Source organism: Condylura cristata, unplaced genomic scaffold (genome assembly GCF_000260355.1).
Source record: "Condylura cristata isolate star-nosed mole 26May11 unplaced genomic scaffold, ConCri1.0 scaffold00002, whole genome shotgun sequence".
Classification (NCBI taxonomy): Eukaryota; Metazoa; Chordata; class Mammalia; order Eulipotyphla; family Talpidae; genus Condylura; species Condylura cristata.
This window is the reverse complement of record NW_004567103.1, coordinates 39303430-39367706: the sequence shown is the minus strand read 5'-3', so window position 1 is coordinate 39367706 and position 64277 is coordinate 39303430. Positions and strand designations below refer to the sequence as shown.

Genomic DNA, 64277 nt, shown 5'->3' with positions numbered 1-64277 from the left:
TCTGCCTGTTCTGCTCCCCGCTGTCTCTGGTGAATCCTCTCACCCTCCACATCTCTAGCCTGTACCCCAGTTCCATATGAATAAATAAATAAATCTTTAAAAAAAAAGTTAACAAAAATATAATTCCAACTGTATTTGATTTAGGAAGAAGTCAAAGGCACAGTTTACTGGAAGAGCTTTATAAATCTATATATTTAAACATGCTTTTGAAAGTATTCATATCCTAAGTCTGCAAAGAAAGCATTACCAACCCTCCAGTAGTATCACTTATTTCTTCGACCAATATCATTCCACTTGGTTCTCCAAAAGTAAACATTAGATTAATTTTGCTTGGCTTCCTAATTCAGAGTTGCTTCATATAATGGGTGTGAGTCAGACTTCTTTTATTAAACATTTATGCAAATTTTTGAACAGAGTTGTTGGGTTTATTTTCATTTCTGTATAGTATTCCATTGCCTGAATATAATAGATTTTTCTTTTTATACATTCTACTGTAGAAGGAAATTTGGGTTGTTTCCCATTTGTGTCTATCATGAATAAAGCTACCCTGAGCATTCTTGTACAGGCTTCTGGGGACACATACACATTTATGTTGGGAAGAAAGAATACTAAAAATGTTCACAATGTTCTTACTATCCAGCATGAAGCTTTACTGAGATATAACTGAAAAATAAAATTTTAAGATATTTAAAGTATATAAAATGATGAATTGATTTGTATACACATATGAAAGGATTCCCCTCATCAAGTTAATTAATAAACCCATCACCTCGCATACTTACTCTTTGTGGGTGTGTGAGAACATTTAATTTGTATTCTTTTAGAAAATCTCAATTATATAAAACAGTGTTATCAACTCTACTCATTAGTTTGAACATAAAATCCTAAGATGTTATTCATCTTATAGCTGAAATTTTGTATCCTTTCCCCGAGCTCTGCTTATTCAACATGCATTACTAGTAACACTGTTCTTTGGCATCAAAGATTGGAATTGCTGTCTCATAGGGAACATGTAAATTTAACATTTGCTGATACTGTCAATTTTTAAGCTGATTTTACTCATTATTCTCCCACACTTCTATATGTTATTTTCCTTTAACATATTTTTATGCATACATTTTATCTTCATTTTGCTGTTCTAGGTTTAAGCAATTGCATTTTTTTACTCCTACTACCCTTACTCTACCATAATATAACATTTGGGTTTCAACTGGGTTAATAATAGCTTACTCTGGGTCCTCCCTGGTGGCGCAAGGGGTTAAAGTGCAGCACTAAGAAGCTATCTGCATCACTGCAGCACTAGTTCAAACCACCTCCCAGCCTGGAAGGTGACCACATGGAGTGGCAGAGCTCTCTTGTCCTGCGCTCTGCCCCTCTGAGCAGTGTATGTCAGTCAATCTACCTGTTCTGTTTCCTGTTCTATCTCTGGGGAGTCCTCTCACCTGCTGCACCTCTGGCCTGCACACCATTTCTTGTATGCAGAAATAAATCAATCTTAGAAAAAAATAGTAACTGACCCTACATTTCAGTTGCCATACAAGTCCAAGGATTCCAAAGTGTATCAAATGTTTCTGCCTAAAAATAAGACAAAATGAATCACTATTTGTCCATTCATTCCTCAAAAGGTCGTTTGAGTGTATGTGAGACTGTAAATTTGAGCCAGGGATACAAAGGGATGTAATACCAAATTCTGACCTCCCAAAATTGTCTACAGAAACTATATTTCTTGTTTTAATCAGTTCACTGTGTATTCCTCTCCAGCATCTCCCACTTCCCTCCTTATACTTCAACACTGGCTCCAGCTGAGGCTAACAATGCAGCATCTTTCATTAACCATAAACCCAGTTTTCCCTGTTTTTGATAACTTCCCAAAACAGTTTTTCTCTTTTAGATAAAAATATATAGACATGAGTTAAATCACTCAGATGGTGGCAATATTTACCATTTACATTTCTTTCCTGTATATTGTGAAGAATCTCAGCAAGAATGTTTGTATAATGGGGTTTTCATATTGTGTTTATATAGTATAAAAAGGTTGAAAATGTTCATAGTGTTCCTACTGTTCAGTATTTCAATATTGTAAAATGATCAGGAGAAGGTATTAGTGTTTAAAGTAATGTGCTCAGATATCTTTGTGGCTTAAAGGAGGTATGAAAGCTCCCAAAACAACTGTAGTTAATTCTGTTCACTGGTAATATGAAACCAATTTTTGTTTGTGAATCAAATTGTTGCACCTGTGCAATACATTTCATTGCCCAAGAAAAGGATAAGCAAGTCTGTTAATTCTATAAAAATAAAGCACCAATAATATGATTAACTACACTTAAAATTAATCTCATTAAAGTCATGAATAATAAAATTAACCTAATTTTTTTAAAGATTTATTTATTTGTGCATACAGAACTGGGGTACAGGCCAGAGACGCGGAGGGTGAGAGGATTCACCAGAGACAGAGTGGGGAACAGAACAGGCAGATCGACGAAGTACACTGCCGAGGGGAGCAGCGGGCGGTCAGGAGAGGTCTGCCACGCCATGTGGTCACCTCCGGGGCAGGCGGGAATCGAACTCATGCGGAAGTGGCTTTAGATTCTCAGTGCTGTGCTTTAACCCGCTGCGCCACCAGGGAGGGCCAAATTAACCTAATTTTAAATCATTCATTTTAATCAGTCCATAAATATTAAGAACCACCCAAAGTTCCTTTGCTGTATATTTTCCCAGGCCATTTTTTAAAAAAAGATTTATTTATTTATGCATACAGAACTGGGGTGCAGGCCAGAGACGCAGGGGTGGTGAGGAGTCACCAGAGACAGAGGCTGGAGCAGAACAGGCAAATCAATAAAGTACACTGCTGAGGGGAGCAGCAGGCAGATCAGAAGAGGTCTGCCACACCATGTAGTCACCTCCCGGGGCGGGAATCAAACTTATGTAGAAGTGGCTTTAGCTTCTTAATGCTGTGCTTTAACCTGCTGCGCCACCAGGGAGGGGCCCACACGCCATATATATATATATATACGTGTATATATATATATATATACGTATATATATATTACATCATTTTGTGCATTTTTCCATCTCAGTTGCAATCCCCTTGGGCTTCCCATCACCAAATCACCCATGTGCCATCACCATAGTCCAGTGCATTTCCCTCCCCCCACTGTTTCTGATCCCATTCCCCACTCCATCCCCACACAATGTCTCTGGTATATAGCTGTTCATCATTATCATTATTTTCTCACCTATTCCATTATATTCCTATTATGAGAGAAACCATCTGGGACTTTTCCTTTTCTTTCTGGCGTATTTCACTAAGTATGATGTTTTCCAGTTCCATCCACGTTGCTGCAAAGATCATGTGTTTTTTTTTTTTTTTTGGTTGCTGATTAATATTCCACTGTGTATATGTACCACACCTTTTTAATCCAGTAATCCATTTTGGGCATTTGGGCTGTTTCCATGTCTTTCAAATTGTGAATAAAGCAGCAATAAACATGGGGGTGCAGGTATCTTTTTGAATCAGTGTTTTTGTGTCCTTTGGGTGGATACCTAGGAGTGGGATCGCTGGGTCGTATGGAAGCTCCATGTTTAGCAGTTTGAGGAAACTCCAAACAGTTTTCCATAGTAGTTGTACTAGTTTGCATTCCCACCAACAGTGCTGGAGAGTTCCTTTTTCCCCCGCATCCTCGCCAACATTTGCTGTTGTTGTTTTAAGATGTGCCATTCTCACTGGGGTGAGGTGGTATCTCATTGTGGTTTTAATTTGCATCTCCCTTATTACAAGTGATGTTGAACATTTTTTCATATGCTTGTTGGCCATCTATATTTCCTCTTTGGAGAAGTGTCTTTTTAGTTCTTCTGCCCATTTTTTGATGGGTTGTTTATTTTTGTTGAATTTCATCAGTTCTCCTTATATTTTTGTGATCAATCCTTTATCACTAGTTTTCACAGGCGATTTTTATTGGTTCTAAATTTTCATTTATAGGCCAAGGAAGATTAGGCTGCAAGTAAAAGTATGGCAAGGCAGTTTTTACTACATAGATTGTCCTTACCACCCAAATTATTGCAACCTATTTGTCCATCAACAGGAATCACAACATTAATTAATACAGATGTTTTTAGTGGAAGGGATCCAAATGGAAGCAAAAAAAAAAAAAAAAAACACATAACTGGGAAGTTTAGCATCAGAGACAATTTAAGACACAGACTTATTAGGGTTCTCATTCCATTGGATTCTGCTTCCTTTTGAACTATACTGATCCTCTTTCCTGTATGTCAGCTTTTTCTGCAGGAGGCTATATGCACCACTTTCAATAAACAACTTAATTGCTCTGTGTGGTCTTATACAGGGCTGTGTTTCATGTTCCAATTTGAAAAACTACAGGGAAAGCACTCTACTTTCATTTATTTCTGCTCTCAATTATTTCCTTCCTTCTGCTGGCTTTGGTTTTGCTCTTTTTCTAGTTCCTTAAGGTGAGAGAAAGATTATTTCTTTGCACTTGGTGGTGGTAGGCGTGCTGTAGTAACAGCACCTGAAGGATATCCTATACCTCTAAAATACAAAGCTGTAAACAAATGTTACCTCAACATTAATAGAAAAAACCAGATATTGTTCAGTAAATCCTCATAGGGGCTTCAACTGTACAGGTCTATATGTAGATATCTATCTATCTCTATTTCTATCTAGATATCTATATATAGAGAGATTGAATTAGGGAAGATCTCTAATTAAACAAAATAGCCATATCAAGTATTGACTCATATGGACTCCTAATTCATACCAGAGACACTGGTATCTGGATTTTTTTTTCCAGGTAAGAAGTTAACTCATGACAGATTTAATCACATTTGTCCAATCTTTGAAGTCTTGTAATGAATGAAATTACTGATTAAATAACTGGCTAACTCAGTTTAACAACCATTTGACCATCAATAGAGATATTGATCAAAAATTCAGGTGTTTAGATATTGTATAATTCAATTTTCTAATATATAATTAACAGTAATTCAATAGTCATAGATGTTTGTTTTCCATTTCTAAATTTTATTATAATAAGCAGCTATACTGAGAACCAGAACCTACATGGGACAATTATACTAACAGGCTAATAATCATGCTCTATTTGCAGATGAACTACCTTTTAAAATATCAACCAGAATGTGTCTTGTCTAGAATAGCAGAATATTTTGCTAAATAAAATCAGTTGGAATATTGTCCACCACTCTACTAAACGAATTTCTCATTTAAAACAAACCTTGCCTCATAAAAACATGAGGCAAGTAGTAGACACAGCTTTTTATAAGCAGACATAGTGATGGTCCTAGAACAACTAGTGCTATATTGTGATCCACTAAAGAGTGTTTCTTATGTGCTGAATCTATGGCAGGAGTAACTAGGGCTGATTTTGCCTACAGTGTATATCAGGTAATGACATTTTCACAGCCAGGACTGTAGGATTGATCGTATTGGCATCTAGTAGGAAAGGCCAGGAACAAAACTAAGCATTAAACTATGAGAAATGTAGGACAGCCCTATAACAAATTAACTGATCCCAAATGTCAAAGATACTAAGGCAAGAAGTCCTGGTCTACAGTAGCTTGGTGCAAACAGGAAGGTAGTGCTTAAGACAAAACTCCTGTCCCTGAAGAACATATAATCTACCTAGGGGAATAAGATAATAAAAATGATCTGTACAATATGTAAGTGCTAATTGCAAGGCCTTTCCATGTGAGCCAGTACTTTGAATTGTAGTAAGTGCTACAGGAGGAAAGGTAATTTTGGGCTCTATACCAGAACAGCCTCCACGTGAGTAGCAATATGCTTGTGTATTGGGTTTTGAAAGACTTGGATAAACTGAAAGACATTTAGTGGAGAGTTAGAGGGAGGGTGAAATGCAGAATGAAAAAGAAGAGTCTTTTAATGCAATAAACAAGGAGCCAGTTACATCAGAGTTCATATGGCAGGGCAAACTTAAGAAAAATAACAAAAACATTGCCTGAAGGAGTCCTGACTGCAGGATCTTAGCTGTGTAGACATCAGGATGCAAGCCATACAATTAGGGTATCTTTAAATTCACAGATGCTCTTGTAAAAATTTGTGCCTCTCACAAAGCAGTGCTTAAAGTATAGCTGCTCCAGAGCAAATACATTAAGTCAGGGTGAACTTGAAGTTTAGAGTAATTGGCTAGGAATTTACATTTCTTGTGCAGACTGGTCACTTCCCTTCAATGTATAAGGGAGTAATAGGATGAAAACAGTGCTTTAATCTGAGTCTAAGTGTATACAGGTGGTCAGTGAACTGTTTTAGTTTTTCTGAATAGCTAACATTTTTCAAAGTATGAGTTTTAAACCTGGTTTTGTTTTCTTTTTTAAAGAATTTAGGTTCAGTTAAAAAATAGGTTCCCTCCCTGGTGGCGCAGCAGGTTAAAGCACTGCACTAACAAACTAAAGACATTTCCGCATGAGTTCGCATGAGTTCGATTCCCGCCTGCCCCGGAGGCGACCACATGGCGAGGCAGACCTCTCCTGACCCGCCGGCTGCTCCCCTCAACAGTGTACTTCGTCGATCTGACTGTTCTGCTTCCCGCTCTGTCTCTGGTGAATCCTTTCACCCTCCGCAACTCTGGCCTGTACCCCAGTTCTGTACGAATAAATAAATAAATCTTAAAAAAAAAAATAGGTTCCCTTTTGTTTGCTCTTTGCTATTTTCAACAACTAGAGCTGAACATGGTACATAGTTGGAGAATCAATGAGCTATGGCTGAGAATTAGTCACAAACTAAAAAGAAGTAAAGCTATGGTGGTAGCAGTTTGGTCATGAAGATATGTCAAAGGTTTCTACAAAGAATTTGATGATTTGGAGAGGGTAAAGGGAGAGCTTTGAAAATCTAGGTCATGGAGATTGGTGGAGCCAATTGTAAGCTTTAGAAAAGATGCAGATTTGAAGATAAATGACTGTTGGAGATGATATGATGGGAGTAAGCCAACAAAGTACAGAACTAAAAGTTTTAGAGCAAACGTAGCTACAGGGAATTGCTGAGGTTAGTCACATAAATGAAGATTCTCAAGATGAAAGGATTTATATTCTTCCACTATATGAAGACACACACACAAAACTAACATGCCCTTCTTTCTACTGAAAGTGTCATTTCAAAAATAAGTGAAGCATTTTTGAGAGACTAAAGCAGTCAATGAGCTACTTAAAAGCTTATAATTTTGAACTTTTAAAATTTTTAAAAATTGTCAACATTTACAAAACAGAAGCCAAATAAAAATTGATACTTTAATTCTCTTGAAATTCTCAGGCAAATTTGTCAATCATAAGCCTTCTTTCCTATAGGCATGACTGGTTGGAGTTTACAACTGCTGCTGCTTTTGATTGACTATATTCCACTTTCTAATTCCATTTGTCTACTGTGTTATCTACCTGGCTTCTGTCAGTATTTTAGTTTTTAGTTTCTAGTCTAGCTTTAATATGAACAGCTTTAATATGAACAACAAAACATTAATAATAGCACACTGAGCATTTAGTTCAGGCCCTCTTGGTAGCATGACACCGAGATCATTCACCATTTGAGGGAAATTACTATTACTAAACCAGCTTACAGATGATACAAATGAGACCCAGATGTCAACAGACAGCAAGTGCTATATAAGAAAAACCCAGACTTAAACATGCAGTTAGCCAAACAGTATTCAAGTTACATGATACTATTAATCTGAGTCTTTTTCTACAAGTAAGCACATCATTGCTGTCCAGAGATTTGCTGTCCTGCAGTGTAGACAGACACACGCACATGCCTGTGGGACTCTGGGTGGGACTTTTTTTCTACCTACGTGAAGCTGGACTAAGTTGAACTTGTTCTTCATCTGTCCTGACAAAGGCATTAGATGGTAGGCAGGTGGGCGTTAGTGGTAAGGAGACCAATCCTCACTGCTCTCTGCAGAAAACATAAAATGCAGAGACAGGACTAACTTAAGAAATGTGTGTTTTAACGGGAGCTGGGCAATGCACTTAAAGGTTTTTAAGGACATTTAAAAAGGAACATGAGGGTGTGTATAAATGGAAGGCAGATGAGTCCAGTCTGCACTATCACTCCTATTTACCAGTGCCCTGAAATGACTCTCACACTCAAATAGTTCTGCTTGAAAGTAGTTTTCAGTTAACTTCTTTTATAAGAGTTAATTAAAATACTGAGAAGCAAACAACAACAAAATAATCCTAAATTAAGTCGAACAAGAAGCAACATAAGTTTCCAGGCAAAATTTACTATAAATATACATCTTTGAGCAGTTCCTTCTGACCAGGTTCCACAGCAATCTACATGGCTTATACCCTTAGACCCGCCAAGTATCTGGGCAAACAAAGCCTTATCAGGAAAAACTTCTCTGACCTTCCTTTGTAAAATTACCACCACCTCACCCTTTTTCCCCCCTGCCAATATAATACGTATCCTGCTTTCACTACTCTCTCTTTTTTTTAAATAATAGAACTTACGGCTAATAGATGTATCACACATCTGTTGTTTCACTGCTGTTCCTCCCAACATCAGCTCCCAAGAGGTTGAGACTTTTAGTTCATTGTTATATGACTAGTAAGTAATCTTATATTAGAACTGGATATAACAGAGCTCAATATTAGTTACACCTTAAAAAATAATCTAGTAACTCTTCAAGGTCAAAAGCACTCCAAAAGAGGTGGCTTGCCATTTTTACATTTTGAAAAATGTAACATTTTGAAAAATTAGGACCTACAGGCAAAGTCAAGAAGTAAACTAAACTTTCTACCTCACTGTTTTCTCCTTCTTACTAGATTAGTTAAAAATTACACCTATTTATTTTCTCTAAGGCTCATGGTCTCAATATTCCTCAAACCCAATTTGTTGAGCTTCACAGTTCTGAGATAAACTTTTTCCAGAATAGTCCTTACTAATGGTGCTTACCATGTTCTAACCAACACAGTAGGGAAAAATGGAAGAATTTTTCTAATATTCAATTATATTTGTGTGTGTGTGTGTGTGTGTGTGTGGGAGGAGAGGATACTGCTTGATTTATATGGCTTCTATTGCTACTTACATTAGTATGTAAGGGGGAAAGGATGTCCTGAATGAACTCTACAGGTACAGAATTTGTGAACACCATCCCCACCCCAGACACTGAAACTACAAATCCCATCAACACCAAAGAGATGCATGCTAGGACCTGAGGATAGAGTTAAGCAGCCTGGTTTGGGTATAAAACCAGACATGTGAACTCTGGGGGTCTCTTTGTCTCGAGTCTGCAGGCTTGTCTCATGGCTCTTCACTGGTTTTTAACATGTTATTGGGGTTCCAGGTCAGCAGAACCAGTAGCCCCCATTAATCAACTTATCTCTCTTTCCGAGCTATTCATTTCCCTTTTCTCTTATAAATAAACCCATTATTAACCTTTTTTGGGTGTGCTTGCATTTGAATCTTATACGCAAGGGTGAGGACTTAACAGTTAGGCAACCCAATTTACATTGAGTTGTCCTGTGACAGTAATATAGATATGGTAATTGAAATAGTATCATAAAATATTTTTAATCAGAGTATGCTTTAACATTAAAACACTAGGCTCGGCCCTCCCTGGTGGCACAAAGGGGTAAAGCATGGCACTGCAAGCTAGTGGCTGCCACTAAGTATGAGTTCCATCCCAGGCTCCTGAGGTGATCCACATGTTGTGGCAGACCTCTCCTAACCTGTCCGCTGCTCCCCTCAGCAGTGACTTGTCAGTCTGCCTGTTCTGCTCCCCACTTTGTCTCTGAGGAATTCTTACTGCCCCTGCATCTCTAGCCTCTATCCTAGTCCTGTATGTATAAATAAATAAATCTTTAAAAGACAAACAAAAACAGTGATTTTTAAAAAAATAAAATAAAATGCTGGGCTCATCATTCTCAAACCCAGGTATGGACTTTATGTATTTTTAAAGTAAACAAGAATAAGAAACTATTTTGAAGTAGGGTTAAATGTCTGTGAGCAAGCCTAAAATTTCAGAGGCAATATTTTATTTCAAAAGTAATAAATATTATGGTAACATGTTACAATGAAGGAAACCCGTGAAATTCTCATTAAAAACTGGAATTATTTCACAGTTAGGCTTTTCACATTTCTCATGACCATTTCTTTTCCAATGACCAGATAATCCCAATTAAAAAGTAAGTATATTATTAACTACCAACAGTAATTTAAATTCAAGGTGGGGTAAAAGCCTAATCACAAAGAAATTTCAACTGAACATTCCAATAGTGCAGCGAGAAGAAATGTTATCAATGAGAGCAATCCTAATTGTGTATCAGATAGCAATGGGAATGTTTTAAAATTAACATGCACCTGACTTCAGCAAAATATTTGTGAAAAAATTTACACATCTTTATTCCAGACATAATGTGAAACTTGAAAATTCTTCTACTTTAAAATTGGGTAACTTACAAAAAAGTTTTATAGCATCTCATGAACAAACCAAAAATGTTAAACTGAATTATCTCATCTATTTTGGTCTTCTGTTACAAACAAAAACTACTAGCAATTCATTATAATAGTTCCAACAACTAGCAACATGATTATCAAAAAAATATTCTGTTAATGAAAAAAATCACTGATTCAATGAGCATTTGATCATTTTATTACCAAAATATAAGCAAAAATTACATCCCTCTTTGGTGAAACTTTTCTCCTCAAATAATTGTAAGTGGAGGGAGGACACTCAGATGTATCATTTATAAAACATGTTAAATGAAAACATTTTTTAAATGTACAAATACAAACCAGTACTTTATACAAGAATTCTCTATAAAGTTCATTAATCAATGTAAAAAATAACATGTTTCAACTGAATACAAAGCATGTTCAGTTTCTGTAATTTTGTAGCATTATTTTTTCTGCTTTGTTGGAGATTTTTCTCTTCGTCGGTCCTGATTTTTTTTTGATTCTCTGGATTGTTCAAAATACCTGCCAGATTTTTCCCATCGCTTCTCAGCACCATTCTGGTATCTATCTTCATCACTTCTGGCATCTGAGTATTTTCTATCCTTTTCTCTTGACTTTGATCTATCTTTTCTTCTAAATTTTTCACTGTCCTTATTTCGGTGTCTGTGGTCATTTTCTGAAAAAGAACTTCTTCTCTCTCCCCTCTTCTTTTTGGGATCACTGTGCTTATTTTCCAAATCTGTGTGCATGCATTTCTTGTTCTCTGTCATTCACAGGTCTATTGTAACTATTTCGTTCAGAAGAAATACCTCTGTCTGAAGAGTGTTTTGTTATGGAATCTCTCCAATTTGGATCTCTTGAATTTTTATCTCTGTGTTTTTCTGGCTTTCTTTCCCTGTCAGTCCTGGTTTCCTGTTGCCTTGGCTCTGGTCTTCTTTCTTCATGTTTCCTGTCATTTGCTTGTGATTTCCTTATAAATTTATCTACTTCTTTATTTCTGATCTTCCTTTGTCCCTTCCTTCTTCTATCTTTATCTGGCATGTGTAAAATGAAATAGTTAGTTTTTATTCTTAATCTCATAATTCAACAATCACATTATGAGTAAATCACACATTTACTGATACACTATTGGTTTATTAATACAGATAAATTGGACGGAAAGCCAAAATGAGTTAATGAAAATGTGTCATGACAGAATATTTTACAAAATGTGAAAATAATATACATTAACAATATGCAATGTCAACATTACAGAAGTATCTGTTTTGATCCTTAGTCTTAATATAGTAAAGAGGAACTCAATAAATTATAGCAAATTCAGAAAACATTTTTTTGGAAGTGACTAAACTCCTAGCATTTCATTTTTAAATTTTATCCAAAAACAAAAAATTCTAGTCTGTATGCATATATCATATGAAATATCTCATATCTGGTACATAGCCAAAATACAATGATCACATACACCAGCAACATCATTTTCTAAAGGTGAGGAAAGTAGAATGACTGAGTTTGCTTTTAATATGAATATGCATTTTTTTTCAAATAAATACATCATTCTACAAAAATAAGAGTTTTGTTCTCTGTGGATATCAGAGAAATATTACCACAACCAGTAAGAGCAGCTCATTTTAAAAACAAGTATTTAATAAAGAAAAAACCTGGTGCAGAATGTTATTCGTGAACAACATTCAATGTACAGAAAAATTCAGAGGGAGATGTCAGAGACCAACTATTCTGAAGTCAGCCTTGTCATGCAAAAACCTCTGGATGATATATTCCTGTAGCTTTAAATATAGCTATCAAAAAATTTCTGTAAGTGCATTTCTCCTACCACTAGAAATATAACAACTGGTGTCTTAAAACAACAAAACTAGAGATATAACAACACTAGAGATATAACAACTGGTGTCTAAACACTAGAGATATAACACTAGAAAACACTAGCGATGTAACAACTGGTGTCTTAAAACAACAAAACTAAACATGTTCTAGAAGGGAAATTACAAGCCAGTCACATGAATGGTAGTTGGTTCTCAATTGCCCAAACCCTATCTTGAGTTAATGGAACTCGCACTGTATCACTTCACCCTGGGAAGATGGCATTAAATTCGAGACGTGGGTCAACTGCATTAAAACAGTCTGACTGGAGAAAACAGGGTTATCATCTCCCCAGGACCAGAAATAAGTGAACTGATTGGGTCCCCAACATAAAGAACTGTTAGTTTTTCATCATAGTCCTACCTAAACTAGTCTGGGGTGTATAAGGTTGGATAAAACTGGACAGAGTGAGATGATGACAACTTTATGACCACAGGCTTTCTGGGAACCATGAAGGCTGAGGTTTTGAGAAGACTCTTTTAAAATAACTTGAAAAAAATCTATTTTACTATAGATTCACAAGTAAATATTCAATTCGGTGAAATGACTTACATTTTATGCTATTAAACACATTTAATCACTTATCTGTGTTAGTTTGGACATAAAAAAAACAAGGTTTTGAGATGATTAAAATTTTTTGACAAATTCTTATGTATAGAAAAAAGAAAAAATGTGGTAGAAAACTACCTTACCCTACCTCTACCTTTACTTCTTCTGCCAAATGCCTAGTCTTGGCAGAGTCAGTTGGTGTGCCACTAAGGACTTATTTCTCTGGATTTTAGCAAGCAGCTCAGCTGAGCTGTAGCTCCCCAAGCAGAAACCATCTGGCTCTGTGATAAATCAGCATCTCTCTGACCCTATCTACACCACTTTCAGAGCTTCACAGACTCTACAGTGACAGATAGATAATAATACCCAATCTCCTCTCCTCTAGTGTGTGCTTTATGATTGTCTAATTGTGGATAGTTCTTACTACTTTATTAATACAACTGAAAGTTTTATCTGAAATTATATGACGAGGCAAATTAATTTTGAATCAGCAAGCTTCCTGACTGCAGCAATTCATGCTGTGTTATCATCTGTTCTCAAAACAGATACCGTGAAATAACAAATTCTTTAGAATTAAGAGGTAAATGTTAAATGTACAATGTTAATATATTTCTCAAGAATTTAAAATTTCACAGGAAGCCTGAATAAATGGAATCTTACAGTAATAATAAAAACAAAAACAAAAAAACACCAAAGAGTCTCCCAATTCTGATGCCACTTTGTGCATAAAACACTTTGAAGTGTAACAAACCAGAGTGTAAAGACTGGCTTTCCAAAGGAATTCTGCAGGGGAAGTCTCTCTGAAACAGGAATTTTTTTTTAAAGCAAGAAATGATAATGCATTTTGGACAACAGTCTAGTGCTAGGGTATTATGATAGAAGAAAACAAAAATGAACCTGGGGACCTTTTTAAAAAAAAAAATGTGTATTTTTAAACATCCTATAGCAATGATGGATATAAGTATAATAGTTGAATTAATAAACAGGGAGGGGGAAGAAAATTATTTATTAAATGTAGAAATAAACAACTTGAAGGTCATCATTTGGCAAACATCCTAGTAAGAAGGGTTCAGACAAGCTCCAAAGGTAGACACAAAATGAAAATTAGAGAAAGAGACTTGCATGGTATCAAATTAGCTCCCTACAGATATTAACTTACAGAGAAAACTAGTTTCCATGAATTCAGTATACACCATCATTACCAAGTGATCAAACTTAATTTCACCAATAACTTAACATCACTATTACAGAATCCGTGATAAGATACACTAAGTCACATACATTTCTATGGTATTCTTGTCCAAAATGGACAACCCATGCCAATCATGAAAAAAAACATAAAGAGATCCATACTGAGGTATATTCAACAAAATAAAAGATGAGGGAACTACAAATGTGTCAAACCATTAAAAACAAGGAAGTTCTGAGAGAAGGAACTATGTCATAAGGTGTTTTATCCTAAAGGGAAATACAATTAAATGCCAGCTAAATGAAGTAAGTCAGAACGTAAAAGACAGTTACTGGATGGTTTTACACTTTTATAGAATATAAATAATAAAAGGAAACTAGCATAGCACAACAAAAAATAATTTCCAATACTTTGCAGAAAACATAATGGTTACCAGAGGGAATGGGGAAGAGACGGCAGGGGAGGAAGGGGATAGAACATGAGAGCTAAGGATTTGGAGGAAGGTAAGTGAAGCATGTGCACAAATGGAGTTTTGAAGTTGTACTCTCAAAATTAAGTTATGTAAATAACTACAAAACAAAAATTAAAAACAAAAAGGTTTCAACTAGATTTACACACACACACCAGGAAAGCTCTTTTAAACGATTATAGATATTATGAATGGCATTTCAGTCCTCACTCAAATGAATATCTGTCAATGAAAAATCTTCATTTCTATGAAGGTAATCTTAGCACAATGGATTAAATACATTACAGATTGCAACAGTGATAGATGATCACTTATATTACCAATTATAGCTTTTTAACAGCTGAATTCTAAAACAAATAAGTAATCAAATACCTGAGGCAGAGCTTTGACTACTGCTAGATGAAGAATCGGTCTCCTCACTAGAAGACTCTGAACTGCTGTCACTACTGTCTGAATCAGAGGCAGAGGAATCAGACTCTGAAGAGGAGGATGCAGAAGAGGATGAAGGAGAAGATTTATTTGATTCCACATCTGGCTTCTGTGCCACAATGACCTTTGGTGTATTTTTGAGATGCTCACGCAATTCATCACTAATTAAAAATAAAATTTCTGTTAGGTTGTCCCTCAAAAGCAATTGTGAGAAAATCAGATGTTAAAAATAAAGTTCTAAAAATAATCTTACGTTAAACCTCCAAGTCCTATAGATGTAAAGAAATTGATGGCAAATCGAGTGTTTCTTGGATTATCTCGGGGTAATAATCCTTCAAAGAAAGGCTGAAGGGTTCTAAAAATGAAAAAAGAAAAAAGTAAACTGATTGCTTAATGATGAAAAGGAAAACTCCTTATAGCATTTTTTCAGATTTTTAAATACAGTAAATTAATAAATAAAATACCATCACATAAGTAATTATTGTCATTTATTAGGTTATGCTACATGCTATCTGATGAAATTAGGGTCAAGTCACAATTTATTAAAGGTGATTTCTCTAGTTATACAACAGCATTTTTTAAAAAGCTTTTTTTACATACATAGAGAATAGATTTCTTACACCTTGCAGATGTAGATATAAACCACTGTATAAGAATAATGTGCAGTGGAGTAAAAAAGCTCTCCTGTGCATGTACACATGCATGCATATGCAGTACTGTGCAAGGCCCTGGGGATGGTGGGGAGGGGGGTCAACAAAAGAGGGAAAGGAAGGCAGAAGACTGCATATAATTCTAAGGAAGGGAATAAAATGGTAAAACATTAATACTACAATGTGGTTTTGGACATGAGGTTTTCAGTGTCACATCAAATGACTGGAATCAGCAGGGTTAAGAAAAACTGTTAAAGGGTATATAAGAATAAAAGTTTGCTAGACAACACAGTAACAGAGATTCCCAGCTCTGGAAACAGGTAAGAAAGCATGAATGAGACCAACCGACTTAATAAGCTGAGCAATGTCTGTGTGGAAGAGTACAGCTTGCTGGAGGGAGACTACAGGAGCCTTTTCAAATCGATGAGGATAAAATGAGTAAGTATGTGAAGCCAGAGAAGTTGATGGAAAGCCCAAAGCAAGTAAGTATAGAGCAGGATAGATCTTTGGTGAACTTTAACTCTGGAAAGGCAGACTTTGAGGAAAAGAGGAAGAATCAGAAGTGAGGAGACAAGGGAGAGCTGTGGTCAACTGTAAGGAAGCGAGAAATCCAAAGATGTGAGAAACCAAGAGGAATTAATAGACTGGCAGAGTGGTCACAGAGAAATTTGAAATGATGATTTTAATAGTGAAAATGAAGTAGAAGCAAATGTAGGTGGCAAGGGGCAATGTAAGTGAAAAATAAAAAAGCTGGAGTAGGGAGGACACTAGCAAGCATGCAAAAATAGTTTTGTGGAATCTACTAAACTTTGAAAGGCATTAACCCGTTTCTTCCACCTGAACCAAAATTAAAAGTTGTGCATTGTCCTGTGACACAGAACATGAGACTCACAGTTGTAATTAATGGATGAACAAGTCCTAAGGGCTTAATGATTGTTTTCAAAGCCAAAGGTGAATTTTTATCTGCCAAAGGGAGTAAAAATCTTTGAGGGCAGTATTAAGCAAAAGTGCTTAATGATAAACTTACTCATCCTTTAATCTTGCATTAAGTTTAGGAAGACCCATATATTCACACAGTTCTTGAAAAAATATTTTAACAAAAATTCTACTGGATGATGTAGTAGTTTCTTCACTCAGTTTTATGCATTCAAGAACCTGCAAATTAAAATTAAAAATGGATAATTTTATTTTGGTGTTCATACGACAGGAAAAAGTGACTAATTTTTATAACCAACTTTAAGTGTCTCCTGAAATCATGATTTTCCTTCATTGCCAACCAGAATTATCTGTGAGTATCTTTCCTTACACTAATATTTATTATTTCTTGGCAAAGTTTAAGATTATTTCTTCACACTAATTTTGAAAATATTAAGATGCTACAGAATTAGAATTCATTTTCTTTCTTGAGTATGTGCTCTTTATAGCAGGGAAGATACTGTCTTGATCATATAATACGTAAGCAAGTACAAGTAGCTTTTAAACCTCATTCATCAAAATGTAGGTATACGATAGTTTGGGGCTAAATACCACTTACACATTAGGATATAGTTTTGGGTAGCACATAAAACACATGATATGGGCAAAGACAGAAACAGCGATGGTTTGTTCTGAACACCAAGACTGAGGCTTAAAAACTGAAGCTCAGGGAAAAATGTTTTGGAGCAATAAAAAGTTACCACTAGCTTTTATTGGTTATGCATTCCAGAAGCCAATTTGCTTTGATTATTCAGAACTTTGATTTCATGTTCGACGAGAGGAGGAAAAAGGAAGCAAAAATTGTTATGATTAGCATCCTGAGTTAGCTTACATGATTACACAGCAGCTGGAGACACTTGGTACTTAAAACTATTATGACTATCTAGCCAATGTTAATAATCTCATTTGATGTTACTTCATGCTACCATTAGGTTATTGTGATATTCTGTCATTTGTCTCTTTCCTCCTGAATGTATTTTCTTTTTTAAAAAACAAATTCCTTCAGTAACTCTGCTTGTTTTACTATCGACCATACTTTCTATTTTGTATAGTTGTATGTATATGTCTTTTCTCTTCTCTAGAAGGTATATTTCTTAAAGGCAGGTAGGTATCATATATATATTTGGATATGTCTTGACAGTCTTAGTGACTGTCAAGTTAGAAGTTATTGAATGAACAATTGTTATACATACAATTATTGCCAGTTTAATGAGGGTATTTCAAATGCTAGTCTAGTGTTTATTTCCTCACTAAGAATATCTTTCCTTGTTCTAACAACAGAGAAGTCTGCCTATGGCTCATCTAATTTTGATATTTTCGAAAAGAACGTATCTTTCCAGGAAATTATTTTTTTTTTAAAGTCATAACCAGAGTAAACTACTGACAGTTATACACTCAGAAAGCACAGTAACTAAGAGATTTCCATGCCACAAGTTAGTGGTGTATGTAGATATGAGTGTGTACTAAATGTGTGTTTACATAGAGAAGATGAAAATCTATATTTTCCCTGAAAACACTTCTGGCTTACTTTTAAAAGCACTGTGATAAGTAGATGGTTAATTTCAACCAAGATGGTATTTCTTAACACTTGTATATCACTTAAGTTTTTTTTTGGTACCATGTTATATGACCTTAACTACAAAGACAACTGTTGTAACAAAAGTCTGCTATACATTTATTTTAAAGTATCTTTCCCACAAGTATGGTTATGTTACACTTAAAAGTACTTTGAAAACAATAGGGGATTTGGAAGGAAGTATAAATACTGACCCATCTACTTACACTCCATGGAAGTGAATCAGTATATAAAAGGTGAGCAAACATCTTAGCAACATTTCTTAACTTGTTTGTTTCCAAGCGATGGATGGTATCATATTGTTCTTTGAATATACTTTCAAAGGATTCCATGTATTCTTTCTTTAGCATGCAAAATCGCTAACAAAAAAATGAATGTCAGCATTATACAGACATATTAAATCCTCTTAAATTTACTGAATCAAGTTAATAAATATTTTGTATATAACATTACTAAATCATGTTGTGCTATATAATTAGATGCTTCAAAAGTTACTGTCCTGATCTCTCTGGAATTTTGAAAATACGGAACCTTGGCAAATTGTTACAAAGCAAGTAGATATTCAAAAAGTTATAGAAGAATGACATATAAGAAAATGAAACATAAATGGAGGAAGCTGCAAAGTCTGAAATTGGAAAGCCTAAGGAAAAAGGAACAATTTGGTTCTAGCAAAGATATGTTATATTAGAGCAGACCATAAAGTTAAACATAATTGATATTATTCATTTTAAGAATTCCCTTACTGATTCCATTAAATTCTGACAGAAAAAAAGTGGTTGGCACTCACCCCAGCTAATAAGCCAAAAAATTTCTCATATGTCCTTTGTTGAGCACAGCAATCAAGTATCATGTTACAGAGTTCTTTCTATTTGGAAAAAAAATAACACTAATGATTCAAACATAATAAATCCAGGCTGTATATTTTACAATATGATAAATATGCTAGAGACAGAAATTTTTTTAAAAAGTCATTTCATTTATTTATGTATATAAGAGCTAGAGGTGTTGGTCAGAGATGTGGGGGTGGGGGAAAGGGCAGAATATAAATCTTTATGGAAGCATAAAGGGGAACAGATACATTGTTTACCTTCTGATTGATGAAGGTAATATCTACTTAAAAGAATGAAGAAAAACACCTCTGTGGATGAATTGTCTACCCTCAAAATGAATGTTACATCTAAGATTTGACTAAAGAAGTATCTATACAAATAGATGGAATGATTTTGTAGCTCATAAAATAACATACTGTCTGATCAGATATTTATATGCCTTAAAAAAAACAAACATACATTATGAAGCTAGCCATAGCTGCCAGAGCATGAGTTAGATCCCTAGCCAGGGAAATGACCCACATGGTGAGGCTGACCTCTCCTCTCTCAACTGCTGCTCCCCTCAGCAGTGTACTTTGTCAATATGCCTGTTCTTCTCCCCACTCTATCTCTGGTCAATCCTCTCACCACTCCTGCACCTAACCTATGGCCTGTAGCCCAGTACGCATAAATAAATAAATCTTAAAAAACCCCAAAAACTTGTCTTTGAAAATTCTGTTGAATAAATGCATGAATAAATCTAAAATTAGAAACACCATTACACAAATGATGTATAATTAACAATTATTAATTATTAACTCCTCAAATAAACCTAATAAAACATTATAGCAATTTCATATATTAATGAACTCTGGCAACATGGTCAAATAAATCACTGTAGGCAAAATGAAGATAGGTATTAACTTCCTTTACGGACCACTGTTATGGAAATGACTAAGTAATTTTTCTATGAACCTTCATTGGAAGGTTCATTTTTTTTTCTAAATACAGTAACTGCAATATATATACTTTTAGAAACAGAAAACAAGTTCATGAAAATATGTATACCCTTTTCAGCTGAATTTATTTAATTTTGTCTTCCTATTTTCAATGAACAATTCTAACATTTTGTTATAGGTAAGAACATTAGTTGCAAGTGAAGTAAACACAAAATATCTTTTTAAATTTTGGCATTTGGCCAATAAATATTTACTGCACATATCTATGAATAAGAGGAAAAAGGAAACCCGGGAAGAAAGACATTCTAAGGCTGTGCTGTCCAGGATGGTAGCTACCGGTCACATGTGGTCTTTAAATTTAAATTTTTTTAAATAAAATAATTAAAATTTTAGTTTATAAAGTTGCAGTCAAAAACTACTGATAGGTACTGCCTCCTATAATGAACAGTGCAGAACATCTTCCCATCATTACAGAAAGTTCTACTGAACAGTGCTCTTCCAAAAGTTGGTAATCTACTGATAAAGGAATCTGTTTAAAAAAAGTCTTCATAAAACAGGGTTATTCCGAGATACATAATGTTGCCAGATTATTGCTTTTTTTTTAAAAAGATTAGTCACAAGTTGCCTTGAATGTTTATGAATATGTAAGTTCAGAAAAGATGAATTTGTCAAAATTTAATATAGTATTAAAATCTTAAAATAAGGCTTTGCAGAATTCTGCCATCTTATGTTAATTTGATATATTTAAATGCATTTCAACTTTTTCTACCAACATGGCATTTTACAATAACATAACAGTTAATCAGGTTTTAAACAATGTTAACAGGGTAATATTCTTATAGCATTGCTAATAAAGACAGCTCTACTTGCAAAACAAATTACTTTCTTACCTAGATTAAATGCAATTACAAGAGTTACTCCCTGCGGCTTATGATGATTAAATATTTTAACATTTTAATTAAATATTATAGCAATTTTAGGAAAGGCTTTTGAGTGTATGAAAATAAATGCAGTAAGACACTCTTTCAAATGTTATCAAAATATGTTAAGGTTAGTTCTAGAAAAACTATCCTCTGAATTAAAACTAATAAAATTTATAATGACTTAATTATATTCCTCAAATAATGTGGCAAGATCACATAGTAATTTCAGTTTCAATTATAGTTTTAAAGGTTAATATGCTAATTTATTTTCTTTCATTGTTGACACATCAAATGCAGCCAAAGTTTAAATTGGTATGCTATTATTAATATACAAATAACTGATGGGTAAGAGGGCAAAATATTTTTTTATTTAGAAAGGATAACTTCTCAAAGTTATATTCTAACTTGGCCAACTCTGTAAAAGGACAGAAAAAGAAGTATCTTATGTTTCAGAAGCCTGTTGCAACTTGCTATATGGCAAAAGCAACAACACAAAATACAATGGTGAATGAGATGGCTGTACTGCAGTACACTTTATTTACAATTGGTTAAGGTATTAACCAGTATTTAGGCTTAACTGCAGATCATCTTTAAAGTTTTAAGACAATGGACTTAACCCACTGGGAACTCAGTTCAGACAATTAAGATCTTTTATAAGAGCTTATCTAAGCTGCCAGAACTGTACTAGGTATAGTACAAGTAAATTAGCAAGGTGTGAAAGACAAAACACTGAATGCCTTGGCTGAGGTTTCAAGGATCTAAATCCATGTGGGCAGGGAGCCATGTGTACAAGAAAACAACTATGAAAAAAAAAAGGGGTGTATGGGTAGGTACACACAACCAATCCTAAAAAAAAATCTAATTAATTTAATCTATGATTAAAGTGCTATGATACTTAGCATAGTAAAACATATTGAGTTATTGAAGAATCCTTGATACCATGTAGAGTATCTAACCTTGAATATGTGATGGAAACGTTTTTGTTGAAATAACGAATGAAAACTGACAGAATCTTCTACGTTCAATTAAAGTTACATAAAAACACATAAGCCACTTTTTGTTATTTGTATGACAAAAAATGTTTCAATGGGTTAAGTACATTGACCAAGTAACTTATTAAAGAACAAATATCCTTTTGCATTTAATTCACAATTTGATTTATAGGCAACTCTTCAGAAATTTATGTAAAGTGGTTTAGAGATGTCGTCCTTTTCTCATATTCCATTCAAACAACTCACTCGAATAAGGAGCATATATATAAGAAGCAACCTAGGGCTCTCAAGTTTGAGTTATTTTACAAAATCTAAGGCCTCCCTGTTGGCACAGGAGGTTAAGTCTCAGCACTATAAAGCTATTTGCTGCACAAGTTAGACCCAGGGCCTTGGAGCTGGTCTACATGGCATAGATGAGCCCTCCTATCCTCGCCTGCTGCTGCCCTCAGCAGTGTATTCCAGTGGATTTATCTGTTCTGCTCCCCACTCTCTCTGGTGAATCCGTTCACAGCCCCCCAGATCTCTGGCCTATACTCCATCTCTTATGTATACATAAAATAAATTTTTAAAGAAAATAATTTTACACTATCTATACTTTAAAAATAAATATTTAGCACTGAGTCATTATTTCTACTTATAATATTTTACCAATTGTCAACCAGTTTTATTACCAACATGCATTTCACAATAGAGAAAGAAATATTAACTTACTGTTTGGCTTTCAGGAAACTCCATTTTCAGCAATTTGTGAGCACATTCTTCAAAATCTAAACTGTAAAGATAAAATGATCACAAGAGTTAGGTGAAAGTGTACAGCATAAGCTGTAGGATACTACATTTAGCATTGTAGCTTACTAATTGTTTTAAATGTTTTTCTGGAATTCAAAATCATCACTTTTAACTCTATGAAGAATAAAGTACTGATATATACTACAAAATAGATGAAATTTGGATAATGTTAAGAGAAAAAAGTCTGTCAAAAATCCAGAAATAGGGCCCTCCCTGGTGGAACAGCGGGTAAAAGCACCGCACTAAGAAGCTTAAGCCACTTCTGCATGAGTTCAATCCCCGCCTGTCCTGGAGGAGATCCACATGGCGCGGCAGACCTCCCCTGACCCGCCCGCTGCTCCCCTCAGCAGTGTACTTTGTTGATCTGCCTGTACTGCTCCCCACTCTGTCTCTGGTGAACCCTCTCACCCTCCACATCTCTGGCCTGTACCCCAGTTCTGTATGCATAAATAAATAAATGTTTAAAAAAAAATCCAGAAATAGTATGATTCCTTCCACTTGTTCATTATCAGGGCCAGAATAGACAAATCCACAGACAAAAAAAAAAAAAAAAGCTTAAAAGTAGACACTACTAAATATTTCAGCTTCTTTAAGATCCAATTCAGGCAGCGACAGTTGTTCCAAGACCCCAACATATCATCTAGCACTTAATTATCACTTTTATATCTTCATTCATACTTAAACACTGGACTTTCACATTTTATAAAAACAAAGTATAAAAATAGTAAATAAAAAAAAGCCACTTGAGGGGCCCTCCCTGGTGGCACAGCGGGTTAAAGCACAGCACTAAGAAGCTTAAGCCACTTCCGCCTGCCCTAGAGGAGACCCACATGGCGCGGCAGACCTCTCCTGACCCGCCCGCTGCTCCCCTCAGCAGTGTACTTCCTCGATCTGCCTGTTCTGCTCCCCACTCTGTGTCTGGTGAATCCTTTCACCCTCCGCATCTCTGGCCTGTACCCCAGTTCTGTACGAATAAATGAATAAATCTTAAAAAAAAAAAGCCACTTGAAAAAAATGTTTTTACACAATGCTTGTACAAACTGTACTAAGAGAATTATCAAATGTAATGCAAATTTCTTTTTTTAAAGATTTATTTATTTATGCATACAGAACTGGACTACAGGCCAGAGGTGCAGGATGGGGGTTGGCAGGGGGTGAGAGGATTGACGAGAGACAGAGTGGGGCACAGAACAGGCAGATGGACAGAAATATACCAATGAGGGGAACAGTGGGGGGTCAGGAGAGGTCTGCTATGCCATGTTGGTCACCTCTGTGGCCTGGGATCAAACCCAAACTGCAGTGGCTGTGGACAGTTTCTGTGCTTTAACCCACTGCACCACCAGGGAGGGCCTATTTGCACACTTTATAGAATGTTCAAACTTAGTTTTGTTCACTATATTTCCAAAAGCAAACGGCTTTTTATAAAATATCCTCATAAGCCTTCTGATTTGATGATTGTATTTTATTCTTTATTTTTAGTTTGGTAAATTATAAACCTAAGATTTTTTAAAATACAAAAGCTGAAAATCTATAATCTAGCCTTCTTTCAAAAAAACCCAATGTTGATGTGTAAATATATTATTTCAGAATCTACATAATTATAGTCAATGCAACCTCAACAGTACCATATAGACCATGTATTTGTATTTTATCACCTAACATAGTATCAATCCATTTACTCCATTAACCTTTTTCAATGGTAGCATAAAATGAACAATTGGATTATTTGTGTTATCCAAAAAGATTGTCATTTAAAAAAAAACAAAACAGCACAATGCCGAACATAATTCTCTGTCAATAAATTTCTTTAAGAAATATGAGGGCCCTCCCTGGTGGTGCAGCAGGTTAAAGCACAGCACTAAGAAGCTAAAGCCACTTCAGCATGAGTTCAATCCCTGCCCCGGAGGTGATCCACCTGGCACAGCAGACCTCTCCTGACCCACCCACTGCTCCCCTCAGCAGTATACTTCGTCAGTCGGCCTGTTCTGCTCCCCACTCTGTCTCTGGTGAATCCTTTCATCGCCCCTGCACCTTTGACAGAACCCAGTTCTGTCTGTATAAATAAGTAAATATTAAGAAATATAATGATGAAAAAGGGTCAAATGGAAAGAATGTAGCTCTTGATACATCTTTTTTCAAAAGGCTTTCCATGAAAAGTTTATCATTCTTAATTCCTATAATGTTAATGTGTACCTCACTAAAGTTATCATTAGTACTGAGTATTTTTGTTTTAAACAGTAAATCACTTCAGCTACTTTGCTAATAACGCACTTATTTGTCTAGAATGACAGTTCACAACTAACATTTGCTTTATAATCAAATTACATGAATCTCAAAAACATGCTCTTTAAGTCAATCAAAATCTGTGTTTCTTTCCTAAGAAAGCTTAAAAGCTTTCTAGAAGCTTTCAAGTACAATAATCTTCACTATATATATAAATTATTTTATTTTTATTTTGTTTAAGATTTATTTATTCATACAGAACTGGGGTACAGGCCAGAGGTGCGGGGGTGACAGGATTCACCAGAGACAGAGCGGGGAGTAGAACAGGCAGATCAACAAAGTACACTGCTGAGGGTAGCAGTGGGCGGGTCAGGAGAGGTCTGCCATGCCATGTGGTCACCTGCGGGGCAGGTGGGGATCGAACTCATGCGGAGGTGGCCTTAGCTTCTTAGTGCAGTGCTTTAACCCGCTGTGCCACCAGGGAGGGCCCTATATAAATTATTTTTTATCATGCACTGAGGGCTCAAATTGTTTAACAAATACCAATGCATATGACAGCAATTATGTAATAGTGGCTGTCACTTGTTTCTTAAGGCTTTAATTTTTCAATTCTTTTGTGTAATTCACAGATTATTAAGATTATAATGAGTAAAAATTTTCTTTTAAATGATTATTCAAAGAGTTCCTTGGCAATGATGCAAGGTTAATGTTGATAACTTAAACAATGAATTTGCTTACTAAGAAAGGTCAAATGAAAGGTCAAATCTAAGAACAGTTAGTTACCTATAGCATTTCTCATTTTCCCCTTTAATCTTCCATGAAAAATTAAATAGCTGTTCCTTTCATGTGAAAAGCAAATACTTAAAAATAAACCAATAAAATATCTAACCAGTATTTTGCTGTTTGATATTCCTCTTTTTGAAGATGAATTTAGACAAAATATTTTCAGACAGACTGAAAACAAGATGACTCCTACTTATGAATCATTATTACTATTACATCATACTAAATGGAAATATACAAAACCTAATAAACTGAGAAAACAGTCTTCTTTAATGTAAAATGTAAACACAATACCTCCTAAATCAATAAGTCCATACAAAACAACCGATGAATTATTTAACATTTTCATACATCTCCTTTCAAAACCAAACTCATAGCAACCTTCAAAGGGAACAGGTTTTGTTTTCATGACATCATAGCAGTTCTTACTTAACATTACTTCAAAGGATCCTTAGAACTGTTCTAAATCTAATTTTTGTTTCCATTTATATTCATTTCCACCTGCAGAACAAACTAAGTGTCTAAAAGTTATACTAGTGTGTCTCTGCTTAGGCCAGAGTTAGAAACAAAATTAAGAGAAAAAAAAAAAAAAGAAAACCAACAAAAAACCCAGATGTGACTTTGACATCATTAACTACTGCCTTAGGTCTGTGATATTATCATTTCCAGGCTTTTCTTAGTGATGTTTAACTATAAGATGTGACACAGTTAGGGAAAAAAAAAACATTTAATTAGTAAAAAAAATTAGATTTTCCATATATGTTAAGACAATTTGCCATTGAAGCAAAGAACCAAGAGTAGGGACTTAGTAGGTTGGGCTTGGAATAGGAGTACACAAGCAGATAGTTTGAATTCCCTGAAATGGTATCTAGATTTATGTCATCACAGTCTAAAAATCCCATTTCCTTGCTTATCCCTTATCAAAAAAAAAAAGGATCAGCTGAGCTTCAGTATCTTACCTTGACTGAATTGCAAGATAAATTGTACGACGAAAGGAGACTAGATTAATTTCTGTTTTGTCATGAATAGTTACTTTTTGACCTGAAAGAAGTTAAACATAACAAATTATGAAAATATAAAAATGAGAAACTGAAAAGGTATCTTTTTATATCTTTCTCATAAATCTATTCAGAATCTGAATACTCATATCCACAGCATAAAGTTTTATTTGTAGAAGTCAAAGTAACTATTTTGAGTCTATGTCATCTCTTAGGAGTGTTTTAATAAGTTTTGTTAACTCAAAGTCCAGAAACAAACCAGGAAAACTATTTTTGATTCAGTGTCACCTGCTTACTTAGATACTGCAAAAGGCTATAATAATCTACTCTTCTGTAAAATTTGATTTCTGAGTTATTAATAGTATTGTAATCATTTTAAAGGAGCATAATTTATGGAAGAAATTGAACACTATATAATCATGATAGGTAGGATGGGTCCAACATAAGTATGCATTATTTGTCAAAATTTTATCTAATTTATAGAAACTCTCCCAATACATATTTACTGGTTCTTACTTAACCAGTTGTCATAGTAAATAAATAAATTTTAAAAGTAATATATAGTATGTGGATTTACACATTTTAAGTAAGAAGCATATTGGAAAAAACTAAACTTATTTTTATAAAATACATTATAGAAGAACAATTATACCTTAAGACAGACCTATAGTATATTGTGTCCAAAGCAGGAAAGACATACTTTTGTCTTAAAAAATATGATATAAGTAAATAATGATGGTTAATATAAGCTCATTTAAATATTTTAACTGGGACTGAACCAAAATAAGTTTTAAATTTATTTTCCTGTAAAAATATAATCAAAGCTGAAGAGGAAGAACATCATGCCTGCTTCTGTGCAAATATAGTTTTTGGCCTCCCCACTCTATTTTGCCAGAGTGAACAGCAAATATCTCTAGTCATTCTCATCTGTCACATTCGTGCTGAGGTTACATAAATCACAGACATTCAACATGAATGTACCTTTTTTATAGTTTAAAAATCAAAGGCATGAAATGTCAAACTAAAATTATGATGATGGCAAAAATGAATTTCCTGTTAAATATTTTTTATAGTAGGGTTTCACAATCTTCACAATACTGACATTTTGGGCTAGAATCTATTTTGTTGAGGGGGAAGTCACCCCAAGCATTCATCTCTAGATGACAGTAAGAACCCTCTCAACAGAGCGAGAACCACTGATACATATAAATCTATTAAAATTAACTTAATTATAGTACTACTTATAGTACTATTTAAATAAGTAGCACATTTACCTTCTTCATCTTCTTCTCCCTCTTCCTCTTCTTCCTCCTCCTCTTCTTCACTACTTCCAGCATCTTGGTCTGTATTGGAGTCACTATCTCCTTCATCAAGAATTTCTTTAAGAATAAATTAAATTTAGGAAAAAAATTAATGAGTGAAGTTAGTAAAATTTTTCATTCTGAGATTGTCAGTCAGTTCACTGAAATCTATAGTGGTGTGTTAACAATTGGTCAACCAACAAAGATGATCACATAGTTCCCATGTTATTATCCAGGTGGTCAGGAAACATTAAGTTGATATAAATAGTCACACGTATCACCCTCCTACCAGACATACCATTCTGGCCATAAAATGAGGAAAGGATGAGAATAGAAAATATAGATAAAGGTTTTTCAAAAAATCAAGGGCACTGGAAATTTTAATCAGGAATGAAAAACTAGTGTATAAAAACTAGTCTGACATCAGAAGACAAGTCTATTATATAAAGCTAAGATAGATAGAGAAAAAAATCTGGGTTAAGATTATTCTTTGAAAGACGAAAAGGAAAAAGAAAGAACTGATTGTTTACATTTCACTTTAAACAAAGACAATGACATTTTTAGTAAATGCATACCTATTAAATAGAACATTATAATCAATCTAAAAACTTTCCATACAACAAACAGGTCTTCAACAAAAATTGAATTCTTCATTGAATTATTACTTCTAAAATCCAACTGTAGAGTAAATGGAAGTTGTCAGGTTTTTTGCGCCCACCTGCATTAGCATCTATGACAGACACCTGGTGGTCTATATACACATGCCTGATGTGGGGAACCAGGTTTTAAGGTAAGGGCATGGATTAAGCAGATTGAGCCAAAACACACTGAGCATATAAAGGGCTATAAAGTTGGCAGTGCTGCAGGTGAGGAGGGAGAGGGGTTTTGGGAGGGAAGCCTGAAGACCTAACAGCAGAGTGCAGTGGAGAACTGCAGAGAATGACTAAGAGAGAGGAAAGAACTTAGAGGGATGGGGGTGGGGGGCAGATGTGTGGTGAGGGGGTCAAGTTGCTGTTTCCTAGTTGGCTTGTTCCCCCTAACCTGTGGGGATGATACCAAGGGCTCCAAGGTTCTCTTTTAAACTGAACTGATGATGAAACCACTGGGCCTGGGATGGTTGCAGAAGAGCAATTTACTTTAGGATATGGATGAAAGCGGCGATGCCAATTAACAAACTACATCACATGTAGTTGTAATACTATGAGAAACAAATCACTTAGAAAAGTAGTTATAATTCAGTCCTCAATTGACACACAGACCTCAAAACTTAGTATCTAACAAATGTGACTCAAGAAATTATCTTCAGTGTTCGGTTTACTATTGCATAACATGGGTTTGACAGACTTTATTTAAAAGAGGAAACTCTTTAGTATTCAATAGTAGCAAGAAAGGAACTCCTGCTGTTTTCCCAAATGCTATGAAACCTAAAACACAAGCACACCTGGGTCACTCTAAGGTGCTAATTACTAAAGCTGTGCCTACTTCCTGCTGTGCCTATCTTTTTATGCCAGCTCTAGAACATTTTATGAAAGAATGAAGGTCAATCGAGTCCTCTAGTCCTTCATATCATTCTCTTCTCATCTCTATACTTTAGAATCTACTCATTGAAATTACTTCAGCAATGGCAACTGAATTCCATTAACTGAATAAAGCAGTGGTTTTCCCTGACTCCCTCAGGGGATCACAGAAACTTGTCAAGTGCTTTGTGAGGTCAAAACTATTTCCATAATAATACTGCAACAAGATCTGCCTTTTCAGTGTGCTGATATTGGCAAAGATGGTCCAAAGGTGACAGGGTTAAAAACTGCTGCAATCTGAGCCCTAATCAAGGCATGTATCTGCAGTAGCAATTCTGGTGCTCTTTACTGACACTCTGCCTATATTGGAAAAAGGCCAGTTTCACTTAAATGCCCAACATGAGGAAGAAGGTAATTATTAATTTTATTAAATCTGAGATGTTGAATATATAGGCCTTTATAATAATCTGAATAATGAAACAAGAAGTTCATATACAGCACTTCTGTTATAGACAGATATACAATGTTGCCGGTTATCCCAAGGAAAAACATTTGTGTAACTGTTTGAATTCCAAGATGAATTAGCTATTTTCATTTTTACTTGAAAGGCATGGCTGACAACTATAGATGTTAGGTATTTGGCACACATTTTTCTCAAATACAAAAAAAGCGAGATTGTCACTTCAAGGAAAATAACACTATTTGAACCAAGCAAATCTAAGAGAAAAATTAGAATTCTGTATTCCTGTGAGATAGCTTTCATTACTCAGATATTTCTGACAAGTAATATTAATAAAAGTGATTTCTTGATATCGCATTATTTAATTTTGATAATTTAATGTGTTAACTAACACAGAATGTATATAACATAATGATTATTTTCCAAGTGTCTGGAAATAATGCATGCATAAAAGATCCATTCAAAGTGACAGGCCAAGGGATTTGAATCTAAGACTAAAAATTTGTGATACTGTCTTGGATTTCAAATTATAGTTCATCTTTAAGAAACTACAAACTCTTATATATTGGCAGTGTTAAGGAAGGACATAACACAAGTATCTGAAAAAGCTATTAAAATACTCCTCCCTTATCCAAGTATAGGTCTATGTGAGGCTTAATTTTCTTCATATTACACTTGAATCAAAACAACCTATTACAACAGACTGAAATCAAATATGATTATTCAACTGTTTCCTATTAAGTCAGATATTAAGCTACACAAAATAAAGCATCCTTCTTCTTACTATTCTTGTAATAATTTTTATAGACAAATATAACACGTTATATACTAGGTTTAATGCTATTTTGAAAAAAATTACTATATTTTGTATGCTCAGTTTTAATTTCTCATAAAGTAAATACCAACAGATAAAATGTAAATAAACAAAACCTCTCTGGAATCCTCACTAGTTTTCAAGAGTATAAAGGAACCTTGAGACTGAAGAATTTTAAGACGTGCTGTAATAAAAGAAAGCGTTACTTTACTGACACTGGCCAACTGTTGTGACTAAAGAAATAGATGGGGAATTGCCAAGTTAAAAAAAAAAAATCATGCCAGGTATAATAAGAATTCCACAAAATCATTACTACCTTTTAAATGTAGGAAAACTTCACAAGGATGGAAGAAAATATATCTAAAACATTCTCCATGTCTGGAAAGTAAAATTATTAACAACAGAAGGGATCTGGTTGTTGCAGCATCTAAGGAAAGAAACCTCTTTACTGTAATAGATTTTTAGGATATAGAAGAGAGTTTTTCAGACCTGTACTTTCCACTCAACATTCTAAATCAAGAATGACTAAAACACTGAATACAGATAATGACAAAGTTCCAGGATTTTGCTTTTTCTTCAGAGAGGCTTTCAGGGAAATGAAGTACTTCTTAGGTAAAATCACAATTCAAAGGCAATAAATAAAGTTATATAGTGTTACTATTCTCAGTGACCTAGAATATGAGCTTTAGAAGAAAGAAATATGAAAAAATTTGTGTATCTCAATATTTGTAGAAATACAAAGCACCATATTTTACTTATCTTTACACACACACACACACAAACACACACACAGCACTTACCTTTTATAGCAAACAAGCAACTTGTTCCAGATCACTTAACTAGCAAAATGGCGAAGAAAGAATACAAACCAAAGTCTGTCCAAAGTTAGTACTTATATTAATGATACACAAAAGATAATGAACCAACTAATCAATTCATAAGCGCCAATACTATAGATAGCAATATTAATGATACACAAAAGATAATGAACCAACTAATCAATTCATAAGTACCAATACTATAGATAGCAAGGTGACTGATGTTATTAGAAAGACATCAACTTGTCTTCAAGAAGTAATAAAAGGATAGCACTTAAAAGACTATATGATTATATGGCATTTGAAACAGTAATTCTTAAGCGTCAGTGAAGTTAAATTAAGGACACTAGTAATATATGAAAATGAGGAAGTATGAGATTTATAGAAAATTGTGTGAGTGAACAGTGAAGAGAACATCTCAGTAAGGTGCAGCTCAGTAATCTATACCTCTTTGTCATATTATGTAACTATATAAATTGCGCTACTTGCCCAAAATAAACAAGTCAATAAAATTCTACATACCCTTCTTAATAGCTTTATACTTCTCTTCATTCTCCATAAAGTTAGGATCCATCTTGAAAACATCTTAAAAAACAAGTTTAGAGTTAAGTGTTTATTTTCTATATTTACATATATTGGCCCCAACTTGCCAACCCCAACCCCCTGACGTACTAAGAACATCTTCTGGATTATAGTCATCCTCCAGAGGGAGCATATGGGTGAACTGATCATCTTCTTCTACTAAGTCAAGTCCTTCTAGAATAACAGGGTGGTCCTTAAATCCATCCTTCCGAACAGCAAACATCACTTCAATCATATACTGAACTCTCTTGTCAATTTCAGATTCATGGAGAATGTTTCGAAGGCGTTCAAATATAGCTAAATTTAAACAGAAAGGCAATCAAATAAGCAAAAAAGGTTATATTACTCTCATAAAAGCTCATATCAAATCTATACTTACCATTGATTCCTCTTGGTGACACCTGTGTTAATTTCAGGCCACATTCCTTGAGAAAACCAATGGCCACTTCAACACTATCATCTGTTGGTCTTTCCAGAAGCAAAGTGAGCATCTCTAAACATAAAACTTCATGTGCCTTAAATAGAATGAACACACATATAGAGAAAATGCTTTTACGTATATTAACCTAGGATTGATAGTGATAATGAAAATCAGTAAATCTGTTCTTTTGCACTGACAATACTGTGCATATGATGAACTACATTTCATAATATTCATAGAAATACTCCAAACAAAGGATACCATTGTCCAAATAACTATTAGTCCCTAAATCTAATTCACTAGAATACAACTGAGTTATCTTCAGAAAAAATCTTCCTCCAAATTCATTATATATGAAATATAATGTACATTATCTATAGAAAGTGACATATTTAATCTCAGAATATTTAAAAATTATGCAATTTTACTCTGAATTATTTTTAACAGTCACAATATGAAGCAAAGTACTATGATTCTTTTTATAATACCTTTCTCCATATCACTGTTATGGAGTCTTGTATTAGAGTCAAGGAATTATTGCTATATATCACAATTGGAAATATCTAAAATATTCATAATTTTAACTGTTTTGTGACAATGCCAAAAACATCTCCAATATAAATGCAAACTACATTCAAAAACTGAAAAATATTCTTTGTGCTGTTATAGAAATGTGAAGTTCCCATGGCCACAAGTAGCTAATCAGATTAAATGTTTCTAAGAGAAAATACTGGAATGTATCTCATGTAGGAAATAATTAAAATATTATTTAATATTATAGAAAGGTTATGTAACTTCAAAATCCTTCCTCATACACACATAAATTAGGGATAGTCCTATAGACATGTATGAAGTACACTTCAGTATGAACAAGAGCTATTTTACCATATTCAAACATAAATAGAAACTGAATCAAAATTTAAAATAGAAAAAACACAAAGAGAACAATAAAATGATACAATTATTTATATTTAAAACTGATTAAAAATTTTAATTTCTTTCACCTAATAAGCCAATACTGAGAATATATGGCTATACAAACACACACACACACCCCTATACATATACACATATATGTAAAAACTATGTAGTTGAAGAGAAAAGGGATTTTAAAAAGAATATCACATATTATTAGATTCTCCTGAATAACAGATCCTGGGGAAAGAAGTGGAGGGAGATATCAAAATTACTGTTTTATGAAAGTGATTAGATTATATCCTCTTTGAAGGAATAAATGGTTTTTAAATAATTGTGTACAATATTAAGAATTAATCAATTTGATAAAACTCTTATTCTGGTTCTTTACACTAAAAGATGTTCAATGTATTTATTGTCTTTTTAAAACTAAGTATCATCCAAGATTCTTTTTCCATGGTATACAAAACAATATAAATCAAAACAAAAATAGAACTGTCACTCTGAAGTGGCATCAAACTTGTGTAGACATCTAACGCTAATACACAAAGCTGTGATGATTACTTACCACATTTTGGTTAATAAGATGTGCCACAAATTTCGAAGCAGTCAGACAAAGTTGCTAAAATATGAAAATAGAGACAAAGAATCTATAAACTAAAACCAATTTTCATTTATTTACAGATTCAACCACTTACATACTTTTTAAAATATGTAACCTGGGAGCCCTCCCTGGTGATGCAACAGGTTAAAACACCGCTTTATAAAGCTATCCGAAGCCACTGCCCCGTGAGTTCAAACCCCATCCTGGAGGTGACCCACATGGCACAGCAGACCTCTCCTGAACTGCGTGCTGCTTCCTTCAGCAGTGTACTTTGTCAATCTTCCTATTCTGCTCCCCACTCTCTCTGGTGAATCCTCTTACCCACCACACCTCTGGCCTGTACCCCAGTTCTGTAAGCATAAATAAATCTTTAAAAAAAAAAAAAGTAACATGGAAGGATAATTTTCACATTATCATTTACTGGATAAAAACTAGTATGTGAAAGAGCATGATTTTTGATTAGTTATTATTTTTGTGGCTGATTAGTGGCCAGGGATATTTAATAGACAAAAAGATGTTCTCATGAATATATTAAAAAAAAATTCCTATGTAGAAATCAACATTGCCTTTTATTGATACTGTTGTCAGTTAGATCCTATGTTGATACTGGTTGCTAGTTAAATCCTATGTGACAGTCTACTTACAAGCCTATCCTATATACCTTATCATTTCGTCGATAGCCTTTTCGAAAATTAAGAATTAACCTCTTGAGGATCAATTCTCCAATTTGTGGAAATTTTGAGTTGATAATAGCAACCAGTGCTGCATATACATGGGTGAAGATTGGAGAAGCACTCTGTGCTTGCAAAACAGATCTGGACAAGAGACCCCTGTTTTAATAAAGTGAAAAAAAGGAAGTCAACAATAAACAACAACTTAAAAAGTGGCAATATTACTACTTGGTAAATAATTACAAAAGCTAAATCAGGCATTAATTTATACCAGTTTATCTAGGGGAAGAATTTGTCTTACTAATAAAAACTACTTTTGTAAAAGCAAAACTTCAACTTCTGCTTTTATAAATTAGATTTCACTATAATTTTTTCTGTTTACTATAGCTAAACATGAGTTTGAGTTTTTTAAACATTTTAGATATAAATTTGTTGAACATTTATAAAAATGTGAAGAAAAAAGATCTACTTTAAAAGTACTAAACTAGTTAACATAAAATTTCTCAATCTCATTTATATAAAATTAATACTGTGATAAAAAACACATTTGGGTGGTTTTCACTTTTAAACTATTTTTAGTGAAATAAAAATAAAAATATGAAACATTCCTATGAACAGTATAAAGACACAATCAAAACACTGCAATAATAATGCTATAATTCGGAAGGACAATGAAAAAATTCGACATAACTAATTTTGAAACTGTCATATTTCTATATGCATTTGATAAGGGAGAGATAGTAATAAGTGAATTAACTGCACAATCACTTTTTATAATTTAAGGACAAATAATTCTGGACTCTCAGAAAGTTGAAAGACAGTATCTTAATAGTTATCAGGCTTAGGTATGACAACTGACTCACTAGTGCAGAAAATGAGAAAAAAAAAAATCCAGCTTATCAATTTAAGGTTTTAAGAAACACATCTAACTGCTCTGAGTAAATGGGTGAAGCTTGTCTACCTCTGAGGGCATTAGATGCCCCATAACATGGTATGTCTTATTTATTTCCCAATGATTTCAGAGATGAGAGGTTAGTCATTTGCAAATAACAAAGAAAAATAGCCCTAAGATTTTAAAATAAGTAAAATATGATATATATTTTTCCTGTTCCTTTTAAATAAATATCACCAACTTAAAAATACACAGAAAATGCTATATCTCTCTTCTACTTTTCTAAAATTTATTATCTTTCTCACTTTTTTTAATTAGATATTAAACTGATTTCAGGTAACATATGTATATATTCATTTAACTTTAAACTTAATTTAAATATGTGTTTAAATACTGAAACAATTCAATTAACAAATGCCTGCAAGTCACTAAATGACAGAAAAGCTTCTTCAAAGCATAAAACCCCATACAACTCCTAACAAGTTATGTTAGTGACTTATATTTTTATAAAGATTTCATTTTAATTAAATATTCTCAACTACCTTTAAAATAAATAGCATAATAAAGCAATGATAATGTTCATGTTTATACTGTGTTCCTTTGAAAAATTGATAAGAAATACTACAAATAACTGATGCTTACCTTCCTCTAACTATATTTTCTTGAAGTAGTTCTTGAATAATAATACCTATATTAGAAATGTTGACCTTATTGATAAGACCATTGATTGACTTCTTGAGGGCCTCCCAGCTCATTCTCTGGTATGCTAAGCTGAAAAAAAAAGTAATTTAGTAAAGAAAAACTTAACAATTACAAGAGAAAAACAGAATTACAAGAAAAATACCATGGTCCTTTATTTTTTAAATTTTTACAAAATGACACAAAGTGCAATAAAACACGACTATCTGAATATACAAATGATATTCAAAAAATTTAAACATAAGTTTAAAATATTTATTTATTGTACACATGATGCTTAGGTACAGACTGCTCCATCCTAATACATTATATGTAGTTATATCCCTCTGTACTGCAATTTACAATGCTTGATCTGTCAATACCTGCTTATTTTATCTTACAATACTTCATTTACTTAAACCTGTCTTTAAAGAAACATTTAATGTATAGCAAATTTTTATTTATAATATAAAATACCCAATCACAAACATAAAAAGAAATATATCTTCCTTATATAAGCATAACATATAAAAATTAAATGTTTTAAACTATAAAAATGGCAATATAGGAAAAGGTAAAGTAATATGCCATTATGGGGGCAGAAAGTTCATTCCAAGTATTTTAACAAACAATGTTATATTTAAGTAGTAATAGTCCCTCAGTCCTTTCCAACACTGCTCTGGAAATCTGGTGAAACTAAAGGAATTCTTGGAATCTAAACACAAATACAGAGGATTATGGAGGATAACAGTTACATCAAAATATGGAAAGAATGAAAGTTTGATATAGCTTCCTATGTGCTCTAACACATTAAATAACAAGTGGTCAAAATAATTTTTATTTACAGGCATATATACAAACATTATATTTGCAACAAATAGTCTGTTAGTATGTGGTCTGCTGCCTATATTCCCAAAAGAAAAAAAATGATAAATTTTAGTTAGAGTTGAGTAAAGTCAAGATATAATGGATTGCCTGAATTCTATCCATTAATGACCTCTTGAAAATCTGTAAGTGAAGAGTCTGTGTTCTGAAGTGGTAACTAGCCTTATCTTGGCGGAATAATATAATTTCTTGAGAGCCAAATTTAGTTAGACCACAGGTGATTGTATATTTTTTTTCCTGAGGATACTACAATATATACTTAGTAAAACTGACATACCTGTTTTTATCTGTAATCTGTTCTTGCATCATCCTGAGCTTTGCAGGAGGAATATATGCTCCTCCAGTGCGAGTAAGGAGAGGATCCAGCTCATCTTTCTTCTTTTTTGTAGTAGGTTCATCCTGAGCAGAGGAACTCCAGGTTACTGATGATTCTGGACTTCTTCTCCTAGGAGATGGAGTTCTACGGGACCTCTTCCGATCCACATCTCTCTCTCTGCGTTTTTCTCGATCTCTACTTCTATAGTATTTTTTTTTTTAATGGAGAAAAGATACAATTTTAAATGAACTGCGTACTGCATGAGTGAGAACATAAGTGGGTCTTACAAATTCAGATTAGGAAAAGTGTTTGGGAGTGGTGAGGAACTCAAACTAGGCCTTCAAGGGTGGACAGGGCTTATTCTGGATCAAAGTGGGAAGAGAGACTCAAAGGAGGAAGGGGGTATTCTGCACTCGCATAAGATAATGAAAAACCAAGGCATGTTCGGACCAGAAAAACAGACAGGAAATTTCCTGATTCACACAAAACAATAGTTGGAGAGATGTTAGGTCAGACTATTAAATGGAGAGTCATTATAATTTTTGAGTGAAACAGTACATGAAAAGTGTTAGAAGATAAAATGGCCTGTGAAATATATGCTAAATTGTACAAAAGAAAAAACTGGAGTTTATTTCTAATAATGACAGTTTAGAAATAAGACTGTTACTAAAAATATAATACTGTAAGTTGTTTCCTGATAAAATGTGTATTTTTATTAGAAACCTCAGAATAGCATATTTCTAGCTAAGATAACGTTAAACAAAAAAAAAATCAAGCATTTTCTAGTCATAACATATCACTTCCTTAGTAACACAGGTACATCCTTTCTTAAGTGAATACTTCTTTTATTTTTTAAGATTTATTTATTTATTTATTTATTTATTTATACATACATACATACATACATACATACAGAACTGGGCCAGAGGTGAAGGGGCGGTGAAAGGATTCACAAGAGACAGAGTGGGGAGCAGAACAGGAAGATCAACGAAGTATACTGTTGAGGGGAGCAGCGTGTGGGTCAGGAGAGGTCTGCCACGCCATGTGGATCACCTCACGGGCGGGCGGGGATCGAATTCTTGCAGAAGTGGCTTTGGCGGGCGGGGATCGAACTCTTGCAGAAGTGGCTTTAGCTTCTTAGTGCTATGCTTTAACCCACTGCGCTACCAGGGAGGGCCTTACGTGATTATTTTTAAACAACCAGGGTATTGCTCTCTGAACCTATTAACAACTAATAGCAAATAGGGAAACCTTACTTTTTGCTGTCTTTTGCAAGAAAGGAGTTTATTCCTCTAAATACTGCTTTGGAAAACTCAGATCATCTGCTCATGTTTGGTGCAACCGTATGTTGTATGATTACAGTGAGTAAAGATAAGTTTCATATGATTACTGCGTTTCCAGGAAACCACTAGACAGACTTATACAAACTCTAGAGGGCAAAAGCAGTCACAACTCAGACATCAGTGGAGAAGTAGTTTGGAAAAGAGACCTAAATGAATGCTAGTGTGAATAGAAGACAGAATGAACAGAGAGGGTAACCGTGGTTACAAACAGAAATGCCAATCACTAAAAGCAGGTACCCTGTATTCTAGGCAACTGAATTGACTACTCAAGAGTATTATGTTCTAAGAGAGCAAGGATTTATTGACATTGGTTGTGATTCTTCTGAGAAACACCTAGTAAGAGAAATTTAGCTTGCTGATAAAATCCTTCCTTACAAGTGTAGTTTTTGTTCTTGCAGCCTGCAGAAGTAATAGAGTCTTCTTTGAAATAAATAGGAACATTTTTCTTCAAATGCTTTGGGACTGTTAGCCTATTATGTTACTGTATGATTAAGTGTATTAAATGGGACTTTATACTGAATCAAACACAGAGTTAAACTCATGTAAAACAGTCAGAGGTTATGGACAAAAACATGGGTTTTGGATTCAAAATTGAGCTCAAATTCTTACTTCATGATCTACCAGATAGATAACGACAACCTTAGGTTACATTATTTAATCATGTCAAACTCATTTCCACATATATAAACTGGTAAAAAACAGTGTGTAGATTCTAAGAGTTCTGACAGTATTAGAGGATGTATGCAAAATGCTTAGCTACCAATTGTGGTGGTAGTAAATTGTTCTTATAAGGTGAGAGCAGATGAGTATGGTTTTCAGATTAATTTTATGTAGATTAGACAGTAAGTAATGAGAAGGACATTTTTGGTTGCAGAAACCAAACTATATGTCAGCTTTAAACTCAGAGGAATCTGACCAAAATCCTTTTGGTGGGTAAGTATTGGTAGTTATGGAATGGATAATATGAGAGAGACATCAAGAGGGATATAGAGGGCCCTCCCTGGTGGTGTACTATGTAACTACCATAGTCACTGCAGCACGAGTTCGATTCCAAGCCAGGGAGGTGACCCAGATGGTGTGGCAGCCCCCTCCAGACCCACTCGCTGCTCCCCTCAGCAGTGTATTTCAGTATATCTGCCATTTCTGCTCCACACTGTCTCTGGAGAAAACTCTCACCACCATGGCACCTCTGGCCTGTACCCCAGTTCTTATATGCATAAATAAATAAATCTTAAAATAAAGAAGGATATAGAACTTAGTGAACAATGATGCATGGTAAGTAAGTTTTTAAAACTGGATTACTAATAAGATAGGTAATCAAAATCCCCAAAATGCAAATAAAAATAATATATTGTATCATATATAAACTACTTTTTTCACTCTGTATAGGATCTCAAAAACTCACATAAGCCAAATCACATATACAAACTCCTCAGGTAGTATGGTACAATCAAGAATTCTGTTTCTAGTCAGATAGAATGGACTGGCTTCTAAAACATATATGACTCAACATCTCTAAGCCTCAGTTTTTTCAGCTGTAAAACAGGTATCATAGCATCTACTTTATATATTTACTGAGATAAGGAGTTAAGTCTCATTGAGTCCATATCAGAAAATCCTTTTAATAAAGCCCAGCATTTAAGACTATCCATGTAATATTAGCTGCTTTTCACTATAAAGCACAAAGAGATACAAATGTAATTTTTCTATAATGAACAATTTCAGTACTAACCGTGACTCCATGCTGTTATCATAAGAACGTCCTCTTCTTGAATGTTCATAGTCTGACCTGCTATAATCAAAGTAATCTCTATCCCGAGGAGATCTTTCTTGTTCTGCATATCTAATGCATAAAATAAGAAAACCAAAGGTATAATTATGCGATAAATTCTTAGGAAAGTCATGTGGTAGTAAGACTAAAGCAACTGTATGACTGAACATTGTCTTGTCAAACTGTTTTGAAAGAATAGTTCATTTTGTTGAGGGCCATTCATTCACTATTAAAAAAAAAACAGACAAACTTTGTGCTCGTACAAAACAACTAGAATTTACTTAACTAAACTTATTTATCAAGATTCACTATCCTTAAGTAAAATACTACATGTGTGTATCAATTACAGTTAGCATGAAAAAAAGCTATCCTGCAAATGACTTCCTTTATTTAGTTGACTCTTTTTATCAAAGCACTGAACAAAAAAACCCAAATCATTGGCTGACCTCAATGACTATTTTAACTCCACTTTCAAAGACTATATTCAACAGTTGTTTGTAAAATTCAATTATTGGATAGCAGTGAGAATGGATTGAAATCATCAGCAAATAAGAACAGATAGGATTAAGATCTTCCTTAGTCTTTAAAATCAATAAAATCAGAGAATCTTAAGACAAAATATATTTACACAGATTATATATAGCTCTATAATCCACATTTTTCATTTTACATACACATCTACAATTAATTTACGCACATATTTAACTATGTGTGGATATAGAGACTTTTTTTTAATAAATAGGGAGTAGTAACTGATGAAAGGTAGTAAGTAGTTGCAAACTATAGTCATTAACTGGATGTCCATTAAGTAGGGGAGGGTATAAAGTAAAAACAACAAAGTGTATATGGAATAAGAAAGATATACACAATTGAAATAAAGTTAAAAGGGTACTTTTCCCTTCATTTTTTAATGTTAAAGTTTACTAAGTGAAATAACTGAAGTCCCAATATGAATGCATAATGAATATCAATGGTAACATTTCTAGATTTTTATTTAAACACAATTATGATGAGATATACTGCATATAAAAATATGTTAGAAACTATAAGCTATATGAAGATAATAGTAGTAACAAAAGAACTTCAAAATAACATGATTGCAACTTATTTTCCATTTTATAAATGTACACTCACTTAATTAGTATTTAAGATAAAAATATTTCTTCTCATATAAAAAAATTACATAAAATCTAGGGTTATTTCTTAGAATTTTTAGAACAGTCATTCAAAGAACATGAGTCCTCAAGATCATTCAAGTAATAATAGTTATAAATCATTCAAAAGAAGTTGTTCAACCTAAAATTAGCAAAGGGCAAAATTATTTATTGAACTTATTTTAAAACATCTAAATTGCATCTGGAATACATAAAATTGTTTACCTGTCTTCTGGAGAGGAAGTCCTCTGATATGAATTGTAGTTTTCCCTTCTGTCATGACCAGAAGAATGCTTTCAGAGTGAAAAAAGAAGTGGAATGGGCATTTCAGATTATGTTAAAAAATACACAATGAAATATATATATCTTGGAAACCAGAAGTGTATTAGAAAGTCTTTCAAGCCTTTTTTTTTTAATTGTAAGACTAACTCTTATTACCTAAAATATATATAGGACAAAACAAAATTTTCAGGATATCCAAGGTAAATGTCTATAAAAGAATTTTCACGATGGACAACACATTGCTTATGACCTTAAAATCAGATAAAGGAATATAATTATCAAACTTCTGATGTCACTAAAACTGTACTTACCACTTTTAGTTCCTTTGGCTCTTAGAAACACAACTTTAGTCCAGATTACTGAATCTGAATGAAATAGTTCTAAGAAACTGACACTAATAAATGCATGAAGTTCATTCTGTTTTCAAACATTTAAGTGTCTGATATGCATGGCACTATGGTGGGATTAAGAAAACCTGACTGGTAAGATACAATGCCCATGCAAACACTTGGGAAAAAAAAAGATACAGGTTACATGAGACAAATAGCTTGAGAACATATGCTAATTCAAAAATCCAAATACTTTAAAAAAAGAAATAACTGATATATATAAATATAAAATGAAAACAATTTTATACCACTGGTCAACATTCATATGGACAATTTTTTTCTTTAAGAATTAAAATATTTTGGCCCTCCCTGGTGGTGCAGCGGGTTAAAACACAGCAGTAAGAAGCTGAAACCACTTCTACATGAGTTCGATTCCCGCCTGCCTGGGACGTGACCACATGGCTTGGCAGACCTCTCCTGACCCGCCTGCTGCTCCCCTCAGCAGTGTATTTCTTCTATGTGCCTGTTCTGCTCCCCACTATGTCTCTGGTGAAGCCTTTCCCAGCCCCTTGCACCTCTGGCCTGTACCCCAGTTCTGTATGCACAAATAAATAAATCTTTAAAAAAAAATTAAAATATTTTACTTAATCTAAGTACAAGAAAGGAAAAAATGTTTTTGTACGTACTTAAGTCTTGAACTCTAAGAAAAATAGATCAAATAATGAACAGTCAGTTCTGCATACTTAATATGTTTGCCTCCTTAATGAGAAGATAATTTAAAGATAAGTAATTATACTGCATAAAAGTAAAAACAAGCTCTAACTTCCTCCTATTTTACAACTAATTAGTTACGATTTTACAACTTCCTCCTATTTTACAACTAATGCGTCTAATATCACAACTGCAGTCTCATCTATTAAATTTCTTGACAGTATACACTAGCTAAAATAATGCATAGGTAAATAAGATGTGATTAAAATTATTTACAGTAGTCATAGTTTATTTCGAATGAAAAAATCCTGTTTCTAAGGTTTTTAACATAATTTAAAACATTATTTCACTAAGTAACACAATGATGAAGAATTGTTCAATATGCATCACATAGGAATAAAAAAATCTGACCTCAAGATCCCAAGGCAGATAGGTACATTAGAGTTATGTCATTCACAGCAGCATCAAATATAGTAATTGCTCATCATTATTAAAAGACATAGCCCCTCCTGTATAGACACACTGGAGGGTAAAAAGGAAAAATCCTCAAGCAATTTAGGCTCTTGTAGGAGAGGTGGTTACCAAGAATTTATAGTGAAATAAATTAGATTACATGCTTCCGAGAAAAATAATGAAGAGGAGGAAGAGAGAGAGAATAATAAAACTACTGTCTGCTTTTTTCTTTTACAAGGCATGGTAATTATTTTGATTACATTAGGGAGACAGCCTCAATTCCATGCTAATGATTTTTAACACATCTCCGCAACATCTGTTGTGAACAAGGGGGAGAAACCAAAAATACTGAAGTCGTGAATCAAGATTTTGTAAATATGATCAAGTTAACAAATGACTGGCACGCAGAGTAAGTGCTAACAGGACATCCTGAATAATCATCATTGTGATATGGTATACTGAGGGATGATAGAAGGTAAAGTCTACTTGAATTAGGCTTTGGGAGATAAACAGGATTTCACTAAGTGAAAAATCATTTTGAGGTGTGATCCAAATAATAATCTGAATTTCTTACTTCCCTTTTCAGATTATAAATCAGAGCAACAGCTGAATATACAGTAAAAATTACCTAAACTGTTCATTAAGCAAAACAAATACAGTATACCATGCAATCACTTGTAGTACCTGACAGTGTAGAGACCATCAGTACAGGAGGTGAGTGAAGCAGGGAGCCTGAGTACAGATGTTTGAAGCATCCAAGCCTTTAAGTCTTGGAATAAGCCTTCAATAGCAAGGGTGAAGGGGGGCTGGAAGAGGCAGGGGGCTAGCTTCCAACCAGCTAAGAAAGCCACATTGAGGTTTCATGGAAAAACAAGGGATACTTATCTGAAGCCTAATGAACAGATGTATGCCTCCTTACAGATGAGACCTCGATTATCAAGGGAAAATCTGAATTTCACCGAGGTAAGAATGGGTCTAACCATTAGTGCACATTTTGTAGCTAACAGGATGGAAGGAGGTAGATTAATCTAAGATCTGGCCGGGAGGGCAGAGCCACCAAATGGGAGATACCTAGGCTCCAGGGATACCATGAAGCCTAGGTATCACTAAGTGAAAAATCACTAAGCCTAGGATTTCACTAAGTGAAAAATCATTTTATTTATTTATTTTTTTAAAAAAAGATTCATTTATTTATGCATATGGTACAGGTCAGAGGTGCAGGGGCAGTGAGAGGATTCACCAGAGACAGAGTGAGGAGCAGAACAGGCAGATCAGCGAAGTACACTGCTGAAGGGAGAAGCAGGTGGGTTAGGAGAGGTCTGCTGTGCCATGTGGGGTCACCTCCAGGGCCAGGGATCAAGCTGAGGCAGCTGTGGCAAGCTTGCAATGCTGTGCTTTATTCAGCTGCCCCACCTGGGAGGGTCCTCAAGACCATGTTTTTAACATAAGTTTCAAACACTTACTTTTATTTGTGCCACACTACTCTTCATTTTGTTGCCAGATGATCTGAGAAATCAAAGACTTTTAATTGGTTCCAAATAACAAGTACTAAATGGTATGAATTCCTTGACAATTTACTTGTTCTGTCTGTAAATGTCACCTATAAAATACACCAAAGAAAGTTTTACTAACGATGGTAAAAAATGTGTGAAATAACATCTTATTTCTGCACAATGGACATGCGATCACCTTATTTTTCTTAATCAATAGGCCTTAAAATTAAAAAAAAAATTCTTTAAATAGTTCTACACAACAGAGCACAAACACTACAGTAGAAAAGACTTGAACAAGAAAACAGTTCAAGAGCTATACACTAGATATTTTGTTCTAAAGTTTGACAGTGAAATTTAAAACTGTTATCAGACAACTTTATTCATAAAATAGCATTGTGCAATTATGAAAAACAAATAATCACAGGAACATTAAGTATGACAAACTATATAAACTGAATGTAAAATATACAATGTTTCTATATAAGCTAAGAATGATTTATCCAATGTTCTTGTAATAATGATCACTCAGAATAAATATACTCCACATGGAACTATAAAGTAAGAACTAAAACAATTAAGTCTTACCGCAATCTAGCAAAAGCACAACACTTCAGATAGGTGCACATATGAGAACCAAGTATTTGGCTCAGAATAAACCTAGCCATCAACAATGAATGCTAAAATGTCTTTCAATATCCATCTGCTAAGTAAATTTTAGTAAGTGTTTGAGAATGCTGAATTGATAGTAATTGATAGTTATATTCACACAGAACTGTCATTCAAGTATTTTACTGAATCTAAACATCTAAAAGACTTATGGTTCATGCAAATTACCTATCTAAACAGTTTATAGTATATTGAAGTTACATACATGGCTTATAATATGGTGTGTAGCAACAAAATTACATAAAGTGAAATGGAATAAAATATTAAAAGAGGCAGAGAACATAGGGAAAAATCAAAATAACTGAATATAACTAGAATTATTTTTTTTTAATTTGTGAGAAAGGATGTTTCAGGTTATCAGAGCCATTAACTTCTTTTTGATAAAAACCCTGGAGATCGGATAATTTATTTCAACACCTTAAGAAATAGTATCAGTCATCAGTAGACTTAAAATTAGAAACAAAGCCTAAGGATACCCAGTGAATTATATTGGACTGGTTATACTGGACAACACAAATTCTAAATGATTATATACAGACATTTGGACTTTTAGTCATGGTGGTCTTAAGATTCATGATGCTCTTAAGATTCTTGGTGCTCTTAAGAATCTTTATAAATGGTATTAAATAATTCTTTAGATACTAGCAAAGTAAAATAATTCATAGCCACATTTTTGGGAAAAATTTCTTGGTTTTTTTTTTTTAATTTTCTTATTTTTTTCTTTACTTTTTCAAATCTGTTTATTTTGGGATAGTAGTTGATTTCCTCAAGTACAGTTCCTATGGTTCTCTCACCATCATAGCACCCATGCTCCACCCCTCCAGTCCCTTCTGTTCTTCCCTCCCCTGTTTTGACTCCTCTCCTTCTCCTGCTGTATAGGCCTTCCTGATTCACTTCTCTTAGAATCCCTTCCAGCTCCATCCATGATGCTATAAATTTCATGAGTTTATCTTTTTGACTGCTGAGTAATATTCCACACGTGTATGCCACATCTTTTTGATCCAGTCATCTACTTATTCATCATACATTAGGAAACACCTAAATGAGATGTTTCCATATTTTGACTATTTTAAATAGTGCTGGAGTAAACACAGGGGTGCAGGTTTCCTTTCAGATTAGTGGTTTTGTGTCCTTTGGGTAGGTTTCTAGGAGTGGAATCACAGGATCGTATGGTAGATCCATTTTTAGCGTTTTGAGGAACCTCCACACAACCTTCCATAGTGGCTGGACCAGTTTTCCTTTCTAGCAGTGTAAGAGAGTTCCTTTTTCCCCCACATCTTGCCAGCCTTTTTTCTTGGTTATTTTTCCAAGGAAAACGAAGACTATGGGAAGTAAGAGATAATAATTCTCATCCTAGAGTTTTTCTATGCTATAATTACCAATGTGTGATCTCCCAGTCTTAAATGGTGCTGTGGCGCTGCTGTAATACCAAAAAGTAACTTAAAACAAACAGGAAAACCTGGAAGTAGAGATACTATTACTATTATAAACTTGACACATGATCATGACCCACTGAACAACAGTGTAGATATGGATTAATCACATCTCCAGAAGATAATGGTCTTTCCTTCCCCTTGGGCTGAGTGGCCAGAATGGCTATGAATTAAATGAATGCCTTCATCATAGCAATAAAGGAAGAATTAAACAGATGTGTAAAATACATTCCTCTTTCAAAACAGAAAAATGATGGTGATTCAAATCATGATGTACATCAGGTACTAGTTAGCACAAGTTCTTATTTCTGGTTAATTTTGACACATTTTTCCAAATTCTGACACATTTATTCCAAATTAAGGATTCATTATCCATGTGGACTTGTGTGTTCTAAAGATATGACCATTTTCTCTTCCAGCAATGTGCCACAAATCCTACCAAGGCCATCTCTAGCCTCACAAACGCATAAGAACTATCAACCTGCTTTTTTAAAATACCATGACTCTCTATAGTACCTTACTAATGCAAATTAATAAACATAGCTATGACTTTTGAGAAAATCATTGGTGTTTTATTGTTGGTGGGCTTTAACATAAAAGACAAATGACTTCTCAACAATTCAAGAGCAGGAAGAATTAAAGAAAAGAAAGCAAAGACAATTGCTATAGGATAAAGGAGAATTAAGGCTTAACAAACATAATGTGGGGACTCTGTTTAGACCTGGTGTCGAACAATTTGCCCTTTTTTAAAACACAATGTGTTTTTATAAGCAAAACCCACAAAGCACGAATTCAGCACTAACTCAGTTGATTAATATCCTCTACCCAGTCTTTCTTTTAAACAGAGGTGGGTTGAGTGCTTTACTGCTGAACGAGGACAAAATAAAAATCCAGTAAGATTGTTAACTTGCTGGCAATTATCATATTCACATCAAGGTTTTCTGGATAGGAAAATTACAACAGAGTAGGATGTGGACCCTTAAATCTTTGCAGATACAAGTTTTCTAGCTAGTGAAACAATCTTAGTATGAGCTTAAAATAATACTCATTTAAAAATAGCCTGTCACCTAAATAGTGGCTAAGTTGATAATAATCAAAATATTCTATATACTAACATCAATAACATACCAACATTTTAAGGAAATATCCTCAACATAAAAGGTATATTTCATTAAAATAAAAGTCATTAATAAATATGGTGAGTGTCTAAAAAGTTACTGATGACCAATGGTGAAGGTAGGCTACACATCACATTTAAAACCAGTCAAAAGGAGGATTGTAATATAACTATACTGTTTTTCTGCAACTTAGTTATTAAGTCTTCACAAATTCATAGCACATAGCCATGAATTCCTGAGATATTCAGATATTAATTAACTATTTCCTGTTTTAGAAGTTAATAAAATGACAAATTACAAAATGTAAACAGGTAGCCTCTACAATTCAAAAATGTTCATATCTTAAGTTGATCCATTCTTCCAAAATTCTACATAGCAAAGGTTTTGATATTAATATGAGTACTACTCATTTTTAAACATGAATAATAACTACTTTAGGAATTTCATCATTTAGTTAGCATACCTGGAATTCTTTGTCCAGGTATAGTATTAACAAATCATTTGACAAGGCTTAGTATCCTCTCTTGCTATCCGTCCTAGGTTTCTCTTCTCAATCTTCTAAGATTTAAAAAAAAAAAATTTTTTTTTCAAGTTACCTATTTATTTAGCGAGTATTCCTTCTGACTAGTGTCATTTTTCTACTCTGTACCTTTTAACCATAATCACCAAATAATTTTCTGATAATTGAGTACAATCTGTAACTTTTCTACGTCCCAAATGTTAAGTGTAAAATTGACAATAGTGTAAAGTAGAATGCTAATGCAGTTCCAACAACAGAAAAATGCATAAAGAACTATCATTATCCAGATTTATACAGAATATGCCCATAGGGAAATTCTAAGTTCAACATGCACACGTTTGATACTGAGACTAATTGGAAATTCCTGCTATGAGAGCAATTTATCTAGAGTTTATTGCTCTCCCAGCTCTCCTTAGCATCACCATGTGGATTTTATGATAAATTATTAAACTTCTTTCTCCTTGTCAGAAGTAAGCAACTCAGCAAAACTGTATCTATTCTCTTGGGTAAAGAATATTTTACAACAAGGATATGTAATTAAAAATTATGAAGATTTTCTATTACTTTCAGCAAGCATCAGAAAGCAAAATGTATATAACATGTGTAGAAAGTGTTTGACTCTAAACTTAAAATTATGAAAAGTAAATTCTGCAATTATCTCAGAAGTTAAGAAAATGAGAAAATATCCAACTAATGCTTGAAAGATTATAGTAGAACATTTTTACTACGGTCCCACTCGTATCCTCAACTGACATCAGGGGAACTCTGAACATACACAATAAATTGTTAAAAGGGAGTCAATTATAAGGATTCCCTTAAGTATGTTCTTTTGTATTCTACATAGGAACAGCAGACTGGCAAACTCCAAATTTAAGAATTAAAAATCTTAGTAGCCAAATGGAATAAATGGTAACATTAAACAAAATTGCAAACAACTAGTTCAAATGCATTTTAAACGAAAAACTGGATTCAGAGAGTGATGGTATCCCCACGAAAATCCAAGACAGGATCCGAGACCAGACTCTTCTAGTGATGTTCCTTTCCATGGAACAGATAGGACAGAAAGACTGGCCATATTGGTAAGTATTAATGACAAGATAGCACAGAAGAAAATCCCTTTAAGAAATGACTTTCTTACTAATGTTTTGCCATTTTAATATGTACGTATTAGTGAAAAATTTGCCTCATAATATGCCACACACAAAAAATGTTGTAACTTGATTCCAGCATTAAGTTCACAATTTCAAGAAAATAAGAGACAATATACTCCTACTCCTCTTTGAAAAGTTACAAGGTACAAGGTAATAACCCCTTATCTCCAATTCTGAAATCCAAAAATACAAAGATTTTCTTAAACTTGTAGTAAGCTCATTTGACAGTAAAACTGGGTATGCATCAAACTGACAATATGATTGTTCATTCAAAACAATGCAGAAAGACTATGTATAATAAAAAGATGTTACCCTGGGTCCTGAAAGGGGATTACTTAATAAATGTATATTTCTTCTCAAAATCTGAAAAATTCTTAATGTCAAAACTGTTCTGGCTCTAATAAATACCAACAAAGAATTGTAGACCTGTACGTCCTGATGTTTGCATCCAAGATGTACACCACGTGTGCTCAGGGTTCACAATTATCTAAATGACTAAAGATAACTATGTCTGAGTATAGAGCTAGAAGTTGTGCAGGTAGTATCCAGATATTGCTTGAGTTTTATAAATGCTAAGGAATAAACACAATGTAAAGGTTTCTCACTGTCATTTGACTCTCTGTAGGGGAGAGAACACCCATTTGGGGACACCTTAAGACAGAGAGACTCAGATGAAAAAATAAGACAATTTAAAAGATCTTATTTAAAAAGTTCAGAGATGCTAATATGCATATTAAAAATTACTAACTATGGGCCCTCCTTGATGGCGAAATGGGTTAAAGCACAGCACTAAGAAGCTAAAGCCACTCTAGCATGAGTTTGATCCCAGGCCCCAGAAGTGATCTACATGGCACAGCAGACCTCTCCTAACCCACCTGCTTCTCCTCTCAGCAGTGTACTTCACTGATCTGCCTGTTCTGCTCCCCACTCTGTCTCTGGTGAATCCTCTCACCAGCACCTCTGGCCTGTACCCCAGTTCTGTATGTATAAATAAATAAATCTTCAAAAATAAATTGCAAACTATAAGATATCAGAAGGTATTTTCCCCCATTCATTTCCCACATCATGAAATCAGTATTTATTTAAGCAACCAAAGAAATTAAAGAGCATCATGAGTTAAATATGCTACTTAAATTTTTTTTTACTATTTTGTTGGAAGATCCTTAATCATTAACTCCTATTCACTATAATGCAGGTTCTATGAGAACAGGCATTTGTTGATTTTGCTTTAAAATTTCTATCAGCTACTTCTTGATTTACAGTACTTACTTCTAATCATGTTGTTTTTGTTTTTTTAAGATTTATTTTATTTACGCATCCAAGAACTGGGGTACAGCCAGAGGTGTGGGGCCGGAGGTGGGTGAGAAGATTCATCAGAGATAGAGGGAGCAAAACAGGCAGATTTCCTGAAACACACTGCTGAGGGGAGCAGCGGCTGTGACAGGAGAGGTCTTCTGTACCCAATTATATTGGTTTTAAAGAAAAATTTTGCATATTGAACTTTAGTGATTCATTTCTGAAGTATTCCATTCACTGTCAAATTCTATTATCCTGACCCCACTTCAGTTTCACTTTCCCTACAGTCAAGACTTTGTTGGAAGATGTGTCTACACATCATGCCTCCAATTCCTAAACTCCTATTAATCTCTCTTCCCCACCCTCACTATTCCCCAGTACTTATCAAGTACATAATAATTACATGAGCTCAATGTTAAATGCAGGGACCACTTCCTTCTTTAACACTGCTCTAAAATTTGGTACTGCTAGTCTCCCTTCTTAAAGTTCTCAATTCATGACTGCAAAGGATACTCCGCTCATCTGGGTTACTCCTTTCTCATTTCTCTGTCCACTCTTCTAACATTTACTATCATAAAGTTTTGTAATCAGATCCCATCCAGTTTATAGCAAAAACTCCCCTACACTAAAAATCAGGACTCTAGCCCCTCTTCGTTCTCTCTACCCCCTACCCAATTTTTACACTTAATCTCTAGCAACTAATGCATTTCTCTCCAACTGCATTCCCTGAAAACTGGAAAACAGTGTTATGCTTCTAACAAAAATTCTGTGTTCCTCTTCGCAACGCAGTCTTGAGCTGCAGAACCACACACACACACACACGCACACATGATTCCCAGGCCAAAAGAAGCCCCTTTGTTCTGATTCCCTCCTTATATATCCCACAGTCCCCACCTCAGTACTTTTTCACCCCCCTTGTTTGTACACGTCTGAACTAGTCTTGCCAGCAAAAACATACTCCCTTTCCAGTGTAATAGACCCTTGTTCTTTCCAAGCCCACAATGTTTCTTCCTAGTCCTTCAGTAACCTCCACTCCACAGCTCTTCCACACCTTTGAGGTTAAAAGTAACATCAAAACAAACATGTTGATGGTAGCCTGATGACAGGCTGGAGGAAACATTCCTGGTAGAGGGCCAAGCACCTGACTCACACTGCCTAGAACCACCTTGGACTTGAAAACGCAAAGCCCACAACTTCCTTCACATTCTGCGCCCACTTATTTTCCTCTCATACCTCATATAATCACAATACCCTGATGTTTGAGGAGTCAATTATTTTTCTGTTGTCACTCCTGCTGACTCCCTAGTGGTCACCTCAAACAAACTTTGAAAAGATGTTCTCATGATACAGAATTGTATATTGTTTTCCAAATCTATTTTAAAAATTTTAAAAAGGAAATTTTGTTTCTGCCTATTGTATCAAACAATCAGGTTGTTTGTCGATTTTTTGCCTAATTGTTCATGACTGTATTCCCAATACAGAAGGTCCTCAATATTTTATTTGCTAAATGATGGAATGAACAGTACTTGTCTTTTCTTCCTCCATTTCTCTCTGGAAGACCAACTCCATCCCCATACCTTCAACTAACATATATGAGAATGACTTTTACTCTAGTCCAATTCTCTCTACAGAGTTCCAAATCCTCATTTCCAACTGCAGAACGGAGATCACCATTTGATGTTCCAAAAGACTTCTATGCCAGGAAACTCCAGTTGGAACTCATTCTTTCTCCAATTCAAACCAGTCGTTCTCATATTGTTGATAAAGCTGGCCAGGAGGCAATGTCCTTTTCCCAGTCCCACCCAGTGACCAAATCCTATTGACTCCATCTTCTCAGTTAAGAGGAAATCAAATCATATCTACCCATTTTCCCCAGTGGTATCCACCATTGTACACAGGAGGTTGGGGAAAGTATCCTATAAGAAGATCCCATAATGAGATCATCTTATTTTCATTTTGACCTCCCTAACATTTCTTAAAAAGTGTTATCTCTAGGCTATGAGAACTTTTCCTAATGGCTTTAAAAATTAGAACAAATTACATATGCATGTCACTGACAGGTTCTACGGTGTTCCAAAGGCAAACTAATCCTTTAAAAATCTTAAAGCTGCACACAGAGAAACTCAGGCCTTCAAATTAAAAGCACATTCCACTAACAAATTCAAATATATTGTTTTCCAAATCTATTTTAAAAATTTTAAAAAGGAAATTTTGTTTCTGCCTATTGTATCAACAATCTGTCTTCATTTACTGTTCTTTAATAGAAAAGTTGATAGCATACTTGCTCTATTTACTGAATAAAAACAAATCTTAGGGGGGGTATGTGCTGCTATCACACCTTCAACCACTTAAATTTACAATCACTTATTTTACATTGTCCTACATCCATCTCCACTAGCCTGAGTTTTCAAGTATCCCTTGGTTCACAGCTCAGAATCTCATTCACTAAATAAATATTATCATTGTGGGTCTTCCTGGTGTAACGATTATGTCAAATTTATGCCCATTTTCATAATGAATAAGCAAAATCTAAATACCAAACCTACACCTCAAAGCTTCATCACAACCCTTATAGCTATACTTAATACTGCCTTTCTGGTAAAGAAACAGCTGTAATGTTTCTAATCACTCACTGAGTATATTCTTCATTTTGTGTTAAAATTTTTATTTGTGCAGTAGAATCTCCTTTGTTCATCTGTAAAAGTCGAAATTATTTTTACAGGACACACAGGAGGGCAACTTAAAAAAGTGAAGCTGGAGTCATAATTTATAATTATATTAAAAAGTGGTTCAACGGAAACCATAAAATACCTGGAAGCAAAGATGGGTCAAACACTACATGACATACACTTCAGTGACATCTTTAAAGACAGGGCACCCAATGCCACAACAGTGAAGGCAAGGATAAATAGATGGGACTACATCAAGTTAAAGAGCTTCTGTACAGCAAAAGAGACATTACAAAAAACAGACCGCTCACTAATTGGGAAAACATTTTCTCACACAAAAGTAGTGATAAAGGACTGATCACAAAAATATACGGAGAACTGACGAAACTTAACAAAAATAAACAACCTCATCAAAAATGGGCAGAAGAGCTAAAAAGACACTTCTCCAAAGAGGAAATGCAGATGGCCAACAGGCATATGAAAAAATGTTCAACATCACTCGTAATAAGGGAGATGCAAATTAAAACCACAATGAGACACCACCTCACCCCAGTGAGAATGGCACATCTTCAAACAACTAGCAACAACAAATGTTGGCGAGGATGTGGAGAAAAAGGAACTCTCCTGCACTGCTGGTGGGAATGCAAACTAGTACAACCACTATGGAAAACTGCTTGGAAGTTCCTCAAACTGCTAAACGAGCTTTCCTACGATCCAGCAATCCTACTCCTGGGTATCTACCCAAAAGACACAAAAACACTGATTGAAAAAGATACCTGTACCACCATGTTTATTGCTGCTTTATTTACAATTGGAAAAACATGGAAGCAGCCCAAATGCCCAAAAGTAGATGACTGGATAAAAAAGATGTGATACATATATACAATGGAATATTACTCAGCAACCAAAAAAGAGAAACACATGTCTTTTGCAGTAACTTGGATGAAACTGGAAAAGATAATGCTTAGTGAGATAAGCCAGAAAGAGAAAAAAATATCGGATGGTTTCACTCATAGCAGGAGTATAAAGGAGCAGGCGAGAAAATAACAAAAATAATGAACAACCATATATCAGAGATATTTTGTGGGGGTGGAGTGGGGAATGTGATCAAAAACGGGGAAGTGGGGAGGGAAGTGCACAGGATTATGGTGATGGCACACGGGTGACATGGTGATGGGAAACCCACGGGGATTACAATTGAGATGGAAAAAAAAATGTACAAAATGATGTAAAAGTAAATTGTTATATAAAAAAATGGTTGAAGAGTACTGACAGAGAAAATGAAGAAGTATAATAAGGCTAAGGTTAGAAACAGCAATGTACTCTCATATTCTTTTACTTCTATATCCCCTATAATCTGGTACAAAGTAGGGGCACAGCATTAAAGGTAGTGTCTGTGTATAGCGGGGTGATAGATATTTTAAGTTGCACATAAAGCACTGAGGTCTGAGAGATGAAAGTAAAAGCCTACATGATATAACGACATACAACACAATAATAGAGGAAAAGAGGAAGTGCAAGTAACATACATACATAAAGAAACAGTCTTAAAGATGAATCTTGACAATGATGTAGGAAAGGGTTGAAAAGGGTCATTATCTGGGCAAAAGAGAAAAGGTCATTCAGGCAATAGGATCAGTATGTGTAAAGATTCAGATATAAAAAATAATTTGGAAGAATTTAAGTTGAGTAGGAGAGAGTACCTACATTAGGTCAAGTGAGAAGGATGAGATGGAATGACATTTGTGAAGCTAATGCATAAATGACTGTTTTAAGACGGAATCTTTCAAATTCTCGGTCACTCTTTTTTTTTATATATATACACATACGTATATGTGTGTGTATACATATAGATACACACATTCACCTATAGATACAAATAACTCCAGAACCCAGTACAGTATGTGCACTAAATAGATTCCAATTCTTAAAATTAAATTTATTTTATTTTAATTTAATATTTATTTATGCATGCATATAGAACTGGGCTACAGGCCTAAAGTGCAGGGCCAATGAGAGGATTCACCAGAGATAGAGCGGGGAGCAGAACAGGCAGAACAAGTGGAATACACTGCTGAGGGGAGCAGCGGGAGACAGGAGACATCTGCTGCACCATGTGGGTCACCTCACTGGCTGGGGGTTGAACTCTTGCTGAGTGGCTGTGGTAGCTTCATAGTGTTGTGCTTTAACCCATTATGCCACCAGGGAGGGCCCCAATTCTTAAATTTAAAAGGGTATGGGTGTACTGTAGATGCTTACTCCTATTTCTTCGTTCATATAGCTCCTTAAAATGATATTTTGATGATTTCCTTACCAAGGAATATCAGAGCAGCCTTATTCTATCAACCCTCTTGTAGTAGCCACAAAGTTGTCAGTCATCAATTGTATAAGACAGCATCATCAGGAGCCACCCTCTATCTGTCTTCACCCAATGTTAATTTAATATGGAGGGCAGTTTGAATAAACTTTTCTACTGAGAAAAATATCATTTTTTAGTAAGCATAGCAAAATGAAATCTGACCTGAAGTTGCTGTTGCTTCAACTTACATGAACAAGTTTAATAAATATGAGTATACCACTGTTTCCCTGCTCCAAAAATCTGTTCAACTTCCCTAATAAAACATATGGATTGGGTATATCCACCAACTCTCACAGTACAGCTTTGAAAGTATTTCTGATTAGTTAGAGTTATCATGGATCACATCGCTTTCAAGAAAATCAGAGCTACTGGCTTTAAAAGAATTTTATGAAGTAGCCGCTAGACACAGAGCACTGTATTTCACTATAGAAGCTCCTGTTATCAGTTTTAGTATAAAGCTATTCTGACAAACAAATTCAAGGAAAAACTTAGAATAAATTTTCAGATGAAAGTACTGAACTCTGACTAACCTGAGTCACTTACAGGTTAGGCTCAAAGAGGTTAAATATTAGTCTCCAGTTAATCATATATATAAAACCTGTTCTAAAATTGCAGGAGTTCTTATGTCTCCAGGCGAAGGCAACCCATACTATCTCTTGGTAGCTGTTAATTGGAAAAGAATTATTGGCTTGGCTATATATTGCAAAACTTACTTTAATCCATTTCTTCCTGTCCTGTTATAATAATTTTGATAGTGAAATGTCTCTTCCAGTGTTCACTTGGAAAATATACATCATGAGATTTATGTATTTATGCCACAGGTTTAGTAAATCTAGAAGCCTGCTGAAACTAATATCCCAAGAGCCTTTTTGTTACATCAGCTTCCCATGCTAGAAGTCTTAGAACAGAGAAATCTAACTGGGGAGCCTTCAAAGTCATCAACGGGATCAGCTAAAATGCCTTGTGTGTATTGTAAAACTAGCTGTAAGTCAGTATGACTTACATCACGTTAGGGATAAATCAGGTGATACAAAATTCAATCTAAATACAATGGGCAATAAACAAAATACTGAGGCACAGGCATTAAAAACATTGTTATCACTGTGTAGAGCTAGGTGATCGCAGGTAGAATAGATCACTTCACAATGTACAATCTTCAGAAAGGAGAGTTAACTTCTAATAATTCAGAAGACAGAAAAACCATTTAAGAAAGACAAGTAAGCAGTCTAGAAATATCAAACTTCGAGAGGTGAATGGAGCTAAATAAACTATCGAAAGTGGTGGCAGCATATTAATCTGGAAATAATGGCTGACCATGAATCAAATACTACCAATGAAGGCAGCAAACCTGATTGTAGGAGTGCCGGTGGGGATGAGCGATGTACTACAACCCTTGAACATGAGCTAGAGCACTCACTCACAAACCAACATAAATAAGAATCATTTGTTGGTTTGGGGGAAAAAAGATTGGAGGTGGGTGGATAGGTGGTCTCAACAGGCTTGGGATAAAGTCCAGTAATTATACTGCTAACAAGTTTCACGAGGATACCAATTTTGTTAATTCATACATATTCTAAGAATTGGGCCATGGCATTAGTCTCGGGGCTTGCCATGAAGTGGGAAAGTATCCATGGAAGTGGCAAGCAAAATTAAGTAAAGGATCAATCTTTAGGGAAAAAAGATTATGAAGTGAGAAGTGAGGCAGAGTGAATTCATGAACTTCTCATACTCTAAGAGGAAAAATACAATACTTAAATGCATTATTCTTCTTAACCTCAAAAACACCACTGAGGTAAGTGGTATCACGTATTTTCCACATTTTTCAGGAGTTGGGTAACTTACTCCAAGAGACTGATCTAATGAGACTGGAGACCTAAATTTAGGAGTTATGACCTTACTGGAGGTAGCTGAAGTTACAAAGGGTAAAAGATCCTAAAGGAAAAACATACAACGAGGAAGAATATGCTATAATTATCTGTATTTAGGAGACAAAGAAATTAAAAGGAAACGTCTATCGAAAATTTAAAACCAGTCACAGTAGTATTACGCCGAATCAGGGCATAACAGTGAAATCTGAACTATTTTAAAATTAACTAGAGTTTATTAATTTCACCCCCGCTGCCTGGGACCCCGGCACTTGAAAGAGACCTCGAGAAACCCAAAGAATCTGTGTGGGAAACAAGCCGCACGAGAAAGGAGAGGAACAGCACTGGTTCTAGATTCCAGCAACAAAGGCAACACGGGAAGACAGCTCCAGAAACCTCATTAGGCAGGTACGTCCGACAGCTAAAGCGTGAGATTCACCAGCGACCCTTCAACACTAGCTCTGGCTCTTAGGCCTGTCAGGTCTCACGTTCCAGCCTAGCTGGACGGCTCATCGTCGGGGAGGAAAGCGCACCCTAACCCCGCCCACGGGCACAACTACTAGTCCGCATCCATTCTCAATTCCTTTTTACTTCCCACCCGGTCCGGCAATCGCCCCCTTCCCGCTCTGTTTCGCTGCCAGCTGCGAGTCTACGGAGTTCAATAATTACCTGGAGCTCTACCGCGCCGCCATTACACCGGAAGCACGTCACTTCCCCTTCCCGGGCACCGGCGGGAGGAAGATGGACAGTGAAATATATAAAAGCTTTATGCTAAATTGGCTTTGATATGCTACCCTATTAATTTATTTTTAATGCTATTTTGTAATATCAAATTCAAAGCAGTCTATACGGACGCATTTCCTCTTTCCAAAGGACGGCGACAAAAGTGAAGTTGATACAAACTACAAAGTCCATAAGCCACCAGCTGAGAGGGCGGAAATGACATAAACTCTTGGTTTCGCGTGCATATCGCAAAGTATTGTGGGAATTGTAGTTCTTCTTGGTTAGCGACCGGAAGTAAGTACCAGAAACTCACTCGCCTGATAAGAGTGGGAAAATTTATTACTCTTTCTCCGCCGCTGGCAAAACAAAAGACCTTAGTAGTCAAATATTCTTGGCTATATTAAGAAAGCAGACACACCTTTCACACTTTTGTAGTAGTTAGACCACGAACATTTATATGACTAAAAGTGTTAACCATTGTCTTAAAAAGTTTCAAGAGGTCAAGCTCCTGAGAATGGAAGAATATTGTACAGTAACCTGAGTGAAGTAATAAGGAGACGCCAACTCTTTAGAGAAGGTGATGCATATATTTTAGGTTGAGGTACCAGCTGGCAAAACATCATGAGGTTAAAATTTCCTGACCAACCTGGAAATAGCAGCCTGTACAGAGATAAGAGGTAATCAGTTTTTTTTCCCCCCCTATAAGCTTTACTTTTTTTAAAATAACAAGGTTTATGAGTTCAACTACTTGTTCTTGTTTGGGAACTATCTTTTTCTACTTCCACTGTATAAATAAGACCCATCTTTTCGGAGCATTCCTGTATTAACAATTTAGGGAACTTCTTCCAGCCCTTTCTTGTAGCAGAAGAGCATAGTGGTTATATATAAAAAGGCTGGTGCCAGAATACACATGCTAAAGTTATAAATCTGTTAATGTACTCATGAAGTTGATCTCCAGCAGGTTATATCACACTGCACCCCATTTCCTGAACTAAATGATAATATAGTATTCACTTCATCAAGTAATTTCAAGAATTGAGTTAGTTAATACGTTTGAGTTGATGCTTTTGAGATAATTTGTATGTTTATGTGTGTGTGTGTCTATATAAACATATACATATAAGTATATGTAAGTATATATATACTTATGTATATATTTATACGCACACACACATATATAAATGCATTACCTGTTCATTTTTTATATTTGAGGTATTTGACCTTAATTAAAAATGTATTTCTTAGGCCCTCCCTGGTGGCACAGCGGGTTAAAGCACAGCACTGAGAATCTAAAGCCGCTTCCACATGAGTTCGATTCCCACCTGCCCAGGAGGTGACCACATGGCGTGGCAGACCTCTCCTGGCCCACCCGCTGCTCCCCTCAGCAGTGTGCTTTGTCGATCTGCCTGTTCTGTTCCCCACTCTGTCTCTGGTGAGGCCTCTTACCGCCCCTGAGCCTCTGGCCTGTACCCCAGTTCTGTATGTACAAATAAAATCTTAATATATATATATTATATATATATATTATATATATATATTTCTTATTTATTGTCTTAAAATAAATAAGAGATTTCAATTTTACCAAAGCAAGGCTAGATGAATCTGGTAAATATTTGTATCCATATCTGCAAACAGCCCAATATAATACCTATTCACCACTTATACAATTATCAAAAGAAATAGAAAAGTTGGAGTTAAAACTAGGGAAGCTAGAAAAGACTACATTTGTACTTTGAACCTTCAGGAAGCAAACGGATCTAGAGTTAAGAATTTGAGAAGGAGCCCTCACTGGTGGCACATCTGATGAAAGCCCAGAACTAAGACGCTAAAGCCACTTCAGCATGAGTTGGATCCCCACCCTGGAGGTGACCCACAAGGTGCGGCAGACCTCTCCTGACCCACCCGCTGCTCCCCTCAGCAGTGTACTTGTCAGTCGGCCTGTTCTGCTCCTCACTCTGTCTCTGGTGAATCTTCTCACTGCCCCTGCATCTCTGGCCTAGACCCCAGTTATGTATGCATAAATAAATATTAAAAAAAATTGAGAAGGTGAAAAGAAAAGTTAAACTGGACAGGAAAGAGGTAACTCCAAGAATCTCATTCTGGGATAAAATGACTAGGCCTTTGTAATGCAGCACTGCTCAGTGTGGCTTCTATTCAAAAATTGAGGCAGATTTGAAAGCATTACTAGTTTTCTATATATCAGCACATGATCATATCATGTATCATAAAAGCTTTAATAGATTTACTTCTTTAAAAAAAGAAAACATGTTAATAGTTGAAGGCTGTCACCTAACTGTGCTCTTCACAACTAGGCAGAAAAGCCTTTGCATAAAGAGGTATTTGACAGAACATCTTTGTGTTCATCACAGATTACACCTTGCACCATTATATAGAAATTCTATATACATATACATAAACGCACACTCTTCCTAAAGACAACTATGGAACACCCAACAGCCTCAATCTTTGTAGAAGGTCTTGAGCCACAATTGAACTCATTGATTCACTTCTTCATTGTACTTAGCAGTAAGTAGGAGGTTTTCAAGGATTTTTCCTTTCTAGATGGGGAGGGGTCCCTTTTAATTATGCAGAGCTTGCTCCATCACTCCTTCCCATTAAGGATTTGTTGGATTACTTCTCTCTCCCTCTTTGCAAGTTGAGAGAAACTGTAGTTAAAAGACTTTACAGGTCTCCCAGACCTGCCAGACCTTATCAGTTTGTGCAAGACCTTACTGTTACCCCATGGCCATCCATATGACTGAGAGATGGATCTCAATGTAAATGTGATGGAAGACATCAAGGTGTGCCTTGTCTGCTAGTGTAGATTACCTGTGCTCTCCAGTTGTCTGCTAGTGTAGATTACCTGTGCTTTCATCTGGATGGTCCCAGAATTTATGACGTGGATTCAGTAAGATACATTTCTTTTTGTGTCATTTAGTGTTCTATGGTCAAGTATTTTCTATTTACCAGTAGCATGCCAAGAACAGATTTTCAAAAGTCAGAACTTTAGGAGATATGATTCTCCTACTAATTAATATTTTCCTCCAAAAGTGACAATTCTACCCTATTATATACCTATTATGTACAAGACTGTTTGTACCAGTTCACACCTGCTGCAACTTTCTTTTCCAGATACAAAGCTGGGAGCTTTTTATGATGTCTTATTATATGGGCCAAACAGAATTCAAAACAGCCCACTGGGCATTATGCTTTCTCCATTGTTAAAGGGCATTATGCTTTCTCCATTGTTAAAGGGGGGTCGGGGAATGCAAGAGGCAGACATTCATCTTGTGCTCTGAGAGTATTTTTCTATCAATTCCCTGAACATTGGAACCTAAAATATTTAATGAAAGTAGTAGTCTTTGATTTCTTACAGGGCTCATTTTCCTCTCTCTGGAGCACAAACCTCCAGCATGCCAACTACTTCTTGCTTGACCCATTTGATCAGCCTAAGGCCATTAATATAATAGGCCCATATCATGCTTTAAAGGTTTTCTGGTTGATTCAGATTTTGAACTGTATTATGACAGAGAAAAGAGAGTTAACATGGCCCAGGGTTCAAAGTGTAAGTGCATATGCTGTCTGGTTATTTTGTGTGGACACAAACTATTTCTAACTCTCTTACTTAAATGGGATAGTAAATAACGCACTCTCTAAATCAGTAATCACATAGAATGTACCTGTACCTGATACGGCAGCTACATAAGTGCTGCTGCTTGGTTGAACCTATAGTAGTTTAGAATCATCCCATTAACTCATCTGGTTTCTGCAGGGGCCAGATTGTTAAAGTAAGTGGAGACCTGATGTGAACTATTACTTTTTTATATCTTTAAGAGTGTCATTAATCATAATCTCCCTGACATTGTGATACTGTTTCAGATTTTCTTCTTGGCCAGCAAAATACAGTTTCAAAGGCCTCTGTCTCCTCATCTTCCCTTTCTATGACAGTTCTTATGCTCCACAGCCAAAGATAATATATGGAAATTACCCCATCAGTGAAGTATGTCAATCCCAATTATACTCTCAGCTGAGTGAATGGTCACTAATTTTTTAATAAAATATTTATTTATTTATGCATACAAAACTGGGGAGCAGGGGTGGTGAGAGGATTCACCTGAGACAGAGTAGGAAGCACAATTGGTGACTGACAAAGTACACTACTAAGGGGAGCAGCAGGCGGGTCAGGAGAGGTCTGCCACGCCATGTGGGTCACCTCCTGGGTGGGGATTGAACTTATGCTGAAGTGGCTTTAGCTTCTTAGTGTTGTGCTTTAACCTGTTGCACCACCGGGGAGGGCAGGTCACTAATTTGTTAAAAAGATTTATTTATTTATTCTTATAAGAACTGGAGTACAGGCCAGTAGTGCGGGGGGTTGTGGGGTGTGGTGCAGGCAGTGGGATGGGATGAGAGCATTCATCATAGAGTGGGAAACAGAACAGACAGATCTATTGAAATACACTGCTGAGGGGAGCAGCAGGAGAGACAGGAGAGGTCTGCTGCATCACGTGGGTCAGCCCCCTGGCCAGGATCCAACTCATGTTGCAGTGACTGAGATTGGCTTCATAGTGCTATGCTTGAACCCCTTGCACCACCAGGGAGCCCCTAAATGGTCACTAATTTGATTTGTGTATCACTGGACCCACTGTAAAGAAGACTGTAAGACTAACTCCACTTATTTCCTGGCCTCTGTATGCCTCCATTTGAACAGGAGAGCCATGAGATTGTTTCCAGTATTTCAGTATCAGTGTGTACTCTGACCCTGTATCCCACAACCCTCAAAATATATGGATCCTCCCATTCCCCTAGAACAGTGATTCTAATCGGTGCAAATGGGTCCCTTTGGGGAAGGCCTGGGGGAACCATTAGTACATATACTTGACAAGGTGTTGCAGGGTATTTCTTCCAAAATCCAGCTAAGTTTTCTCTCAATCATTTGAAAACTGGTACATGTCCAAGAAATGATCAAGAGTCTACATTTTTTTTGCAGTTCCCATCCTCAGCCTCTGCTCATCCATTTTTATTATTAATTATATACACATATTTATATATATGTATATATATTTATCTTTTCAAATATTTATTTATGCATACAAGAACTGGAAAAATACACTACTGAGGGGAGCAGCAGGTGAGACAGGAAGAGTTTTGTCACACCATGTGGGTCAGCTCCCTGGCTGGGAATTGAATTCTTATTGCAGTGTCTACAGACAGCTTTATAGTGCTGCACTTTAACCTGTTGCACTACCAGGAAGGGCCCTTAAGTGTATATTTTGAACACAAATCTCATTGGCTGCTCTTACGGTTTGCCACTCGGGTCACTATGTTGTATTAACCATCCTCACAAGTTAATTTTTTGTTGTTACTCCAGCATTTTGGTCAGTTGTGACTGCCTAACATCTGAGGGTTAAGTGTTGCCTTGCTTCATGGCCACAATATCC

The 64277-nt window shown here is 35.1% G+C and overlaps 1 protein-coding gene across 1 annotated transcript; it reads right to left on the bottom strand.

Annotated features, from left to right (window-relative positions):
• Window positions 1–11164: 11164 nt before the first annotated feature.
• On the bottom strand, window positions 11165–58804 carry CWC22 (CWC22 spliceosome-associated protein). Its single transcript, XM_012725413.1, has 20 exons — window positions 58786–58804; window positions 45010–45146; window positions 41997–42064; window positions 40579–40689; window positions 37465–37704; window positions 36267–36395; window positions 34723–34891; window positions 34026–34079; window positions 32501–32636; window positions 32212–32418; window positions 32062–32124; window positions 27904–28008; window positions 26591–26672; window positions 22548–22608; window positions 18941–19018; window positions 18348–18512; window positions 16630–16757; window positions 15206–15307; window positions 14896–15113; window positions 11165–11472 (listed from the first exon to the last, which is right to left on the bottom strand). Exons 2-20 carry the CDS (start codon window positions 45034–45036, stop codon window positions 11165–11167), a joined length of 2451 nt encoding a protein of 816 aa, XP_012580867.1. The 5' UTR covers window positions 45037–45146; window positions 58786–58804.
• Between the last annotated feature and the right edge of the window lie 5473 nt (window positions 58805–64277).

What these genes read in the sequence shown, in the direction of transcription:
- CWC22 (XM_012725413.1), bottom strand. Translation starts at nt 45,036, where the DNA reads ATGAAGAGTAGTGTGGCACAAATAAAA. An exon ending in GATAACAGCATGGAGTCACG is followed by an intron (nt 37,705 to 40,578) that starts GTTAGTACTGAA and finishes AAAATACTATAG; the next exon opens with AAGTAGAGATCGAGAAAAAC. An exon ending in TAATCCAGAAGATGTTCTTA is followed by an intron (nt 32,125 to 32,211) that starts GTACGTCAGGGG and finishes TTGTTTTTTAAG; the next exon opens with ATGTTTTCAAGATGGATCCT.